This window comes from Adiantum capillus-veneris, chromosome 18 (genome assembly GCF_014529385.1).
Source record: "Adiantum capillus-veneris isolate H3 chromosome 18, ASM1452938v2, whole genome shotgun sequence".
Lineage (NCBI taxonomy): Eukaryota > Viridiplantae > Streptophyta > Polypodiopsida > Polypodiales > Pteridaceae > Adiantum > Adiantum capillus-veneris.
This window is the reverse complement of record NC_140948.1, coordinates 108,366,627-108,438,715: the sequence shown is the minus strand read 5'-3', so window position 1 is coordinate 108,438,715 and position 72,089 is coordinate 108,366,627.

Here is a 72,089-nt window from a genome sequence, read left to right as displayed (position 1 = left end):
CTTACCTCCTATTGAAGAATTTGAGGCAAGATCACAAATGAACTTTGATATACATTCACAACGGGGAGACCAGGGGTCAATTAGTTCGGGGCACAGCCAACCACACTCGCTAAAAACTCTACCCTCTTACTTAGGAGAGTATGAAGCCAAGTCTAAGGTGAGAGCAATCCCATCTGAAAGACTTTCTTCTAACAGAGTGATGGATTCACAAGGGTTGATTGAGTTATTGTCCACCCCTTTGGCATGCACAATCACATTAGTCGAACTCCTAAGGCTACGGCCAAACATGTGGACCACTGTAGGCAAATGCTTAGAAAAATTTGGAGTAAAAGATCCCACCTCGAAGCTTCAAGAAGGGATCAGAGAATTGGACAAGCCTCAACTAAACACTAGGCCAGTACCTTTAAACAAGGTTGGAGAGTATTGCGAGGGAGAAGATGGAAACACCACGCTACCAGTAGAATTCCAAGGAGTAGTTCCAAAGCTATTATTGACAGTGGAGAAGGAGTTGCTATCGCCACGAAGGAAATCTAGAAAAAATGGGGAAAACCGGCTTTGAGAGCTACCAGAATGAAATTGCGACTGGCAGATGGGTCCATGGAAAAGCCTCTAGGACTCTTAGAAAAAGTAATTGTCACCTTGTGCGGAATCGAGTATGAGCATACATTTGCAATAGTCGATTTCGAAAAAAGAATAATTACGAGATCATCTTGGGAAGACCATTCATGAGAAAATTAAATATGGCCCAGGATTGGGGTTACGACCACATATACCTCAGACATGGCGAGACTACAACCAAAATACACCTAAAAGACCATAGTTACAAAGATGTTAACCAGACACCAGTGGAAGAGTTTGATTCAGCTACATTGGCAGGGTCCGAACTCCCAGCATGGTTAGGGCAAAAAAAGGAGCTATGGATGTGCGGAGCTTCACATTGTGGGGGCTTAAAAAGAGAGGAATGCGCCTTAGAAAGAGCTATTGAGGACAAGGATTATTTTCCGGAACCTTTTTCCGAAGATGCCTTAGAACCTCTAGAATGGGAACACATACTAGCAACATTGGATGTCTGTGCCATTACAGACAGCCCAACGACAAAATTTTGCGATAAGGACGGCTATGATGTGCTGCCCTATTACATGGTAAGCCTTATACTAGCAAGGGATGAGAATGTAGCACCACCAGAACAAGAAGAGTTTTACAACTCCTCTGAGCATCTGGAGGTAAATAACGATGCATATAACGAGTGTTCAGACAGCTCAAGCGAGCGTGGGGAGAAAACAACAAATATCAAGTTTTATGATTTTGCCAATCAACACCCCAGACGCCAGGAACTCTATAGGAAAAAACGAGCAGAAAACAAAATGAGAGAGAACCCTATGCCCAGGATAAAAGATAAAACTCACTATCTAATGATTGTCAAAGCGGAGGATTGTGTAAAAGACCAAATATCAGGCAGATTCTCAAAAGTTCCAAGGCAAAGAACGCAAGAGGGAATAAAACAAGTACGGAAGACTAAAGCACAAACAAAATAAAAAATATCTCAAAAATCAAAACAAGAAAAAACAAAAGACCCAGAGTGGACCAAATTGGAGCGTAACAAGAAATACCAAGAACTAAAACGATCATTATGAGAGGTATGGACGATTGAGGGAGAAAGTGATGGTAAGGAGGAGTCAGAAAAAGGAAACATGAATGTACCATCCCACTATCAAAAATTCACGATCCAGAACAGAAAAATCATAATGACACCACTCGTCACGAAAAGAATAAACCAGGATTCTTACGATGGGCCGGAAAATGCAAAACAAATAGACCTTGCTACACCAAGAGAAAAGCCTTAGCCGCTCTATATCGCAACTGATTTAGAGCTTGAAAAAGAAGAACAGTTAACACAACTTCTCAAGAAGTATAAAGATGTGTTTGCATGGTCTTACAAAGACCTCAAAGGAGTTGATCCATCGATATGCCAACATACGATTCCTTTGAAATTAGATGCCAAACCTAGCAAACAACATCCTTACACATATACTGACACAATTGCTTAACGAATCAAAGAGGAAATTGACAAGTTGATGGATGCTGAATTCATCTACGAAATCAAACATACAGATTGGGTGTCACCCATTGTGGTTGTACCCAAAAAGAACGGAAAGCTGTGAGTGTGTGTGAACCTCAAAAAAGTAAATGTAGCCACCATAAGGGATAATTATCCCTTACCGATCACAGAACATGTACTTGAGAGGTAGGCTAGGAAACGGGCTTATTCCTTTTTAGATGGGTTTTCACGATATAACCAACTGGCAATTGAAATAGAGGATCAACACAAAATAGCGTTTTCCACAGAATGGGGAATATATGCGTATAGAGCTATGAATTTTGGCTTAGCTAATGCCCCAGCTACCTTTCAAAGGTTAATGACTCATGCGTTCAAAGAATACCTGAGAATATTCTTAGAAATATATATGGATGATATCTGTGTACACTCTCTTCTACGAGAAGAACATATTGACCATTTACAAAAGGTATTTGAGAAATGCAGAACATATCGAATCTGTCTTAACCCAGAAAAGTGCATTTTTATGGTTAGGCAAGGCCGCATCTTACGACATATTGTCTCAAGAAATGGCATAACCACTGACCTAGACAAAATCAAAGTCATAGTAGACTTTCCCAGACCTACTAATGCGAAACAAATACAATCCTTCATGGGACACTGCGGATATTATCGAAGATTCATATATATGTATGCAGTCATTGCACAACCTCTGTATCGTTTGTTAGTCAGTTTAGATTGGACTGAGGAGTGTGAAATTTCATTCCAAAAGCTTAAGGAAAACCTTGTATCAGCACCTGTACTTAAAGCACCAGATTGGGAAAATATATTCCATGTTCACATTGATGCTTCTGCATATGCAATTGGGAGTATTCTAGATCAACTTGGAGACAAAACAATGGATTTCCCAGTTTGTTATGCAAGCCGACAGCTAAATAGTGCATAAAAGAACTACACCACCATTGAAAGAGAGGGGTTAGGAATGATTTATGCTGTAAAAAAATTTCGGCATTATTTCCTTGCAAACAAATTTGTCTTCTTCACAGATCATCAAGCTCTTTTGTACCTAGTAAATAAACCATGCAATACGGGGATAATTGTACACTGGTTTATTATATTTCTAGAGTTTGATTTCACAGTGGTGGTGAAAAAGGGTAAAACTCATCTACGGGCAGATCATCTTTCAAGGTTGCAAAATTGGGAAGCTCCTGAAGGAGTAGAGGATGACATACCAGATGCTTATCTTTTCAATATTGAAATGATACCCAAATGGTCTCATGAAATTGTTAGTATTCTTTCCTTTGGAGGTAGATTTGATAACAAGGAAAACAGATCCAAACAACAAACAATTTGACAAACAAAAAGCTTCCAGTTGATTGCAGGACGACTGTATCATCTAGGCTCGGACCAAATTCTACAGTTATGTATAAATCTGGAGGAATTCGAGTGTTATCTTGAAGAAGCGCACGCCCAAGATTGTGCATTCATTGTTCAACAATGAAAACACACCAAAGACTGAAACAATTAGGGGTTTATTGGCCAACTATGTATGCTGACACACATGCTTATGCTAACAATTGTACTATATGTAGTGCCAAACGACCAGTGGATCATGCGACATTGTTTCAAGTAAACATTGCACCTGCATGGAGTCAATATATCATTGATTTTTTAACAACAAGAAAATTTCCTGAAAACATCACAAAAGTGCGGAAAAGGGCTATAGAGCTGGAGGCTCGCGACTTTAATTTAATTGGGAATCAACTCTATAAGAGAGGAAAGGATAATCAACTTAGAATCTGTGCAAGTGAAAGTGAATACCTGTTGATTTTAGAACACGCACATGGAGGCATAAGTGGAGGCCATTTTTCAGGCGATAAGACGGCAAAAATTATCTTAACCGCAGGAATATGGTGGCCTACATTGCATATGGATGCTGAGGAGTTCGTAAAGCGTTGTGACACATGTTAGCGCACCAAAGTCCGGATAAAGAGAGATGAGATGCCACTACGGCCAATGATGGGAGCAAGAGAATATGCAAAATGGGGCATTGATTTTGTGGGGCCTATTTCACCCCCTGCATATCGCACCCATACGCAATATATCATTGTGGCTACGGACTATCTCACAAAATGGGCGGAAGCCAAGGCAACACAAAAAGCAGATGCAAGAACCACTGCACAATTTTGTATGAAAATGTCTTTGTACGATACGGGTTACCAATAGAATTGTCAGTGATCGAGGAACACATTTTCTTAATGAAGTCATTGAATATTTTATAGAGGAATTCATGGTCATACATAGAAAATATGCTCCATATCATCCACAGGCAAATAGACAAGCTGAGGCCACAAATAAAACAATGTGCACTGTTCTGACTAAAATTGTATCAGAGTCAAGGACAGACTGGGATCAGCAGTTACAGTCAACACTATGGGCCTATAGGGTAGCTTACAAAACATCAATAGGAACAACACCATACAACATGGTGTTTGGCCTAAACGCTATATTACCCATAGAGTTTTTAATTCCAACTCTATGAGTAGCGAAATGCTTAGAATGGACAGGGCATGAGCTCTCTTCAAGAATAGATGATCTTGAAAATCTAGATGTACTACGGCTGAGAGCTATAGCTTCGATCTATGCTAAAAAGAGAAGACAAAAAGAGTTTTTTGACAAGCATGTGCGCACGAAAGAGTTCAAAGCAGGTGATTATGTGCTTGTTTATACCTTGAAGCAACATGCCAAGAAACTTAAAAAGCGAGGGATGGGACCCTTTGTGATTATTGACTTATCACAAAGTGGAGCTATCAAGCTTGCTACATTAGCAGGTGAAGAAATGCCAAATTGGATTGGTGGGTGTCGATTAATATCATTTACCACTAACACATGATATGCTTCAACAAATCCATCAAGAAAAACAACGGATGAAGGAGAAATAGAGGATATGAGAAGAAGCCCAAGCAGAAGCAAAAGAACGCATTGCAAAAAGACGGCTTCTACGACAACAAGAACAATGTGGACCACCGTTGCAAATAAATGCTATTCGACTAACGAATTTTGATGAAGACACAGTGGAGCCAATAATTGCAGTCAAAGTGGGTAGCAATCAAGTTGAATCGACGGCATTGCTTGATTCTGGAGCTCAAGAAAATTTGATCTCTTACAGATTATAGAAACAGATCAAGCCCAAACATCAACTACATCCTACTCCACAAGTGCTGGAAAGTAGTACATCACATTCGCTAAAAACATTAGGTTGGATTATATTGGATGTGCAAGTACATCAATATATTTACCCACACAAGTTTTATGTGGTTGAGGATGAAAGCACACAACACCCCATGTTGTTGGGACAACCTTGGCAAAAAGAGTATAAAGTGCAGATAGATTGGAATGCGAATGCAGTCAAAATTCAGCATGCATAAGAACAACAGGTGATGGATTTTTCTCAGCAACCCTGGAAGAACCAAATGGCAGCAACACAATCACTAGATAAGGAAACAAAAGGATGGGTGCCACTAAAGAACAACACGATACCCATGGCGAACAAACAGGGAACTGCCAACCATGTTCGCTCCCAACAGAAAAAAACACAGACAGCATTGCAAAGATCAAGGTTAGCAACCTGTGAAAAACAAGTATGGGTGCGGAAGGATAGAGGTGACATGGCTGACAAACCACAATACAACAGCAGGAGTCAAAAGGAGAAAAGAGTTGAACCAACAAACAAGGGCATAAAAAAGATATGGATCCCAAAGAGAATGCCTAGTAACAACTTTAGTGCGACTCGCATTTGGATCCCGAAACCAAAGCAACAGGAACTCCCTTCAGTACAAGCAACATCGGCATGCAGACACACACAACATATGAAGCCGGACAACCGATGTATGTGGGTGCCAATCAGCAGCAAAACAATGACAACGGCGGAAGTAGCACTAAGCCTACAAAAACTTCCAAAGCAAAGCTACAAATGGCAAGCAAAAGAGACAAAGACTATGGCCAATTCCACCACGATAATTCTCTCCAAGGAGACAACCACGGCCATTTTGATAATAGCGGCAAACCAAGCGACTTTTGCAAGAAAGACGATCAAACAGAGAGCGTTAGAGTTACAACTGTTACTTGCAAAGAAAATATGCCGACCAAATCAACCACAAACAAGAAACCTCGACGGAAAATGCCACTAAGCATCTTGCTTATACCCTCCTCTTGCACAACATTGATTTTTCCATGCATTGACCAAGTATGCATCATATAGGGCCACATTACACGGCCGAGCATTAGCACAATTTTTCACTCCATGCACGGCACATACTCCGAGGCGATACCTTGTCGTACGGGAGGACTCCGGCTAGGAGGGGGGGAGGCATTCCCAAATGCAGACCCAAAGAAAAAAAAACAAGCATAAAAGGGCATGTTTTTCGACTATTTTAAAGGGTTGTCGTTTGATTGTGAATTTTTTTGGACTAACCCAAGTACATATGTCCTTATGCAGCATGAATCTACAAGTATATGGGGCCAAATGCCAAATCATGCCCCTAGGTGAGTGTGTATATAGGTAAAATTAGCCATTTTTTGGGCAAAATATTGGTACAACAGAGAAATCCGGCCATAAAAATTACATGTGAGTATATGTAGTGTTTTGCGGTCATATTCTTGAGTTATTATGATTTTTGGGGATTTTTTGGGTTTGATCGGAATGAAAAACAGAAAATATAGGGATATTTGGTGACTATAGGATAACCTATGGTGCAATGGGGGTGCTGTTATGTGAATAGAGCGGAAAGCGTGTTTTGGCCGGATTTTGACCGAAACGCGAAATTTCTCGGAAACTGGGCGAATGGAGGCCAAATCAAGAAATTTTTGAGCCTAAACCGCATCTCGCAAGAAGTTGGGAGCACATGTAAAATTTCATGAAAAGTGGTTCGGGGACCCCATTATAAGATTTTTTCACTTCATTTTAAGCTCATTTCTACTATTGCCTTTTAAGAGAGAGCTCTTGCTATCTAGAGCAAACGGGACTTCCAACGGCTTCTACGACGCGCACGACCACCCAACAGGCTCCAGACATGAGAGGTAGGCTCACCACCTTGAGCTTTTCGCGCATGTTTGTTGTTTTGTCGCGAAAACTAGCGTAGGGTTAACACGGGAAGCGAGCAATAGAGACCTACAAGTAGAAGTGGCCACCTAACGGATAACCCAAAAGCAATGAGGCTTCATCAGCGACTTACCCTAGTATAGGAGACCACTTTTGAATGCCCAAAGGAGGTAGAAAACCATCGGGAGAAACCCTAACTTCTAGAGCCCTGCAAGAGGCCACCAAATGGTAAATCGGCGGAAAGGCGCCCAAATGCTACCAAAACTCATGGGTAGGAGCATCTCGACATGCTCGACAAGTCTATATATCCCACATGGCCATAAGGTGACCCAAATCGGCACTAAGCTTCAGTAACGACATCGAACACATAAAGCGTCACTTAGCTCTCACTGCCAAACCGCATGCTCGTTTGCCACCAAACTTCACGAACGGCTTTCCTGAACCATCAACAACCAAGTCCTATGTTGGTAGACCACCACAAGCCATGGACGACATGTAAATGCAACCACGGACACTTTCAAAGCGACAAATTGCCAAACGAAGCTCCGGTGAAGCCAAAGTCGATAAAAACCATATGGCGAGGATTCCCAAGGGACCGTGAAGTTATGGAGACCAACATCAAGAAATTTCATCGCCGAAAAGCACTCCAAGAGTCAGAAAACGGCTCAGAGGCTCTGAAATCCACATAGGGAGTTTCTTTCTTTCTATTTGACTTTTTTGTTGAAATAGGGCTTAAAAGGGACTCAGGGGGTCTCAGGGCAGGTACCAGTAGCACCTCCAATGTAAATTTCATCAGGAGACATCCTACGTGTAGGATGTCTCAAGGCCAATTTTGGGGACCAAACTCAACATCTCTTATCACACATAGCTTCTGAATAGCCTGTACATGCTAGCCACCAAGTCTCATCACATTTGGACAAAAAATGACCTCATATGCATCAAAAAATGCAAAGTCAAGGCATCGAGGCAATAATGGGCCATAGACCTACCAAAACTGGTCCAAATCACATGAAACTTGCACAATATACTCATGAGCACATTGCCAAGCTATCTGTGGGGACCTATGTGAAAAATGATGAAATAGACATCCTACGCGTAGGATGTCTAAGTGACCAATTTGACCCCCAGCTGGTTAGTTTGAGTTCCAGATCTCTTTATATCACCTTCATAAGCTCATATATAAAGTTTGAAGCCATTTTCATCACACTTGGCCCCCAACACCTCCAAGATACACTTTTTGAGCCTAAAAACACTACACATGCTCTTACCAACACCAATTCTTGTCCAAATCAAAATCCAAGAGCATGGCTATGTTCCACATGCCAAGAACTACCCACAGAACCAATTTCAAGTCTAAAAGACATCCTACGCGTAGGATGTCTCCAATATGATTTTGACCTACCGTGCAGGATCTGACTTCATGGGAGCCATTAACATGGTGCAAGAAGCCTGTATATCAAATTTCAACCCATTTGAATATCATTTTTTCCCTGTTGAGGACATTCTATCCAATTTGTGAGCCTAAAGCGTGAATCTGCCAAGAATTGCACTTTTTGATGCCCAAACCCAATTCCAATCACATAGCCATGTTGCACAGGTCAAGGACCACCAGCCAACCAAGTCTCACCAAAAATAGGCAAAGTAGACATCCTACGCGTAGGATGTCTAAATGATAAATTTTAGCGAGAAAGCTACTGTGAGCACATGAAGAGTTTCCCTAGTTCCTTTTAAGTTTTATTTTTAATTTTCAACTCATTTGGATAGTTAGAACTCAGTTTCTTAGCTAATATGGAAAAAATGCTAACTTCAGACTACTGAGTGCAACAGGATCTATGGTATCCACAAAATTATCTGCAAAGAAGAAGAGGATGACAATAAAAGACTACTTAGAAGAAGTGGAGCCGTTTGGGATCCCAGAAGGAACCCTGAAGCCCACCAGCACATGGATTCAGGATGATCTGCTAGAGTCCAATGATTTGAAGATCGACCAAGGCGTATTCAAAGATCCTGAAGGAAATGTAGTAGAGCTACCCATGCTACCTCGGGAGCTCAATGAGTTTGTCACAAGCAAGATGGGGGATTACCTAGAGAAGCTGGATCTACATAACTACTTCGAAGCTTTTCCAACGGGGAATGACATCAAAAGAGTGTGGAAATTTGTAACCACTATCAAAGAAGATGGAGTGGCCTGAGTCAGTGATCTGCATGGAAAGCCATATACCATGATTGTCATCATAGAGAGGGTGGTGGCAGTCGTACTTGACATCTACAACAAGGGAGATAGTGTGACAAAGAGGAGAGATTAAGTCAAAGTCTACTCAGAAAATAAGAATAACTACACATTTGAAGATATTGCAAACCCAAAAGTGGCGATCATGAGCCAACTCTACAACCAATACTTCCACATGTGTACAAAGCGACCACAAAAGTACAGGATACCACCTGGAGCCATTGCTACCACCTTCACTTGGGCAATGTAGAAGAGCAAACCAAAGTGATCAATTATGTTGCTTACATCCATGACAACCTGGTGAAGATGGGCAATAAAAATCCCACCTACATTGTACCGGGTGAGTTGATCACAAAAGTGGTCTATGGAGCACTGCATACCAAAGGAAACCAGCCTGAAACTCCATCACAGAATGATTGGCTAAAGCTAAGAAAGATAAAGAAGAAGAACCTCCCAAAGCACCCAGAGTAGCCACACGTTTGAAGCGCCGGTTAGAGACCGTGCTAGAAGAGCCGCCAGAGTTGAAGAAAGGAAAGAAAGAAAGTCTACAAGTGCCAATAAAAGAGACCAAGTCACAGAAAGCTGCACGGCTCGAAAGACTGATGGAAAGCTTCAGAGCCGAAAGAACACTCAAGGGAGATCTAAGCGATTTGTGGAAGCCATCCCTAGAAGCCATGTTGGGATCATCTCGAGGGGTGCACCGAGATCGGTTTGAAGACTACATCAAAAACTTTGAGATTTTGGATGCTACAATAGAAAATATCCCGAATTTCCCTTCTATAGAAGAATAAGTGAACGAAGTATGACGACAGCTACTAGAAGAACGGGAAGGCCAAGAAAGAGAGAGAAAAACCAAGGCGGACAGACATTTCAAGAAGAATCCAACAAGTCCACCATCAAGCCGGGAGTCCAGCCCACCGCCATCACTAGCTCCTCTTAGCCCTTCACAAACCCAACAAAAGGAGGGTGAACAAGAAGATTCCAAGCAAGAGAAGAGTCAAGAGGAAGGGCAGAAAGAAGAAGCTAAGCCCAAAGATGAGCAACCAGAGGTAGAGGAAAGAAATTTTAGCACATTTCTTGATCTAGTAGCTGCAGGGTACTCTAGAGAAGAGGCATCTATGGTAGCCTTTGAGTTGACAAGCACAAGGCAAAGGAACAGATGTAGAGCCTTCGGTTAGTGGAATTGAAAGAGATGGCCACCAATACAGTGGACCTACAGTCAACCAACCAATGATTGGGATGTGGTCATGCAAAAGCTAACGAGGCTCAGAGCAAGATCAATGGCCATGGAGAGTGAGATTGATAATCTCAAGACAAGTGAAGTTCAGATCAAGGCTGAAGTCGACTAACTACAAAAACAAGGCCAAGAGCATATAGAGAAACAAACAAAGATGCAAGCTAGTTTGGACGTGGCATTACAAAGATGCCAGGAGATGGAACGATAGAATTAGGCAGCCGAACACAAGCTTCAAAGAGCAAAGGAAGAATACAAGAAAATCAACAAGTCATTGACAGATGCAGAGAGAGAAAGGGACAACCTGACCCTACAACTTGCCGAAGAGTCCAAAGAAGTGGAAACACTGAGGAATGCCAAGGAAAAGGCAGAGATAGAACATGAGGCAAGCTAGGACGAGGTAATAGAACTAAAAGACTAGATTAAAGTAAAAGATCATACCATCCAAAGGCTAAAAGCATCTCCGGCCAGAGTCCGAGCTGCTAGCTTGACTGCCACAACTTCAGAGACTGAGCTATATGAAGAACAAATGAAGGAGCTCCAAAAAGATTTAACACTAGAGAAGAGGCAAAGGCTGATGCTGGCTGAGGGATCTATGGTAATGTAAAACCGCTGGAAGAAGAGAACAAAGCCATGCAAAATGATCTAGAAGCCATAAAAAGAAAGATGGATGAGGATTTTCATAGATGGCAAGCAGAAAACAAAGCCATCAAGAAGAAACTTGAGGAGGTAGAAAAGATAAATGCAAATCTAAAGGACCTCCTAGTAAACATGGGAGAGAAAGTGGAAGAGGAAAAGAAGACACTTCAGAAGCAGATAGAAGACCTGAGAGGCCAGTAGCAAATGGAAGAGCAACAGTTTAGCATCGGGCCAACAACAATGGAGGGGATCGACATAAAGAATGTGTCAGATCTAGTGGACACCACCATGCAAGAGGAAATCCTTGCGGGACCCTCACAAGAGCCCCAGAATCTAACACAAGAAGAAGAAGAAAAGCTGCAAAAGGCCATAGAAGCGGCAGTAAAAGACACGGCTAGAGAATCATTGGAGTGGGAGCAGAGAGTGTTTAAGTCAATGACAATTCAGAAGATAGATGCCAGTAACCTTCGGCATGATGGCTATAGACTTCTCTCCCATATCCTCTGCTAAAGTATGAAGCTGCTACGATCAATAAGTGGATAAAAGAGGAGCCAACAGTGCCATTGTACAAAGCAGATATCTCCAAATCTGAAGGAGTCAAGCTGATAGCGGATTCTCAACCCACGTGGAGAAAGGCATGGCTCACAAAATATCCTTAATATTTAATCCATCTGGTACAGGCACCTAAAGTGATCAAAGACAATCTCATTTTCTGCCCTCTACCAAGGATGGGGACATGGAAAGCCCACGAGCTATTGCAGAGAAGCCAACCCACTTGGCTAAATTACCTGAATCTGCCACGTTTGAAGGCAGGCGAGAGAATAAGTGAGCGATACATGGTGAAAACCCTAACGGGCGCCATCAAATTGTTCATTGGCTCGCCTGACCTATCTTGCATCATGATGAGAAAAATATGTAAAACCTTTTTGGAAGTCTTTGAAACCTTCAAACCAGGCCAGGCGACAGACAATATCTTTTTCTTTCAAGATACATACAGATGTGCATAAGATCTGTCTGCTCAGCCTTCTCACGAGGTGAAACATGCGCTTTATGAGAGAATCGTGTTTTTGCCTTTATATCACCTTTAGGCATTCGAAGAAGCCTTCTACACCGGCTTCTTCACCATCAACACAGATATATTCAGCCCGACTCTACTGGCTCCGCATGCGCGATATGAGTCCCTTCTAAAGATGCGAGAAAGCCTCCACTGAAGAAGCAACTCAACTGCCATGTCAGGGACGACATGAACTAGGAGGGGGGGGAGTGTTAGCGACTGGACACAACACCCAATGGAGAATGACTTCTCGGCAGAATATTATTTTTTGTAATTATTCTTTAATTGAGGAAACCCGTCATTTCACCTTGTAAATAGTGGGCTTACATAAGTTTCCAGATTGTATCCGATTTTTGACATTTAGATTGAGTAGATGGTTAAATTGGAACGTGAGGGTTTGAGATTGCAAGGTATTTATACCACTTTTGACCTTAATGAAAGAACCTTTTGTCATTTTAAAAAAGTTCTGTCTATGAGTGAGCGTACTGTGTACGAGAGAGAGTGAGTGTTTCATCTTGACGCTATGCATGCATCGGTGGTCGGAACATCGAGTGCGGAGAAGTGCAACGTGTTGCCTCCGACGAGAGCTACGCGCCAATATCTACATTGCGGGTGTATGGTTTGGTTTTCCAAACTCGATCCACGAGCTATATCTGGTGATTCGGTGAGCATTCATTGTCTGCTTTTGCATTTCAGCATATCCACGCGTTCGCATTGAGTAGAGCTACAAATTAGGCACTTTAGTTTTCGAAAACGATGACCTGTAAACTTCGACCAGACATCCTACGTGATTTTGCACCAGGTGTTTAGGGATTGGATTTTTGTTCCTGGACCTTAGGGAGAGAGACCTATTGGTGTTATTAGGGTCTCCTTCAAGTTTTGTGGCGTTTCGAGAACGTTTGATGGGTATTTAGCTCTTGGAAGCGTTGTAGGAAATCTCCTCTTAAGCACTCCAGAAGGCTGTAGCTTAGACATTGGGTAGAGACCTCCGTAGGAATTAGTTGAGAGTCGGTCGAGTGTAGGTTGGCACCCTATGCTTGCTTCCACGCGCTTGCGGGTCGAGCTTCGTCCTTAGCTGATAGATCTTGTTAGGTGAGTTCTCGTTGTGCTGACGCCTGTCGCGGCGTATCCGCCAACAATGGCGTAGCACAAATGGATCCACTTAGGTTACATATTTCTTAAGTGATGAAAGAGTACAATTGACGAGATTAGTGGGTACCATTTACTATTGGAATTAGGGTTACAAGAAAACACACACAGCTTGGAGAAGACAAAGGAAGATTAAGGCACACACCAGAGAGTGTATTACTTCGTGTGCAATGGAAAGATAGATAGCCCTGATCAATGGGCATATATACAATGCACGAGGGAAAAAACCTCCTAGTGAGGAAAAAATGTCCCGACGGTCCTAATTAAGTGTGTTGACACACATCACAACCAGACGTATGTGGTAACAAATCCCCCCTGGGAGTGATGGGGTGAGCAAGAGCTAGAACATAGAGTATAGGGAAGTGCCATGCCATGTGAGGACATGATTAGTGCACAAAGGGGATTAACACTAGAATGGTAACCTAACAGAATATAAAAGTGTCCTTTCAGGGTTTTGGAAAAAAATTCCAAAACCATAGTAGATCCACTCATTTTGAAAAATCCTTTCATGAGCTTATAGTTCAATAACTACTACATATGGAAAAAATGAGAAACTTGTAATTTTTCTCATCCCTTGGTCACTACAAGCCTCCAGAGTTGATGGACCAATGCATTTTGCCCAAAAAAACAATTTCTTATGGTTGATTGCATATAAATAAGAGTGGGGATTTTTGTAGGACATGAGATAAAATGCCCCGTTAACTTCAATGGATTGGTGACCAAAACATATGGTTGCTTTTACCTCACTGATTTTTTTTTGGGAAAAAAAAAGGTACAAAAAAGATGCATTTTTGCCATTCTGCAGACCTATCATCAAAGTTTCTATAGTCACGCTCAATACAGATACTATATACATGTTTTCTTAGTTCCCTTTGGGCATTTGGATTCAAAAGGAGCCATGGAGCATGTCAAAAGGATTATGGATCTCTTACAATTGGAACCTTGGAGGCAATGATAAAATGCTAAATACAACAAACATGAAAAAACTCGGTTTAGCATTATGACCTCTAGAAACCCATAGAAACTACTCAATATCTAGCCAAGTTTGTAGTCTATGATTAGATATGGTTACTACCTACAAAATACATACAATTGGCCTAAGAAACTAGCAATATTGAGAAAGTTATACTTGCTACTCTAAAATGTATCGTATTCTTCAGCAAATCAAAAAACTCAACCATCATCATATACTATGCTATATAGTTAGTTAGGTCCCCCAAAACTCAAGGAAAATTATCTTTATGTTATACATTACACTTACACAATCAAAATTGAATTTGGATATCAAGAAAGCTAGCAAAAAATTCATAAAAGTGCTAATTTTGGCAAAAAACAGGATTATGCAATTCTTGTAAATTGGTCATAACTTTCAATTTTAACACTTAGCTCTCCCTACAAGCATCAACACATGTTGAGAACTATGAAGGCCTAACCTCTAGCCATCTAAACCTCACAAACATGAAGTTTAGAGTGGTATAGTTGCCAAAAATTGAAAAAAAGCAAAAAACATGACCCGTTTTTTCACACAGTTTAGGTTCAAAAATGTTGTGCAAGAGTAAGGTTAATGGTGAGATCGATACTCAAAAAAAAGTGCTAAGTTTTTTTCAACTCATAAGGAAATTTTGTGGATATATAGCACCTAGAAATTCATTTTCATACTCTTCAAATAATTCAAGCAAAATGGTCACTTAACAGGACACAAAATTGTCCAAGGACATAAAAGTGTCCTGTTACCATTCTAGTGTTAAGCCCAAAGCTTTGCGGAAAGCTTCGAAATTCTCACGAGACAATGCCTTTGTGAAAAGATCCGCAAGGTTGTCCTCTGTTGGCACATAAGACAATCTAATATCTCCTACTGAGAGCCTCTCCCTGACATAGTGGTAATGCACCTCAAAGTGCTTTGTGGGAGCATGAAAAAGTAGGTTCCTTGCAATTGCCAATGCGCTTTGACTGTCTGTGTAGATAGTGTTGGCAGTTTCCTATCCAACACCCAAGTCAGCCATAAGACGTTTGAGCCATACACACTCAACCGTAGCTGCAAAGATTGCCTTGTACTCAATCTCACAATTGAAAGTAGACACGGTAGGTTGCTTCTTGCTCAACCATGATATGCATGATATGTCGAGCATGAAACAAAGACCACTCGTGGACACTCACATGTCAAAACAACCAACCCAATTTGAGTCCAAAAAAGCATGTAAAGCTGGTGGTAATGATGCCCCCTTGGGATAAAACAAACCAAGATGTAAAGTGCCACTCAAGTACCAAAAATTCCTCTTGACAGCTTGCCAATTCTTAGACTCTAGGCTATGCATAAATCTGCTGACCTGTGAAACTGCAAACTGAATATCCAACCTTGTGTTGCATACATAAATGAGGCATCCAACAACAGTTTGGTAAAGAGTGACATTGACAAGATCACCAACATCATGAAGACTCAATTTCAAACTTGTTTCCATGGGAGTGGAAACAGGTTTGCAATCCTCAAGTCCAAACTTACATAACAATGTCTTTATGTAACTTGTCTGACACAAGGCAATTCCACCATCACATTGCTTAAATTGTATACCCAAGTAATGATGCAACATCCCCAAATCTTTCATCTTGAAAGTAGCATTTAGATCAGCGTTGAATTCATCAATGTGTCTCGCAATTGGTGATCAGCAAATCATCCACATAGAGAATGAAAATAAGAAGTACATCACCCTCACGCTTTAGATACAATGTGCTTTCTGTTGGAATGTTACAAAAGCCTCGTTTGACCAAATGAGTGTCAGCCTTCTCATACCAAGCACGAGGAGATTGCTTCAACCCACACAAAGCTTTCTTACATTTGCACACTTTATCTTCCTGCCCTTTCTCAAATATGTCACCATTCAAGAAAGTTGTAATAATGTCTGGCTAATATACAATCCAACCAAAATGAGCTTCCAATGCACATAGAAAAGGCATAGTAGTTATACAAGAAGTGGGAGAAAAAGTCTCTTCATAATCTATGCCTTTTTGTTGTGCATAACCCTTTGCAATAAGTCAATCCTTATAGTGATCAATCTCACCATCTAGCTTGAGATTCAACTTGTAAACCCACTTCATATCAATGGCCTTTCTACCAAGAAGAAAATCACATAAAGTCCATGTGTCATTTTCTGTAAGTGCATCATAATTTGATTGCATGGTAGCCATCCAATTTTGTGAATTGTGTGTTTCATCAAAAGACAAAGGTTCTTCAACACCACATAAATTAGACACAACCAAAGTATAAAAATGTGATGCAAAAGATGCATGGTGAGAACCTAAACTTGTATGACTAGGCAGAGGTGCATCCAATTTACTATCATGCGAAGGATGCACCAACCATTTTGGCATACCTCAAGCCTTCTCATTCTCAACCCTTTCCGCAACAGTACATCATGTACATTTGCATCAATAATAGTCTTATATGTAAGATTTTGAAAAACCCCCATAGGTTTTACATTTATCTCATTGGAATCTACATTCAAACTTCAACCACTAAAAAGAGACAACAAAGTATCATAAATATATTGTGAGATTTACATTATTGTATCTAGTACATAACAAGAAGGGCTCAACACAATCTTCCACCAACATAACATCCAGTGAGACCAAGATACGCTTTGTTTGCAAATGATACAACCTATAACCTTTGCTTTCAGGACTATAACCAACAAAAATACATTTGACACCCTTATCATCCAATTTTTTGTGCTGGGTTTGTGGCACCAAAGAATATTCCAAACAGCCAAAAACATGCATGTGCTCAATAGAAGGCTTTATATCATGCCATGCTTCATATGGAGTTATAGATTGTAAAGCTTTCGTACGACACCTATTAAGTACATAAGTGGCACACATGATGGCCTCAAGACAAAACAAATGCGGCAAAGCTTGAAATTTGACCATACATCGTGCCATTTCCGTAAATGACCTATTTTTCCTCTCAGCACTACCATTTTGGTGAGGCTTATAAGGCACTGTACATTGGTTGTTTATCCCACGACTACCCAGAAGTGCATTAAATTGAGTCGTGAGACATATACTCCCCCGCCTTGATCGTAACGGAGGGTTCTCATAGTACACTTTAAAACATTTTCATCCATAGCCAAAAATTGTTTGAAGCACATAAATACTTTGGAATTTGCTTTAAGAGGATATACCCATGCGCGCCTGGAGTTATCATCAATGAAAATCACAAAGTAAAGGTGATTTCCCAAGGACCGAGTTTGCATGGGTCTACAAACATCACTATGCACAAGCTGCAACCTGCATGTGGTCCTAGTTGTAGCATCCTTTGGAAACTTCACACGCTGCATTTTATCCAAAATACAGCCTTCACAAACATGTTTGATAGGTGCTTCAAGAGGTGGCAAAGAATTAGCCACATCAAATTTTTGCAAACGCAGCAAACTAGCAAAAATGCAAATGTCCAAACGTGCATGCCAAAGTTTTGCATCTAAAATAGCCTTAGAATCCACAACTACATTTGCAAAATTTTTCTCACACTTGTCATACAAAGTGAGCTTATACAGCCCATGACATAAAATGCCAGATGCAACAATTTCATCACCAAAACTCAAATCATGTATTGTACATCTATCATCCACAAATTTGACTACAAGTCCAAGTCTAGCAAGTGTAGATACAGTAAAAGATTCTTCTTGATCCTTGGTACATACTTTCATAAAATCTAATATCTGACCAACCCAAATGATTTTCTCATATTAAACTGATCATTTAATGTGGGAGAATAAACGGGAATAAGGGTTAAGATATAGATGTTCTTATAGATCTATTTAAGCACGGGGCCAATGGTAAAGGGGCCCATATGAGAAAAGGTCTATCAAAGAGAAAGGTTAACACTAGGTTGGTAATGGGACACTTTTATGTCCTGGGACACTTTTCTGTCCTGTGAAGTGACCATTTTCCTTGAAATATATCAAGAGTTTCAAAATGGATTTGGAGGTGCTATCTGTCTAAAAAGTTGTCTCATGAGCTGAAAAAAACTTGACATTTTTTTGGAATATCAATTCCATCTTTAACCTTGTCCTTGCACAACATTTCACAACCTAAACTGTGTGAAAAAACGGGTCTTGTTTTTGTCTTTTTTCAACTTTTTGCAACTATACCACTCTAGAATTCATGTTTGTGAGGTCTATAATGCTAGAGAACTATCTTTAGTAGTCCTCAACATGTCCTGATGCTTCTAGGGAGAAATAAATGTTAAAGTTGTAAGTTATGACCAAATTACAAAAATTGTCAAATCCTGTTTTTTAGCCAATTTTAGCTCTTCTATGATTTTTTTGGTGGCTTTCATGATATCCAAATGCAGTTTTGATTCTCTATGTCGCATATTGTAACTTAAATCTAATATTCCTTGAGTTTTGGGGCACCTAATACCCTATTTTTCATAGTAGACAACGATGGTTGATTTTTTCAATTATAGAAGAAAACGAAACATTCTAGTATATCAAGTATAGCTTTTTTAATATTGTTAGTTTCTTGTGACAACTACATGCATTTTGTAGGTAGTAACCATATCTAGTCATAAGGATCAAATTTGGCTAGATATTGAATAGTTTCTATGGGACTCTACAACTCATAATGTTGAACCCAGTTTTTTCATGTTTGCTGTATTTAGCACTTCATCTTTGTCCCCAAGATTCCCCTTGGTAAGAGATGTATTATTCTTTTGACATGCTCCATGGCTCCTTATGAACCTAAAGGACAATAGGGAACTAAGAAAACATGCATATATTATTTGTATTGAGCGTGGCTATAGAAACTTTGATGATAGGTTTGCAAAATGGTAAAAATTCAACTTTTTTGTACCTAATTCTTTTGGAAAAACAAGAAATAGTGAGTGAGAAGCAATCATATGTTCTGATCACCAACCCATTGAAGTTAACTAGGGAATTTATCTCAAGTCCTACAAAAATCCCTAATCTTATTTTTATGCAAAAACACGTAAGAAATGACTGTTTTGATGAAAATGTACTGGTCCATCAACTTTGGAGGCTTGGTGTGACCAAAAGATGAGAAATTTTACAAGTTTCTTATTTTTTCCATGTTTTTGAACTATAACCTCATGAAAGGATTTTACAAAATGAGTGGAACTACCATGGTTTTGGAGGTTTTTTTCAAAACCCTGAAAGGACACTTTTATGTCCTGTTAGGTTACCAACCTAGTGTTAACTAATGGAGCAAAATACCGTAGGGTTGTCTTCATTAAAGCCTCCAAAGGTAAGTGTTAAAAGGTTTAAGACATAGTCTTTAAAATTTTACTCTTTAGTCACTAAAGTCGAAGCAGGCAAGGGGGTAGCTTGCTTAAGCTAGGGCCGTGCTTAAGCAGGGGGGCTGCCTGCTTACCAAGTTGAAAGAACTTGCTACTAAAGAGGGGGCGAGCCCTACAAAGGGGGGAGGTAGATAGTAAGTGAGCACCTCACCAAGGACCCATACCCTTATGAAAGGAAAGGGGCCACTTGTCAAGTGTAGAGACACACTACTCAAGAAAGTAGGGGTTGTGCTTAAGCAAGGGGGGTGCTAGCTTAGCCTCACAAAGGGAAAGAAGGACACTTTTCAAGAGGCTACACACCTTGCCCCAAAGGGAGCCCAGCTCTCATTGGCTAGAGGGCTACATGGCCCAATCAGCTTCAAAGGAACCCTAGGAAAGGGGGTCGACCTAGCTAGCTCTCTCTCTCTCTCTCTCTCTCTCTCTCATTTGAGCCTCCCACGAGCTCTCTCACCTTCATTCTTCCCTTCACACACTCTTGTGAAGCAAGGATTCCATCTCCTTCTCCAAGCTTGAGAAGTTGAGTGCCTACTACCACAAGCTCTTGGCTATGGATGCAAATCCACACAAGAGAATGCTTATGCTTGCTTATCAATCTCTCTAATCTCCATTAACTCTATGCTAAGTTATGCTACAAGAGCTATGAGTGATTATGTGCAAGAGGTTATTTCTTTCTAGTATAGCTACTTCTACTTCTCTCTTCTTTCTCACTCCCTGCTAGCTCTCTTCACCTTTCATGGTGTTTGAGGTCTTGGGATTGAGGCTGGACATTTTTCAATCTCGTGTTAATCATGTTTATTGTTGTAGTTATGCTAATGCTTGGTGAGTGAAGCTTACAAGACTATATTAGGTATTTTGGTAAAAATCTCACATTATGGGAATCTCCAAATCGACCGAATTCATGTAATTTGGGAATTTTCCACTTAAAGTGGGAAAAATTGAGGTGTGTGGCTAGTAAATAAAGTGAAAATCTCATAGGATTGTGGTTTTGATAAACACCAAAAGTCAAGAGGATGTAAAACACATGGATTTGAATAATAACTATAAATTACATAAAACAAAGGAAGATACAAAAAAGATTTTGTTTACAAATTGACTAGTATAGTCACAATAGAAGCTCCACATAATTCTACTCCACATTTGATACCATATCTGAACTTTGATCCAAGTGTGGCTGATGTGCACGAGTGAGGCCTTCTTTGGCTTTTAGAGCATGTCTTTCTGGAATCTTTATTCTAGAAAATGGTCCTTCTTTGTTGGGTCTCCAGGACCAAACAATTGCATCTATAGTTTCCCACACTTGTGGGTCCTTATAGTTGACAGCCCAATAACCCTTCCAACAATTACTGTAAGCTTGAGTATCTGTCATCCCACTTTTTCTCGCGCAAGGTGCCCAATATTGAATCAAGAGTTTTCTGTAGTTTGGTGATGTAGGCTCATTATCAATGTCAGATAAAGCCATTGCAAGCCACACTGGATAGATTTCTGTGTCACTCGGAACAAGCATAAGAAAGTCACCTTGGTGCACATCAGACATAGGGTCAAACTCTTCCCTTGGCCTATCTCGTTGAGGCCCACAAAAATGATCGTTCAACTCTTCAAGGCCTAGGAATCTTTCTGCTCCTTGTTGCAAATTCATTGTAGTGCTTTGTAGGTGAGAATATTCTTGAGTTTTTGGCCAAAACATTTCATACAAGACTCCCTCTGATATGATTGCTTTTCCAATCTCTTCAATTACCTTACTCCAATAATCTATCACGGGTCTATAATATCGCGGAATACTTGAACCATTCCCTAAATTTTTCCAAAATTTTATATAGTTCTTTAGCCCCAAAATGACTTCTTCGTGGGCCTTGACATACTCCGCCATTTGTACTAGAGGTGGATCTCCATGTGGTAACATTGGCTTGCCTTCTGTGTCTGTTTTCCAAAGGCGAATACTTCCACTCCAACTTGATACACCTACATGTGCCTTATATTGCATCATTGGTGTCTCATCCTGCATAAAGAACCTGAACTGAAGCGGTTTGGAATGTCCAACAAGTATGTCTTGTCCATCACAAAGATAGCCATCACAATATTGCTTGAAATCGGGGATCTTTGTGAGAAAAAATGGAGCTGGAGATGAAGATGAGCTGTTTCGTAATGTATCCATCAAATGTGGCAAAGTATAGGTTTGTGTAACTCTCAACTTCTCTGAAAACCTACTAAACATGGCGTCTATGTCCTCATGTGTATGCCCAACCATTAAAAATCTCAGCTGGATGGTTTTGAAAACACCCCTTGCAACAAGCATTGACAAATAGGCAAATAAGTATCGATTTTTGTTTTCCCCTGCACAATTATCCAATTGTAGCAACAAGTTCTCTGGCAATCTGCGAAATGATGACCCCAATTCCTCTTCTGCAATTTCTGACGACTGCACAATGGGCTCTTTTCCATCACTCAAGTTATGGTAGTCCAAAGCATCCCTTGAGTTCAAAGCATGTAGTAGTGAAATATTGCTCCTTGGAAGTCCATTTGTTACTAGATCACCAAGAGGATGCTTATCTATCCTCTCGAGGTTATGTAAACAATTAGCAATTGAGCCAATTGTAAGATTTGGATCAGCTGGCCACAAACCATTCAAGACAAAGTGTCCGTAATGACCTTCTCCATGTCTATGAGTGATCATGCCAATCAATGCCACCTGCAGATTATATCCTGAATCCACACCCTTGGGAACAATGCGTAATCTAGGAATGGCAGTCTTCTTTTGATCCATCTTATCATGGATTATGCATACATATTTTTGTGGTTGAGTTTCTGAATACATGCGCCATGCATAATATAGGCTTTTGCAACTCTTTTGTTGTGCCATGTGAACTTCTCTCTCCCTCAAGAGAAGAGCTCTCTCTTCAAGAGAAGGTTTAGCTTCTAACCTTGCCTTGATTGAGCTACAAATATTGCACTTAGAGAACTCACCCGTCTCTGTTAAAGTGACATGTGGGTACTCTTTGTTCCAAATTCTACCAAAAGAAGATTGGGATAGCTTCTTCTCATAGCCCATTTGGTCAAGTGTCGTGTTGATTTCACATAAAATATCCACTTGTTTGTATGTTGATGGAATCACCAATTGAGTCTCTCTTGAGCCATCTAGCAGTGTTCTACTTCTATGTGGCATCTTCTCAGAGTTGTTTTCCACAAACTCATTTAGTAGTGCTCTTGCTAAACTAGTATGTTGAAGTCCCCTTCTCAATGTACATGTGTTCCCATGTACATATTGGCGCACACCATTTTCAAAGTTCTCCTTGTATCGATAAAATGATGTCTTTGGTATTCCATGTAGCTCATACCATGCTCTACAACAAACAATAGAGCCATTTAGCCTGAATTGGTATCGTGACTTCTCATATTTCTAATAACATATAGAAAGAACATCATAAACATAATTAGTGCGTGATTTTTGAGCCTCTCCCCAAAATTGTTGTCGTAACCTTGTCACCATATCACGATCTGCAAATTGGCAGCATTTTTGTGCACAACAATCAATGCATGATACCCTTTGAATTGATTTGTTTGAAAGGTAAAAAGTCGAAGCTGGTGCTGCTTTTGATTTTTGAGTCCTGTTCATGAAAGTGTATCGTCTCTTCCTTGACAACTGGACAACATTACTCCCATCAAGTTTTTTTCCAACATTGCCATTGTTGGATACATCCTCATATGTAGCATGCATGCCATCAACAGGAACAAAGCGTTGTAATGGGCTCCCATTCAACATTGTTGTCTGCTTGATGGGCCACTTTAGCAAAGTGATGCTACCCACTTCAACCACATCATCAATGCTTGCATTTTCTCTTTCAATACCCACACCCACACAATCAGGACCAAGTTCCTGAAAGTTGACATAATCATGTGAAAATACATATAAGATGGTCCCTTCATTCATGGTTTGCATCATTGTGTCATCTTTTAAAAGGACCCTCTGATTTCTCCAAGACTCTCGAATCATTGCTTCAAATTCTGGGCTTGTCATAGGTATTGCATCTGTAACTAGAGGATCAGAATGATCATGTTCTTCATCACCATTGTAGCTTTCGTGTGGATCAATTAAGTTCCCATTTAATACAAAAGATTGCAAAAGAAGCTTTGACCATCGAACAACACTCCATAATGAGCCTTGGAGAGATGAAGTATCCATTGTAGGAAAAGGTAGGACCACATCCTTCAAGCATTCCTCCACTAGTATGGAGACATTTCCCAGCCCTATCTTTGTACCACCACAAGTGGAATCTGGATCTGTTCTACACACACAACCAATACCAATGATTTCATTGTCAAGTATCATATGTACTTTCTCCCCAGATTCGAAGTCCATCCTGTAAGTAAAAAGATTACATTGTTAAATCCATAGTTATAGAAAAATACTCTTCAAACAAAAAATCATGCTACAACATGAAAAAGGTTTGCATAGGTTGGACAAGTGGTGAACCTTGAGGCCAAATCCTCCTTGCTATATTAATGGAAGCAAGGTTGGACAAGTGGTGGACCTTGAAACCAAAGCCTCTTTGCTATATGAGAGCATAGGCTGGACAAGTGGTGGACCTAGTTTTAATACCCACTGCCACCTATCAACTACTATAGGACTATGCTTTCCAATGTCCAAGTATCCCTTGAGTCTTTCAAGGTTGAACACGTGGTGGACCTTGAAACAAAAATCCCCTTTCTATATCAGAGCATAGCTTGGACAAGTGGTGGACCTAGTTATAATGCCCAATATCCAAGGTGAAATACCTTAGGAATTTGCTACCTTGCTTGCCAATGTTTACGTAGCCCCTCATTTCTTTAATGGAAGTAAGGTTGGACAAGTGGTGGACCTTGAAACCAAAGCCTCTTTGCTATATTAGAGCATAGGTTGGACTTAGTTTTAATACCCACTGCCACCTATCAACTACTATAGGACTATGCTTTCCAATGTCCAAGTATCCCTTGAGTCTTTCAAGGTTGAACACGTGGTGGACCTTGAAACAAAAATCCCCTTTCTATATCAGAGCATAGCTTGGACAAGTGGTGGACCTAGTTATAATGCCCAATATCCAAGGTGAAATACCTTAGGACTTTTCTACCTTGCTTGCCAATGTTTACGTAGCCCCTCATTTCTTTAATGGAAGTAAGGTTGGACAAGTGGTGGACCTTGAAACCAAAGCCTCTTTGCTATATTAGAGCATAGGTTGGACCTAGTTTTAATACCCACTGCCACCTATCAACTACGATAGGACTATGCTTTCCAATGTCCAAGTATCCCTTGAGTCTTTCAAGGTTGAACACGTGGTGGACCTTGAAACGAAAATCCCCTTTCTATATTAGAAAGGTTGAACACATGGTGGACCTTGAAACGAAAATCCCCTTTCTTTATCAGAGCATAGCTTGGACAAGTGGTGGACCTAGTTATAATGCCCAATATCCAAGGTGAAACACCTTAGGACCTTGCTACCTTGCTTGCCAATGTTTACGTAGCCCCTCATTTCTTTAATGGAAGCAAGGTTGGACAAGTGGTGGACCTTGAAAGCAAAGCCTCTTTGCTATATGAGAGCATAGGTTGGACCTAGTTGTAATACCCACTGCCACCTATCAACTACTATAGGACTATGCTTTCCAATGTCCAAGTATCCCTTGAGTCTTGCAAGGTTGAACACGTGGTGGACCTTGAAACCAAAATCCCCTTTCTATATCAGAGCATAGCTTGGACAAGTGGTGGACCTAGTTATAATGCCCCTCCTTTCTTTAATGGAAGAAAGGTTGGAAAAGTGGTGAATCTTGAAACCCAAACCCTTTGGCTATATATAAAGGATATCTTGGACAAGTGGTGGGCTTAGTTGTAGTATCCAATGTCCAAGGTCCAAGGTGAACTATGTAAAGACCTTACTTCCAAAAACAAAGTCGTACAAGTGGTTCTCCTTGAAACCAAAACCTCCTTAGTGTATTACAACATAGCTTGGAGAAGTGGTGGACTTAGTTGTAATGGTGAATGTCCAAAGCAAACTATTATAGGACCTTGCTTCCCAAATCAAGTTTGGACCAGTGGTGGATCTTGAAACCAAAACCCCCTTACTCTATTAGAGCATAGCTTAGATAAGTGGTGGACCTAGCTGCCATGGAAAATGTTCAATCTGAACTGCTGCAGGACCTTGCTATTAAATGTCTAAGTAGAGCTAGCTTCTTTAATGGAATCAAGGTTGGGAAAGTGGTGCATCTTGAAACCAAAAGCCCTTTATTGTATTAGAGCATAGCTTGGACAAGTGAGGGACCTAGTTTTAATGTGTGATGTCCAAAGAAAAGTATTACAAGACCTTGCTTTCCAATATTTGAATTGGTCAAGTGGTTAAAACTAAGTATAAAACTTTGACCATTTTCTTCTCGAATTGCCAAAAAGCTAGTTTTAGACACCCCTAAATGAAAATGGTTTAGGGTGGCCTTAAACAATGTTTTTTCAAAGACTTGAACAAAAGGGTTGCCGAAGAGTAATGACAATTTATTGTGGCTTGAAGTGCCTGAGTATGTGAAAACAAGCCTAGGTTTTCCACGAGGCAAAAGGTGACATAATAAGAACATTGGAAACTTAGGATTGACCATGTGGCCTAAACTTTGGAAAGTGAAGTGGTGGCCAAGTTTTGTGGCACAGTGTGCACTTGGTCCTATATGTGTTGACCACTTGGCTAAATCTAGGACCATAAGGCCAAACCCTTGGCACCTTCAATATAGTATGGGACATAATCTAGAACTGCTATAGTAAATTAGTAGTATAGCTAATATGTTAATATTTGTATTATATTTAAGTATATGCTAATATAATTTATGTTCAAAATTTCACTAATGAAGAATGTTCCCATTTAGCACTCCAGATGCGGGGTCTTAGGGCAATGCCACAATGGGGTGACAAGGCAGCGCTTCCAAGATTAGGCACACAGAGAGCGCACGAGCAATGCACACAGAGAAAGCAGGCGAGCAGCAAACACACAGAAAGCGCACACGGATCGCACACAGTTGGAGTATACGCGCGCGTAGAGGAGCAAGCTCGGCATCGTACACAACACACAGGTGGAGTGCACAGGATTGAAAGATCGCGCACAAGATAAAGAAACAGCAGCGTACACAACGCTTTCCAGAAGGGCAGGATCGGGCAGTCTTCTCAGGAGACATTGCACACCTCACGAATAGAGAAAAAACAGGTATTTCTCTCTCTCTCACTCTCTGTCTTTCTCCATATAGAGAAGATGGTTCTCTATAGCTCTTCTTGCACACACACTCTCTCGTCAAAAGACAGAGATACATAGTTTAAAAGTATCCCGCACACATACACATATTCCCACACATCGTCTTCCTCTCTTCCACATACATAACCACAATGAAATCTGTTATCTTGCTGTCTCTCTCTTGAAAATACATGCACATATTCTCACACATCGTCTTCCTCACTTCCACATACATAACCACAATGAAATCTGTTATCTTGTTGTCTCTCTCTTGAAAATACGTGCACATATTCCCATACATCGTCTTCCTCTCTTCCACATACATAAACACAGTGAAATCTGTTATCTTTCTCTCTCCTCTCTCTAAAAAACAGGTATTTATCTCTCTCTCTCTCTCTCTATCTATCTATCTCTGTATCTTGCTATCTCTCTCTTGAAAATACATGCTCATGTATGTGTGCGTTTGTGTTATCTATGTGTATGTAAGTATATTTGTGTTATTTCATTGTAATACTCATACATAATGCAGATACACAATTGCACTTAATTACGATACGCACACATAGTATATATACATACATAAATATCACAAATAACTAACACATTGTAATACTAGTAAAATTGAATGGAAGACTTACTTGCGTGATCTGTTAAAGTCGATTCTTGTAGCGAGTTCTGGATGTATGCTGAGCTGATTTTCCTCTAATCCATTTGTAGATATGATTGTAACTTCTGTTTCTCAAAAATAGTAGTGTTGTTTAGTGATACACCTAATGGACATAAATGGTTTAAACTAGGACATGTAGACCAAAAATACGTGTATTTCTTTGGATGAATATATACACTTTTTGGTGACCCTTACCACAAGTGGTGGACCTTGAGACCAGTGGACTATAAGGACCTCCAAACAATACCTTGTACACTCAATCCTTCTTGGTATCTAGGTTGGACAAGTGGTGGACCTTGTTCAAATTCTCTAACCACTCTCTCTAACATGGTGACATAATTTAGGTGTGATAAATTCATATCTATGCAAACTAATATCAGTTTAGGCTTGTTAATTTGAATTTGTATGAATTTATGTACAATATAATGATTTGAGGTTTGCATATTTGAATTTAGGTGGTATAATGATATCTTTTTGTGGTAAACTTGAATTTAAAATCAATTTCGCGTGGAATATTTTAAATTTAAGTAGTAAAATTTAAATTTTTATAAAAAAGTTTGAATTTTAAAATTTGGGCGGGATATTTTAAAATTAAGGCGGGATATTTAAGATTTGGGAGGGATATTTTAAATTTAGGCGGGAAGGTTTTGAATTTATAGCGAGATCTCCCTTACATAAGAGAGTATAGGTTGGACAAGTGGTGGACCTTCAAGCTAGAGCATCCATGCTACTGGACATGATAGGTAGGGAATCTACTTGAATATTGTATGTATAATATATATGTAATAGATCTAGCTTGGACAAGTGGTGGACCTTGGAACAAAACCCCATGTAAAACATATCATGCACATTCCAAGTGGTCAAAAAAAAAATCAATTAAGATATAGCCTTATAGGTTGGACAAGTGGTGGACCTTAACACCCAGATATTCTTCATATAATGACATAGAGTGGAAAAGTGGTGAATCTTGAGACCAAACCATGCTACTAGCGATAATAGCTTGGACAAGTGGTGGACCTTGAAAGTAAACCCCCCATCTACGAAATATCGTGGGTTTAAGGTATTTCCATGGAGCCTAGCATCTTGGAGACATCGTGCATCTTGCTTCTCTTCATGTTTCAATGGAGCCTATCTTGGACAAATGGTGGAGCATCCTTCTCTCCATGTTTCAATGGACCCTAGCTTGGACAAGAGGTGGACCTTTGCTTCTCTCTATTAATCAATAGAGTTAGCTTGGACAAGTGGTGGACCTTGGAACCAAACCCCCATGTAAAACCTATCATGGTCACTCCAAGTGGTGAGAAAGAATGACCTTTAAGATATAGCCTTATAGGTTGGAAAAGTGGTGGACCTTAACACCCTAATATTTTTAATATAATGACATAGAGTGAAAAAGTGGTGAATCTTGAGACAAAACCACTCATGCTACTAGCACTAATAGCTTGGACAAGTGTTGGACCTTGAATGTAAACCCCTCATCTACGACATATCGTGGGTTTAATGTTTTTCGATGGAGCCTAGCATCTTGGAGACATGGTGCACCTTGCTTCTCCTCATGTTTCAATGGAGCCTACGTTGGACAAATGGTGGAGCATCCTTCTCTCCATGTTTCAATGGACCCTAGCTTAGACAAGGGGTGGACCTTTGCTTCTCTCTATGTTTCAATAGAGTTAGCATGGACAAGTGGTGGACCTTGGAACCAAACCCCCATGTAAAACCTATCATGGTCAGTCCAAGTAGTAAGAAAGAATAACCTTTAAGATGTAGCCTTATAGGTTGGACAAGTGCTGGACCTTAACACCCACATATTCTTAATAAAAGTGGTGAATCTTGAGACCAAACCATGCTACTAGCGATCATAGCTTGGACAAGTGGTGGACCTTGAAAGTAAACCCCCCATCTACGAAATATCATGGGTTTAAGGTATTTCGATGGAGCCTAGCATCTTGGAGACATCGTGCATCTTGCTTCTCTTCATGTTTCAATGGAGCCTATCTTGGACAAATGGTGGAGCATCCTTCTCTCCATGTTTCAATGGACCCTAGTTTGGACAAGTGGTGGACCTTTGTTTCTCTCTATGTTTCAATAGAGTTAGCTTGGACAAGTGGTGGACCTTGGAACCAAACCCCCATGTAAAACCTATCATGGTCACTCCAAGTGGTAATAAAGAATAACCTTTAAGATGTAGCCTTATAGGTTGGACAAGTGGTGGACCTTAACACGCGAATATTCTTAATATAATGACATAGAGTGGAAAAGTGGTGAATCTTGAGACCAAACCACTCAGGCTACTACCAATAACAGCTTGGACAAGTGTTGGATCTTGAACGTAAACCCCCCATGTTTCAATAGAGTTAGCTTCGACAAATGGTGGAGCATCCTTCTCTCCATGTTTCAATGGAGCCTAGCTTAGACAAGTGGTGGACCTTTGCTTCTCTCTATGATTCAATAGAGTTAGCTTGGACAAGTGGTGGATCTTGGAACCAAAGCCCCATGTAAAACTTATCATGGTCACTCCAAGTGGTAATAAAGAATAACCTTTAAGATGTAGCCTTATAGGTTGGACAAGTGGTGGACTTTAACACGCGCATATTCTTAATATAATGACATAGAGTGGAAAAATGGTGAATCTTGAGACAAAACCACTCATGCTACTAGTGATAATAGCTTGGACAAGTGGTGGACCTTGAATGTAAACCCCTCATCTACGACATATCGTGGGTTTAATGTTTTTCAATGGAGCCTAGCATCTTGGAGACAGGGTGCACCTTGCTTCTCCTCATGTTTCAATGGAGCCTACCTTGGACAAATGGTGGAGCATCCTTCTCTCCATGTTTCAATGGACCCTAGCTTAGACAAGGGGTCGACCTTTGCTTCTCTCTATCTTTCATTAGAGTTAGCTTGGACAAGTGCTGGACATTGGAACCAAACCCCCATGTAAAACCTATCATAATCACTCCAAGTAGTAAGAAAGAATAACCTTTAAGATGTAGCCTTATAGGTTGGACAAGTGGTGGACCTTAACACCCACATATTCTTAATAAAAGTTGTGAATCTTGAGACCAAACCACTCAGGCTATAACCAATAATAGCTTGGACAAGTGGTGGACCTTGAATGTAAACCGCTCATCTACGAAATATCGTGGGTTTAATGTATTTCCATGGAGCCTAGCATCTTGGAGACATGGTGCAGCTTGCTTCTCGTCATGTTTCAATGGAGCCTATCTTGGACAAGTGGTGGAGCATCCTTCTCTCCATGTTTCAATGGACCCTAGCTTGGACAAGTGGTGGACCTTTGTTTCTCTCTATCTTTCAATAGAGTTAGCTTGGACAAGTGGTGGACCTTGGAACCAAACCCCCATGTAAAACCTATCATGGTCACTCCAAGTGGTGAGAAAGAATGACCTTTAAGATATAGCCTTATAGGTTGGACAAGTGCTGGACCTTAACACCCTAATATTCTTAATATAATGACATAGAGTGAAAAAGTGGTGAATCTTGAGACAAAACCACTCATGCTACTAGCACTAATAGCTTGGACAAGTGTTGGACCTTGAATGTAAACCCCTCATCTACGACATATCGTGGGTTTAATGTTTTTCGATGGAGCCTAGCATCTTGGAGACATGGTGCACCTTGCTTCTCCTCATGTTTCAATGGAGCCTACCTTGGACAAATGGTGGAGCATCCTTCTGTCCATGTTTCAATGGACCGTAGCTTAGACAAGGGGTGGACCTTTGCTTCTCTCTATGTTTCAATAGAGTTAGCTTGGACAAGTGGTGGACCTTGGAACCAAACCCCCATGTAAAACCTATCATGGTCACTCCAAGTAGTAAGAAATAATAATCTTTAAGATGTAGCCTTATAGGTTGGACAAGTGGTGGACCTTAACACCCACATATTCTTAATAAAAGTGGTGAATCTTGAGACCAAACTACTCAGGCTACTAGCAATAATAGCTTGGACATGTGGTGGACCTTGAATGTAAACCCCTCATCTACGAAATATCGTGGGTTTAATGTATTTCGATGGAGCCTAGCATCTTGGAGACATGGTGCAACTTGCTTCTCGTCATGTTTCAATGGAACCTATCTTGGACAAATGGTGGAGCATCCTTCTCTCCATGTTTCAATGGACCCTAGCTTGGACAAGTGGTGGACCTTTGTTTCTCTCTATGTTTCAATAGAGCTAGCTTGGACAAGTGGTGGACCTTGGAACCAAACCCCCATGTAAAACCTATCATGGTCACTCCAAGTGGTAATAAATAATAACCTTTAAGATGTAGCCTTATAGGTTGGACAAGTGGTGGACCTTAACACGCGCATATTCTTAATATAATGACATAGAGTGGAAAAGTGGTGAATCTTGAAACCAAACCACTCAGGCTACTACCAATAATAGCTTGGACAAGTGTTGGACCTTGAATGTAAACCCCTCATCTACGACATATCGTGGGTTTAATGTTTTTCGATGGAGCCTAGCATCTTGGAGACATGGTGCACCTTGATTCTCCTCATGTTTCAATGGAGCCTACCTTGGACAAATGGTGGAGCATCCTTCTCTCCATGTTTCAATGGACCCTAGCTTAGACAAGGGGTGGACCTTTGCTTCTCTCTATGTTTCAATAGAGTTAGCTTGGACAAGTGGTGGACCTTGGAACCAAACCCCCATGTAAAACCTATCATGGTCACTCCAAGTAGTAAGAAAGAATAACCTTTAAGATGTAGCCTTATAGGTTGGACAAGTGGTGGACCTTAACACCCACATATTCTTAATAAAAGTGGTGAATCTTGAGACCAAACCACTCAGGCTACTAGCAATAATAGCTTGGACAAGTGGTGGACCTTGAATGTAAACCCCGCATCTACGAAATATCGTGGGTTGAATGTATTTCGATGGAGCCTAGCATCTTGGAGACATGGTGCAACTTGCTTCTCGTCATGTTTCAATGGAGCCTATCTTGGACAAATGGTGGAGCATCCTTCTCTCCATGTTTCAATGGACCCTAGCTTGGACAAGTGGTGGACCTTTGTTTCTCTCTATGTTTCAATAGAGTTAGCTTGGACAAGTGGTGGACCTTGGAACCAAACCCCCATGTAAAACCTATCATGGTCACTCCAAGTGGTAACAAAGAATGACCTTTAAGATGTAGCCTTATAGGTTGGACAAGTGGTGGACCTTAACACGCGCATATTCTTAATATAATGACATAGAGTGGAAAAGTGGTGAATCTTGAGACCAAACCACTCAGGCTACTACCAATAATAGCTTGGACAAGTGTTGGACCTTGAATGTAAACCCCTCATCTACGACATATCGTGGGTTTAATGTTTTTCGATGGAGCCTAGCATCTTGGAGACATGGTGCACCTTGATTCTCCTCATGTTTCAATGGAGCCTACCTTGGACAAATGGTGGAGCATCCTTCTTGAAGTCGCGGAGCGGAGCGTGGGTTGACTCTCTCTCTCACACACACACACAGTGAGCTTACACAGTACACAGTACGCAGAGAATTGTTAGAAGGGTTATCTCCCAATTCCTTAGTATTCACAAAGAATATGTTAGTATATACAAAGAGTTAGAGGTAAGTGAGTTAGGCGGGCGGGCGGCCATATCCGCATAAGAGGCCACTTGGGCTTTAATCCCAACAACCTCCCACGTAAAGTCCAATGTGGCACTTTAAGTAACTGTAAATCTATGAACATAAATGTACAAAGATTTACATGGCTGCCATCTATCCAATGCCCAATAACTCACGACAATGCACAAAGCCCTCTCCTGGAAGTCCCTTTGTGAGTAGATCAGCAGGATTGTCCTTGGTGTGGATCTTCAGCAGTTGTATCTGCTTGTCTTCAAGTACTTCCCTAATGAAGTGATACTTCACATCAATATGCTTAGTCTTCGAATGGAACACTGGATTCTTTGCCAATTGTATAGCACTTTGACTATCACAATATAACTCTGGCATATCTGCATTGATTCCCAAGTCTGCAACCAATCTACCAAGCCAAATAGCTTCTTTGCATGCCTCATTTGCTGCAACATACTCAGCTTCTGTAGTAGACTGCGTAACACAATCTTGTAATCGAGATGGCCATGATATGGCACCTCCAGCCAATGTAAAGACATAGCCTGATGTAGATCTCCTCTTATCCAAGTCTCCTGCATAATCTGAGTTAGTGTATCCTCTGACACTCAAATCCTGACTACCATAGCATATGCGCATACTCTTTGTATGTTTTAAGTATCTCATGATACCTTTCACTGCCTCCCAATGTTTCTTGCCGGGATTTGACATATATCTGCTAACCACTCCCACTGCAAATGCAATATCCGGACGTGTAGCAATCATTGCATACATCAAACTACCCACTGCAGACGCATATGGAATCTTATCCATTTCAGCCTTTTCTTCCTCAGACACAGGACAATCTTGTTTGCTAAGTTTCACATATGGTGGCAATGGAACACTCAATGCCTTTCCCTTCTCCATATTGAAACGTTGCAAAACCTTGTCAATATACTCTGTTTGAGATAACCAAATCAACTTCTTTGATCTGTCTCTCTCAATGCGCATACCAAGTATATGACTTGCCTCACCCATGTCTTTCATGTCAAACGATTTTGCCATCTTTGACTTCAAAGCTGAAATTTCTTCCAAGTGTTTGCCAGCAATCAACATGTCATCCACATACAAAATAAGGATCAGCCAACTGCCATCCTTAGCCTTCTTTGTATATAGACAGTGATCGAACTCACTACGTTTGTAGCCTTGAGAAAGCATAAACTGATGGAACTTATGGTACCATGCCCTCGGTGATTGTTTTAAGCCATAAAGACTCTTTAACAACTGGCATACCAAATGTTCCATGCCTTTCTCAACAAACCCTTCTGGCTGCTGCATGTAAATTTCCACATCTAAATCACCATGCAAGAACGCTGTCTTGACATCCATTTGGTGCAACACCAAATCCAATATAGCAACCAATGCAAGAAAGCATCTCAATGTAGTCATCTTGACCACTGGAGAGAAGACTTCATCAAAGTCAATGCCTTGTTCTTGCTTAAAGCCCTTGGCAACAAGCCTTGCTTTGTACTTTGGCTGACTATCATGAGCGGTGATTTTATACCTGTAAACCCATTTACAAGGTAGAGCCTTTTTGCCCTGTGGTAATTTAACCAACTTCCATGTCTGGTTTTTATGCAGAGCTGTCATCTCTGACTGCATGGCCAACTGCCATTTTTTCGAGTCAACCACTTGTAATGCTTCCTTGTAACAAGATGGTTCTCCGCAATCTGTGAGCATGACATAAATTTAGAGATGGCACATAACGATCAGGTGGTTTGGAGACACGCTCAGAACGTCTCACCACAACTGATTCTGCCTCTCTAGCCACTATAGGCTGTTCCTGAGCCTGACCATGCTGTCTTGATGTGCTGGCACTAGGTCCATCTTCCCTGAAGACAACTCTTCTGATCTCCTCTGTCTTCTCTGGCTTAGCGTGAAACTTGGCTTCATTGAAATGCACATCATTGCTACGAATAAGCTTTCTGGACTCAGGATCCCAAAGCCGGTAACCCATCTCGCCCGATTCTCCGTAGCCAAGAAATATACACTTCTTGCTCTTTGGTTCTAACTTATTTTTGAACTCCTTAAGAATATGGCTATAAGCTTCACAACCAAAGACTCTGAGATGCTTATACGAAGGTGCCTTGCCTGTCCATAGCATCTCGGCCACTGCACTCTTATCCAAAACCCTACTAGGAGACCTGTTGATCAAATGGACTGCTGTAGCCACTGCTTCCGCCCAAAATCCATCAGGCAACTCAGCATTTGACAACATGCTTCTGACCTTCTCTTGTATGGTCCTATTCATACGTTCTGCAACCCCATTCTGTGAAGGATTATATGGTGCAGTAAGTTCCCGCTTAATCCCTTTTGCTTCACAAAAGTCTTGAAAAGCTTTGGAAACGTACTCTCCACCATTGTCAGTTCTCAAGCACTTCAGCTTCTGACCACTCTGATTCTCCACCAGCTGCAAGAATGTCTTAAAGACCTTGAGCACCTCATCTTTGTGCTTCAAGAAGTAAACCCATACTTTGCGAGAATAGTCATCTATGAATGTACAAAAGTACGCTGCTCCCCCTAGTGACAAACTAGGCATTGGTCCGCATAGATCACTGTGTACAAGAGCTAACCGTTCGTCCCTACGATTCCTCTTTGATCTGTGCGGTTCTTGTGTTTGCTTACCATAAACACAATGCTCACAAAACTCGAAATCTTGAAATGAAAATCCAGGCAAATAACCATAATGAGAAAGTATTTCCATTCCTCTTTTTGACATATGTCCCAACCTACGATGCCACAGTGACACACTTGGCTGCTCAATCACATTAATTACATGGTTTTTAACCTCTGAAACATGTAAAGTGTACAGAGTTCCTGACTTGCTGCCATGTGCTACAGTCATCGAACCTTTGGAGATCTTCCAAGCGTTGTTCCCAAAAACTGTCACATAACCCGCATCATCCAACTTCCCTGTACTAATCAAGCTCTTTCGGATTGCTGGAACATGTCTGACATTCTTGAGCCATAAAGAAGAGCCATTCTGAAACTTCAACTGCACATCTCCCACTCCAAGTATGTCACAAACCTGCTCATTGCCAAGTCTGACATAATCTTTAGTAGCCACATATGATGTAAACCACTCTTTGTGCGGAGAAACATGTAAAGATGCCCCTGAGTCGATAATCCAATCACTCATAGCATGTCCATCCTCTGCAGTCAAGAAAACAGAATCAAGATTGCTTGTAAGGAAGATGTCACCAGCTGCTATACCAGAATCACTGTCTGAACCAGATCCTGTGACATTCACCTCTTCAATCTTCACTGAACTCTTCTTTTCATCTTGCTCAGAACTCTTTGTTTTGCCTTTTTCTTGTTTCCACTTCGTACAGTCTCGCTTCATGTGACCCTTCTTGCCACAATGGTAGCATTCTATGTCATCCTTTGACTTCGAATCACGAGACTTACTTCGGTTTTGTGCCTTCTTACCCTTCTTCTCTTTAAACTGTTGTCTCCCTCGAACGACCAAAGCACTATTGCCTTTGCCTTTGTCAATGTTCTTCCTGTTCACTTCCTCTGTGAGCAAGCTGCCTTCTACATTGGCACTTGTAAGACCTTCTGGCGCGACAGAATTACTTAACGCTGTACGAAAAGTATCCCAACTGTCTGGCAAAGTGATTAAGAGAAACATAGCCTTCACTGAATCTGGAAAGACTATCTCCTGTGCTGTTAACTGGCTGAAAATTGAGTGAAATTCATTCAGATGATTTGACATGGCTGTCCCTTCCTTCATCTTCAAATCCACCAATTTCTTGAGCCAGTAAATCTGAGAAGCAGCACTTTGTTTCTCGTACATATCACATAGCTTTTGCCATACGCCATACGCTGTAGTCTCTTCTGCTACGTTGAAGTAAACATTTTCTGCCAGTGTCAGCATGATTGTGGAACAAGCTAACTCGTCAAGCTCTTCCCACTCATCTTCAGCCATACCTTCTGGTCTCTCCCCTTTGAGCTTCAGTGGCTTCACTTGTTTTTTCTGCACCAAAACCTGCCAAATCTGCTTCTTCCAGAAGTTTGTGCCATCCAGCTTCTTTATGTTGTAAAGAGTCTCACTTTGAGAAGATGCCATATCTGCCAAACTGTTTACTCCTGAGAAAAATCCGGCAGAGTTTCCCCTCTAAACTGGCCGCTGTACACAGTAAACAAGCTATAATCAACAAGCTGAACACCTCTCCTCAGGAACTGTCAGTATTTTGAAAATTTTTGACAGAGTCTCCCCTGTAAACTGAGCTCTGGGAACCAAAAGATAGCTCAAGAAACAATCATAAATAGCTGACCAATGACAAATCTAAAAAATCCCTGTAATATGCTGTCCTGTAAGCATACACTGTCTCCTCTCTGGGCGATGACAGAACCTGTATCTGTCTCAAGACTGAACTCTGAACAATGCCTCAACGGCTTGACGCATAAGATGCAATCCAGTGTCTACACAAAGTCATACATCCTAAGGGATGAAAGTCGCCGAAGAGGATGCGTGTAGAGGGGAACTCCAACAACCTAATCCACCTCACACTGGGTAACCCAGCCCCCAGTGCTTGGCTTCAAAAAACCTCACACACGACCCTCTCAGATGGCTCAGCAAACTGCCCAGAACTAGCATACATCCTATAATAGACCAATCACTGTCCTATGACCGCTGCAGCGGTCTGTCTGCTAGCGTGACTCACAACTAGCAGACCCACAATCACAGTACATCAATCTGCAATACATGCCAGTGGTGTCAAGCCGTCGTATGGCCACACCTCCCCTGGAACCTGGCAAGCACAAGAAGTAGCAATGCAGACTGCAATATATATATCTGATGATATATATGTGTACCTGGTCTATAGATGATGCTCTGAAGACGAATAAGTGATGTATGTCGATGTCGATATTGATGTCGACCACCTCCTGCTTGCCAATCTACACAAGACGGATTTCTTTGCGGCTGAAATCTATCTTCTGCTGTAGTGCTCAGAACGAAATTCTGAGGGCATAAACGGCTTCGAAAGGGGGGTAAAACCCCAGGTCGCCTGCTGGAAACGCTCCCGGAACGCCGAGTGTGAATTTTCGAACTCCGGATCCAGAATCTGCCGGAAAAGTGCGCGCGCGTGCGATTGCGCAAATCCACACTGAACCAAGGCTCTGATACCAATTGAAGTCGCGGAGCGGAGCGTGGGTTGACTCTCTCTCTCACACACACACACAGTGAGCTTACACAGTACACAGTACGCAGAGAATTGTTAGAAGGGTTATCTCCCAATTCCTTAGTATTCACAAAGAATATGTTAGTATATACAAAGAGTTAGAGGTAAGTGAGTTAGGCGGGCGGCCGGCCATATCCGCATAAGAGGCCACTTGGGCTTTAATCCCAACACTTCTCTCCATGTTTCAATGGACCCTAGCTTAGACAAGGGGTGGACCTTTGCTTCTCCCTATGTTTCAATAGAGTTAGCTTGGACAAGTGGTGGGCCTTGGAACCAAACCCCCATGTAAAACCTATCATGGTCACTCCAAGTAGTAAGAAAGAATAACCTTTAAGATGTAGCCTTATAGGTTGGACAAGTGGTGGACCTTAACACCCACATATTCTTAATAAAAGTGGTGAATCTTGAGACCAAACCACTCAGGCTACTAGCAATAATAGCTAGGGATAACCATTAAGATATAGTCTTTCAAGGGGTGAGAAAGAATAACCATTAAGATATAGTTTTATAGGTTGGACAAGTGGTGGACCTTAACACCGAAATATTCTTAATATAATGATAGAGAGTGGAAAAGTGGTGAATCTTGAGAGCAAACCACTCATGCTACTAGCGATAATAGGTTGGACAAATTGTTTATCTTGAATGTAAACTCCCCATGTACAAAATAACGTGGGTTTAAGGTATTTCGATGGAGGCTAGCATCTTGGAGATATGGTGCAGCTTGCTTCTCTTCATGTTTCAATGGAGTCTATCTTGGACAAATGGTGGAGCATCCTTCTCTCCATGTTTCAATAGACCCTAGCTTAGACAAGTGGTGGACCTTTGCTTCTCTCTATGTTTCAATAGAGTTAGCTTGGACAAGTGGTGGACCTTGGAACCAAACCCCCATGTAAAACCTTTCATGGTCACTCCAAGTGGTCAGAAAGAATAACCATTAAGATATAGTCTTATAGGTTGGACAAGTGGTGGACCTTAATACCCAAATATTCTTAATATAATGACACAGAGTGAAAAAGTGGTGAATCTTGAGACCAAACCCCTCATGCTACTAGCGTTAATAGGCTGGACAACTGGTGGACCTTGAATGTAAACCTTCCATGTTTAAATAGAGTTAGCTTTGACAAATGGTGGAGCATCCTTCTCTCCATGTTTCAATGGAGCCTAGCTTGGACAAGTGGTGGACCTTTTGCTTCTCTCTATGAGAAGAATAAAGTTAGCTTGGATAAGTGGTGGACCTTGGAACCAAACCCCTATGTAAAACATATCATGGACATTTCAAGTGGTGAGAAAGAATACCCTTTAAGATATACGCTTATAGGTTGGACAAGTGGTCGACCTTAACACCTAGATCTTCTTTATATAATGACATAGAGTGGAAAAGTGGTGAATCTTGAGACCAAACCACTCATGCTACTAAGGATAATAGCTTGGAAAAGTGACTGACCTTGACGTTAAATCCCACATGTAAACAATATCGTGGGTTTAAGGTATTTCAATGGATCTAGAATCTTGGAGACATGGTGCAACTTGCTTCTTTTCATGTTTCAATGAAGCCTATCTTCCACCAATGGGGGATCATCATTCTCTAAATGTCTCAGTGGAGCCTAGCTCGGACAAGTGGTGGACCTTTGCTTCTCTCTATGTTTCCATAGAGTTAGCTTGGACAAGTGGTGGACCTTGAAACCAAACCCCCATGTAAAACATATCATGGTCATTCCAAGTGGTGAGAAATAATACCCTTTAAGATCTAGCCTTATAGATTGGACAAGTGGTCGACCTTAAAACCTAGATCTTCATAATATAACGACATAGAGTGGAAAAGTGGTAAATCTTGAGACCAAACCACTCATGCTACTAGGGATAATAGCTTGGAAAAGTGACTGACCTTGACGTTAAACCCCACATGTAAACAATATCGTGGGTTTAAGGTATTTCAATGGATCCTAGAATCTTGGAGACATGGTGCAGATTGCTTCCCTTCATGTTTCAATGGAGCCTATCTTGGACAAATAGTGGAGCATCCTTGTCTCCATGTTTCAATGGAGCCTAGCTTGGACAAGTGGTGGACCTTTGCTTCTCTCTATGTTTCAATAGAGTTAGCTTGGACAAGTGGTGGGCCTTGGAACCAAACTCCCATGTAAAACCTATCTTGGTAACTCCAAGTGGTGAGAAAGAATAAAGTTTAAGATATAGCCTTATAGGTTGGACAAGTGGTGGACCTTAGCACCCAGATATTCTTAATATAATGACATAGAGTGGAAAAATGGTGAATCTTGAGACCAAACCACTCATGCTACTAGAGATAATAGGTTGGACAAGTGGTGGACCTTGAATGTAAACCCCCCATGTACAAAATATCATGGGTTTGAGGTATTTCAATGGAGCCTAGCATCTTGGAGACATGGTGTAGCTTGCTTCTCTTCATGTTTCAATGGAGCGTATCTTGGACAAATGGTGGAGCATCCTTCTCTCCATGTTTCAATGGACCCTAGCTTGGACAAGTGGTGGACCTTTGATTCTCTCTATGTTTCAATAGAGTTAGCTTGGACAAGTGGTGGACCTTGAAACAAAACCCCCATGTAAAACCTATGCTGGTCACTCCAAGTGGTGAGAAAGAATAACCTTTAAGATATAGCCTTATAGGTTGGACAAGTGGTGGACCTTAACACCCAAATATTCTTAATATAATGACATAGAGTGAAAAAGTGGTGAATCTTGAGACCAAACCACTCATGCTACTAGCGTTAATAGGTTGGACAAGTGGTGGACCTTGAATGTAAACCCCCCATGTTTCAATGGAGCCTAGCTTGGACAAGTGGTGGACCTTTGTTTCTCTCTATGTTTCAATAGAGTTAGCTTGGACAAGTGGTGGACCTTGGAGCCAAACCTCCATGTAAAACATATCATGGACATTTCAAGTGGTGAGAAAGAATACCCTTTAAGATATACCCTTATATGTTGGACAAGTGGTCGACCTTAACACCGAGATCTTCTTAACGTAATGACATAGAGTGGAAAAGTGGTGAATCTTGAGACCAAACCACTCATGCTACTAGAGATAATAGATTGGACAAGTGGTGGACCTTGAATGTAAACTCCCCATGTACAAAATATCATGGGTTTAAGTTATTTCAATGGATCTTAGCATCTTGGAGACATGGTGCAGCTTCGTCTCTTCATGTTTCAATGGAGCCTATCTTGGACAAATGGTGGAGTATCCTTCTCTCCATGTTTCAATGGACCCTAGCTTAGACAAGTGGTGGACCTTTGCTTCTCTCTATGTTTCAATAGAGTTAGCTTGGACAAGTGGTGGAACTTGGAACCAAACCCCCATGTAAAACCTATCATGGTCATTCCAAGTGGTGAGAAAGAATACCCTTTAAGATATAGCCTTATAGGTTGGACAAGTAGTGGACCTTAACACCCAGGTCTTCTTAATATAATGACATAGAGTAGAAAAGTGGTGAATGTTGACATCAAACCACTCATGCTACTAGTGATAATAGGTTGGACAAGTGGTGGACCTTGAATGTAAACCCCCCATGTACGAAATATCATGGGTTTAAGATATTTCAATGGAGCCTAGCATTTTGGAGACATGGTGCAGCTTGCTTCTCTTCATGTTTCAATCAAACCTGGCTTGGACAAATGGTGGAGCATCCTTCTCTCCATGTTTCAATGGAGCCTAGCTTGGACAAGTGGTGGAACTTTGATTCTCTCTATGTTTCAATAGAGTTAGCTTGGACAAGTGGTGGACCTTGGAACCATATCCCTATGTAAAACCCATCATGTGCATTCCAAGTGGTGGTAAATAATACCATTTAAGATATAGCCTTATAGGTTGGACAAGTGGTGGACCTTAACACCCAGATCTTCTTAATATAATGACATAGAGTGGAAAAGTGGTGAATCTTGAGACCAAACCACTCATGCTACTAGGGATAATAGGTTGGACAAGTGGTGGACCTTGAATTTAAACCCCACATATACAAAATATCATGGGTTTAAGGTATTTCAATGGAGCCTAGCATCTCAAAGACATGGTGCATCTTGCTTCTCTTCATGTTTCAATGGAGCCTATTTTGGACAAATGGTGGAGCATCCTTCTCTCCATGTTTCAATGGACCCTAGATTGGACAAGTGGTGGACCTTTGCTTCTCTCTATGTTTCAATATAGTTAGCCTATATTAGACAATTAGTAGACCTCCAATCTCTCCATGTTGTCTAGAGCTGAGCTTGGACAAGTGGTGGACCTTACTTCTCCCTTCCCTTAGTTTACTAGCTTAAATGATCACTATGTATACTTGCTTAGATCTAGCTTGAACAAGTGGTGGAACTTGTATTCACACAAACTTAATCCATTACAAAAAAGTATATGTTAAAATAACATTTGGTTTTTTTTGTTTCAGGAAAGATGGCTCCAAAAAAACAGGTTGCAAGGGTTGCTGTCTCAGTTGACTATACTTGCAATGATCTTAGGAAATGGTATTTGGACATACATGGTATAGAGGGTGCACAATTTCATAAGGTGCATCTATTTATTGCCAAAAAGGAGAATGACAGCTTGTTTGAAGATGTTGGACAAGTTGTGGAAGCATCTGTCTCTGTAGTTGATAGTCATCCAGAGGTGGAATGCATTGACATTCTAGTTCCAATGAATCTAGAATTTCAACTATCTCCAGGAGCATATGCATTGGAGCGCATGTCTAGAAACAAAGAAGAGACAATGTTTTCTCGAGGATGGAAGTTTGCAGAATCAAATCCAAATATCACAGCAGATCAACTTCAAAGCTCCATCATTGCCACACTACAACAAAAAAGGTGAAAGCTTCACGACCACCATCCACAAAGAAGCAAGCAAAAGTGCAGAAAGTAGAAGCTAAGCGAACTAGTTCCATTTTGGATGTAGACAAGGCATCTTTGGCATCCTCATCAACAGAGGGTTCAATGTCAAAGATGAGAATTGTGGATCCAGATGTTTTAGAAGCTGAGGCCATGAAAGGACAAGAAAAAGATACAGGTGGAATGAATAAGTACATAAATTATTTTCCTTTCCAATATAGGGAATTTGATATCCCTATTCAAAATTGTTGGCTTGCTCCTGATCACTATAATGCACGTATTATGGATAAAAAACACGCTGAAAGTGTGTTATTTGGATTTTCACGGAGTACGACCAAGCCTGCAGCATGTGCATATTTGATGCCTGTTCGAAATGCAAAATCAAAGAAGGGGACTCCTTTGGCAGTAGAAGAGGTAGAGGAGCAAAAAATTAAAGATTATCATTATTGGATTCTTGATGGGCAGCATTCAATCTATGCTGCAAAAGTTTTGCTTCACAATGAACAAAACAACAAAGAGATCTTTGAAAGACTGATTAGCGTGTATAAATTTAGAAAGGCTCGCATTGTTGTGAATGCTCCTCCATTTGTTGCAACTGCTATATCTGCCATTGCAAATGAGGAGGCTCAGGCATTGTATGTCAAGCAACCTTACAGCCAAATATTGAGACATTTACGGAGTCAATGGATCTTCTCAGGACGACCACCAAAGGCAGCAAGTGGAATTGCAGAGGGACATGCATCTCGTGCCGGATGGGATGTAAGTTATTTTCTTTGTCTTTTTGATAGTGTTTAATTAACAAATCTTGCTCAATAGTTTAATTATTTCTCTATTTCTTTTTAGGCTTTTCTTCGATTGGCAAGAATGAGTGCAGCAGCAAGTTGGATTGCTAAACAGGCACACATGGTCACGTACTCTGATTTAGTTTATGATTGCTGGATAGAAATCATTGAAAATCTAGAAGAGGAGAATAAGAAACCCCCAACAACTGTATTTAGATACCTTTGTGGCCTTGAGGAATCAGAGGTAAAGACTATTCAAGAAGAGATTAGAGATGAGAAGATTTTACTGTCAAAGAGTGCAAAGGATGGTGATGCAACTGACATGTATGATCGAATCAAGCAGTTGAAGCAAGACAAATTGATTCAAGATGCACTTCTTGAAGGCTTCAACAATTTGAATGAGTCTTCACCATGTAAAGACTGGGAGGAGGTGGTCAAAATGTATAACATCAATGATGTTGTTTATAAAACAATTTTAATGCTATGCGAGGAATGGATCAGATCTAGTTTGACGCGTGGAACAAAGAAAATGGCTTTTCCAGATGGAGCAATAAAATACATGCAATGGGCAATTCACCTTCAAAAGGAGAAAACTGAGCCTAGAGATTTGCCATGGTCAATCTATGTGGTGAGCCTACAAATGGAAGGCAATCTCTACTTGATGCGCCACTTCAATAATAAAGTGCCTATTGGCTTATGTGTTTTAGATATGACAAAAAACGTTGGAGGCAATTTGAAGTGGAGTGAGGAGACATTTAACAATGCTTTGGATGGGATCTTGGCTATTGCTGGAGGGTCAACAGATCCTGGATTTGTCTTTCTTGCATTTGTGGATTTCACTAACTTCACAAAATTGCAATGTGCCTTTCACGCCATGGGAGATAATCTGAGCTACCATTGTTGTGGTGCATTGCATCACTTTCCATCAGCTCCTTGCAAAGGAGCAATTCAATTCCTAACAGTTATTGCCTTCTTGGGACAAGGCAATGCATTTGAAGACCTGAGAAGAAGATCAGAGGAACATCCCATGCCAATTGATTGTTCTCTTCTTCAAGTAGCAGATAACGATATGTCAGATTTGCAATATTTGGAGGCCAAAAAAAGAGCTTTGGTCAAGCACTACATTCGTACATATTGTTTTGAAGACCGCAAGCTTGTTGATGTTTTTGGTGATGGCTCCTTGGTTGCACAAGAAGGAATACAACAGAAAAAAGAAGTTATCTGCTTAATTGATAGTGTGGAGGAGGCAAAAAGCATGGAGACCATGCTGCTAGACTTTGTTAAGTCTCATGAAGATATAGAAAAATGGGCTGGACTTCAACAATCCACTTCGCAATCAGGCGACATTGTGCCTGTTACAGAGGAGTGCTCTCCACAAAGAGAAGAAGAACAACAACAACACCATCCTCTGTCAATGGAGGACTTTTTGGAAATGGAGACACGTATGTTTTGAGTTTCTTGTGCATGTTAGTGTTTCTTGTTACTGATTTGATACTCTTAATGTTAGATTTTGCTTTATATAGTATTGATTGAGCTTGTATTTTTTATCTCAAGCATTCAAGGTTTGAATGTAAATAGTAAATTACTTGAGTTTTTGAATGGTGGATCTGTAGACTAAAACTATAACATTTAATACTCACAAAGACTTAATTACTTAAGAGCTTGAACTCAATAAGTTTTGGACCTTTTATCAATACCCCCTTGATATGATACATTAGATCGTAGCATGGTTAAATGGTGATGCTTCATAAATTGAACCTAGCTTAGACAGGTGCTGGAGCCTAAATTTAAACTAACCTTGCTAGAAGGGAGCTTATGTTTGGACTTTGAGAACTAGCATAAGTAATCAATTAGAGCATAGATTAGACATGTGGTGGTGGCCGGCCTTAGAGACCAAAATCTTAATGAGCTTGGAAAGGTATTTAAGTACTGCAATTTACTTAGTTTTAGTACTCATTAAATGCATAGCTTGACAAAAGGTGGACCTTACATGGATCCTAATTTCAAGAGGTGTGGTAGACCTTCAAAACAAGCTCATATAGCTTGGACATGTGGTAGACCTTGCATGAAGACTAGTTTAGACAAGTGTGGTACACCTTGTAACCAACACCCATTTGTTATATTAGCTTGGACAAGTGGTGGACCTTGCTTTTATGTTTCAATGGAGCATATTTTGGACAGGTGGTAGACCTTGTTTCTCTCCATGCTTCAATGGAGAGAAACTTTAGCTTGGACAAGTGGTGGACCTTGTTTTTATGTTTTAAAGGAGCATATTTCGGACAAGTGGTAGACATAGTTTCTCTCCATGGTTCAATGGAACCCACCTTAGACAAGTGAAGTACCTTGAAACCAAACCCCCATAATACAACCTACTAAATAGGTTGGAAAATTGGTGGGATATGAAACCATCCATGATAGAGCATAGTATAGGTGAAAACGTAGTGGTCCTTATATCAATTACCCATGCATAGCTTGGACAAGTGGTGGACCTTGATTCTCTCTATGTTTCAATGGATCCTATCTTGGACTAGAGATATATCTTACTTAGTTCCATGCTTCAATGGATTGTAGCTTGGATAAGGAGTGGAACTTCAAACAAAACTCCACAGCATAGCATATATTAACAATTCATGGGTTTTATAGAGATTGTCTTGCCTATTTTGGAGAGTTGGTACACCTTTATTCTCCATTCTTCAATGGATCTGAGGTTGGACAAGCGGAGCTGGAGAAGTGGTCAACCTTAAAATGAAACCTCCCATGCTACAACCCATCATAGATCGTATATGTAGTGGACCTTGAAACTCTTTTATGTCCCTAGCTTAGAGAAGCATTGCACTCTTGATTATCTCCATACATGAAGGCAAGGTTGGACAAGTGGTGGACCTTCAAACCAGAATCTCTATGCAATAATAGGCAAGTGGTGGAGCTTGTTTTCTCCATGTTCCAATGGAGCCTAGCTTAGACAAACAATGGAGCTTGCTTCTCTCCATGTTTCAATGGATCCTAGCTTAGAAAAGTGGTGGAGCTTTGCTTCTCTCCATGTTCCAATGGACCATAGCTTAGACAAGTGGTAGACCTTGAAAAACACCCCCCGTATACAACATATTATGGGGTTTTCATGTTTCAATGGCTCCTAGCTTGGACAAATGGTAGAGCTTGCTTCTCTTTATGTTTCAATGGATCCAATCTTAGCCAAGGGGTGGACCTTGAAACAAGAATCCCCCCCCCCCCCATGTACAACGTATTATGGGTTTTGAAAGCACTGGGAGAAAATAATAGCTTTGATAAGTGGTGGACCTTGCTTCTCTCCATGCTTCAATGGAGCCGAGGTTGGACACATGTTGGAGAGAAGATGGTTGCCCATGAAATAAGACCATGCATGCTATAATCAATCATATGTTGTACACATGGTGGACCTTGCAATTGTTTTATATGCCTAACTTGGACAAGTGGAGGACCCTTGATTACCTCCAGATATCAACAACAAGCCAAGTTTGGACAAGTGTAGTACCACCAAACCAGAATCTATATGCTACAATAGAGTATAGGTAGGACACGCGATGAACCTTGATATCAAACCATCCATGCTACTAGAGATGATAGGTTTCACATGTGGTGGAACCTTGTATCAATGTTCTATGTGTAGTTTTTGACTAGTGATAGACCTTGAAACTAATCCCTCTAGGCTACAAGAAAAAAGAGATGGATGAGGAGGCTAGACTACTTTTGTTGCATCAATGCATCCCATGTTACCACATATACTATAGGGTTCTTGGATAAGTGTTGGATCTTGTGTCAATGCTCCATGTCTAGCTTGGACAAGTGGTGGACCTTGGTTCTCTCTATGCTTCAAATGGGCAATAGATTGGAGACACAGTGGCCTTTTTTTTCCAATGATTTTATTTTTTGGAAACCTTGGAGGCACCATGTAAGAGGCACTCTAAGTCTTCCATACAATGGACCTATTGGACTATAAAATAATGATATCTTTCTTTGATATTGTCATTATTTTATGCATAATATTTTCTTCTTTTTGCAGACACAAAGGAGTTAAGTGATATAAAAACTAGATGTATTTCACACTATGATTGGCATGAAGATCCTTTTGGGACACCAACTTTTCCTATTCCCAAAGATGTAATTTTCCATATTAACGGTGTGGATTTTGAAGTGCGACTTTCATGTATTGAAGGAGCTGGTTATGGGCTATTTGTGCATACTACCCTGGAAAGTGGTTTGACTATTCTAAACTATGGAGGGCATAAGTATAGATTTCAAGACTGGAAAAAGATATGCAAAATATTTCCAAGAGCTTATAAATATTCTCTTCTAGAGGATCCAAACATAGAAGAAGAGGAAGATCAATCATACATTATTGGTTGTGTAGAAGAAGGAAACGTGTCGGGCTATATAAATAGTTCTCACAGTACAAATGTCTGTCCCAACGTACGCTATACATTTGATCCAAATTTGCCACCTTGGCATAAATGCACCTCTTCACACATCAAGTCAGAAGAATATGGCCATGTATGCATTGAGACTATTTGTCAAGTTGAAGCAGGAGAAGAGTTGTTTGCTGACTATAACTTTACTTGACATTGTAAAGTATTGTACATGGATGGAAATCTCAAGTACATGCATCATTTTCATTTTTCATGGATGAAATCTCAAGTGAATATAACATTTGATTATTGTTTAGTTTATGCTCAACGAGAATCTAGAGTGCTCTTATGCTTTGTGTGTTGTCTAACATATTTGACTACCTTGGCCATAGAATCTTGATTCTACTCTAGATTTGTGATAAATCTTACCAAAATTTAATCAATGTCTAGGTTGGACAAGTGGTGGGGCTTCAAACATTACTGTCTTAAACAAGTGGAGTTATCTTACTTGAATAAGTGGTGGCCTTTGAATCCAAATCTAAGCCAAATCTCTAATTATTTTCTTGTAGTCTAGGTTGGACATTTGGTGGACCTTGTATCCATGTTTCCTCAACAAGGGTGGCTTTTAGTTTTCACTTTAAGTACTCATCTTTAATAAAGTGTAGGATGGAAAATGTTGAGTTAGTAGATTGTATTTTAGACAAGTGGTGTTTGGTGTACGAATGCTGAAAATGGTTGCAAGGATTCTAACAACGACTTTACCTTAAATAAATTTCTTACTAGGAGTTCTACATATAAATATGGTGAATAAAATTCTAGTGGTTTTGAGATACCATTTGTGTGTGTGTTTTCTTAGATTCACAAACTGGGATGGATAATGCTCCTATGGTTCAGTCAACAACTATAGAATCCATAGATTCTATGGTTTCTAAAGTGCCCAAGATGGATGATATTTCTATACTAGAGTCTAGTGTTGTGCAACTTGAGCAAGCTTCCAATAATGAGAACCAAGAAATCGATGCTTCAAAAATGCAACATACATCAAAAGAGACTGAAAAGTCCACTCACGAGCTATTGCCAATTGGTACTACGTCATGTAGCGTAGATGTTGAGAAATCCATGCTTACAATTATATTGGATTTAAATGGTCTATTGTTGAAACGTTCCCCTCAACCATCCTCACACCACAACTCAGTGCAAATGGATTCAAAAAGATATATTATACTCAGGCCAGGTTGCATCCAATTCTTGAAGACTATTTTACAAAGGTTTAATGTTGCAATTTGGTCGACAGCTACTAGGAATAATGTGTATCAAATCCTTGCAGCACTAAACAACTTAGCTGAGGATACATTGCCTTTCTTTGCAATTTGGTCGCAAGATGTTTGCTACACCGCTCAAACTCAAAAATTGTTTAGACCCGACAATCCAAACGTTGAGGCAATGTTCAAGCCTCTAGCCAAAATTGCCATGGGGTTTGAATGTGATCCACAAAGAACAGTGCTTATTGATGACTCTCCTTACAAGGGATGTATTTCACCAGCAAACAATTGCATTTTTCCACCACAATTTGATGCTGAGAAGATGGTTGACAATATGCTCTTGGAGGAGCTACTGCCATACTTGATTCAGCTTGATGAGAGAAGGGATGTGCGTGATTTAATTGCTTCTAATCGTTATGGACAACCTATAGTGACAAATGATAGTGAATACAAACAAATCATGGAGTATTGGAAGCAGAAAAATGATGTTTGGTCAGCTAAGGTGTTCTTTACAAGAAGAATACCACCTGCAAAAGGTGACAGAGATGAAACTATCATTGAAGATGCAAGTGACACAAGCCACCGCAATGAAATGAGAAGAGCCCAAATACAAGAGATCTTGGCAAAGGAGCGTACACCCATTGAAAGCATGAAGGCGTCACAATTGACCACTTTAGCTAGGCAATTGGGTTGTAACACAAAAGGAGTTTTGAAGGCAACCACAGCAAAGGCTTATATAAATAAGGTGAAAGCTGAGAACAATCTTCTAAGGCTGGATAGAAAGCAACCCTAAGGTACTAGTGACATGTCATATATTCTTGATACACATGCTTGAACACTCATGTGCATGGTATCTAACAAATCTTTCTTTTTATTCCTTCTTGCAGGATCTTACAAAGGATACTACTAGATGGAGCTCAATCAATAGAGATTTTGATATTTTTGCTCAAAATAATGAAGCAGTCACCTACATTTTTTGTTTATCAATTTCTTGAGAGACTTTATTTTAGTTTGTAATCATCAAATGAAATGAAAAGTATCCTTCTTATTAAGATTGTTGATCTTTTTCTTGTTCAAACCTTTCAATTGTGATTTATAGTTTTGTTAGCATGAGATTGTGCTTTTTTAGTTTGAAAAAAACTGTCAAAGATCCAAGTCTTTTTGGCTTTACTTAAGTTATTAATTGTGAAAGATCCAAGTCTTTTTGCTTTACTTAAGTTATTGATTGCCTATGTAATAGTCCTTAAAACAATATCGGATGGCTTTCTTGCTCCCATGTCTCACATTGGTCTTTAGGTAAGACAAGTGGTGACCTTGAAAGTATGGTCTCATATCTCGATCAAGTGAAGAGACATGAAGCTTAAATATCACTACTATGTATCTAGTGTTAAACTCCATCGAGACAAAGACTAGATAGCCAAATTGCAGTCGAGTTTAAGTGAAAAATCCATTTGAGCTAAGGTAAAACTTATAGTGCCTCATTTTTCTAGGATTCTACCCCATCAAGGAAGTTATAATCTAGCACAAACCAATTAAGACTCTTTTGGAGCCTAGATAGGACAATTCGTGGAACTTATGAAACTTATTATTGAGTTAGAGTCTAGTTTAGATAAGCAAAAGATCTTCAAACCAGCACTTGACTTTCTTACTATTCAATATTCAAAGTCCCTTGAGGCTAACAAATTACATACCCACTTGTAACCTAACTAATGAGTAATTATATAGATCTAAGCAAGTATATATAATGAGTCTTCAAACTAATAATCCAAGGGAAGAGAGTAGCAAGGTCCACTACTTGTCCAAGCTCAGCTCTAGACAACATAGAAAGATGCTAGTTCTACTAATTGTCTAATTATAGGCATGGAGAAATGATAGAAGGTTGACCACTTGTCCAACCTATCATCTCTAGTAAGATGGGAGGTTTGGCCTTAAGATTCACCATGTAACCAACCTATACATCATTGTATTATGAAGAGTAAAAAAGCAAAGCTCCACCACTTGTCCAAGCTAGTTCTAAAATCCACATGGAGATAAGCAAGCTCCACCATTTGTCGAATCTCTCTTCCATTAAAACATGAAAAAACTCATCTATGTTGTACAGGGGGACTTTTTTCCAAGGTCCACCACTTGTCCAAGCTAGGATCCCTAGTAGCACGAGTGGTTTGGTCTCAAGATACACCACTTGTACACTCTATGTCATTATATTAAGAAGAACTATGTATTAAGGTCCACCACTTGTCCAACCTATAAGGTTATATCTTAAATGGTATCCTTTCTCACCACTTGAAATGCCCATGATATGTTTTACACGGGGGTTTCATTCCAAGGTCCACCACTTGTCCAAGCTAACTCTATTCAAACATAGAGAGAAGCAAAGGTCCACCACTTGTCCAAGCTAACTCTATTCAAACATAGAGAGAAGCAAAGGTTCACCACTTGTCAAAGCTAGGCTCCGTTGAAGTATGGAGAGAAGTAACCTCCATCATTTTTCCAAGATAGGTGCCATTCAAACATGGAAAGAATCAAGATCTACCATGTCTCCGAGATTCTAGGCTCCATTGAAACACCCTAAAACCATGATATTTTGTACATGGGGTGTTTACATTCAAGGTCTACCACTTCTCTAACGTATTATACCTAGTAGCATGAGTGATTTGGTCTTAAGATTCACCACTTATCCACTCTATGTCATTATATTAAGAATAACTGGGTGTTAAGGTCCACCACTTGTCCAACCTATAAGGGTATATCTTAAATGGTATCCTTCACCACTTGTCAAGGTCCATCACCACTTTTCCAACCTATAAGGTTATATCTTGAATGATATTTTTCCTCATCACTTGTAATGTCCATGCTATGTTTTACAAAGGGGTTTTGTTCCAAGACCCACCACTTGTCCAAGCTAACTCCATTAAAACATAGAGAGAAGCAAAGGTCCACCACTTGTCCAAGATAGGCTCCATTGAAACATGGAGAGAAGGATGATCCACCATTTCTCCAAGATAGGTTCCATTGAAACATTGAGAGAAGCAATCTCCACCATGTCTCCAAGCTAGGCTCCATTGAAATACCCTAAACCCATAATTTTGTACATGAGGGGTTTACATTCAAGGTCCACCACTTGTCCAACCTATTATCCCTAGTAGCAAGAGTGGTTTGGTCTCAAGATTCACCACTTGTACACTCTATGTCATTATATTAAGAAGAAATATGTGTTAAAGTCCACCACTTGTCCAGCCTATAAGGTTATATTTTAAATAGTATCCTTTCTCACCACTTGAAATGCCCATGATATGTTTTACATGGGGGTTTCATTCCAAGGTCCACCACTTGTCCAAGCTAACTCTATTAAAACATATAGAGAAAGAAAGGTCCACCACTTGTCCAAGCTAGGCTCATTGAAACATGGAGAGAAGGAACCTCCACTGTTTCTCCTAGATAGGCTCCATTGAAACATGGAGAGAAATAAGCTCCACCATGTCTCCAAGTTGCTAGGCTCCATTGAAATACCCAATACCCATAATTTTTTGTACATGGGGGGTTTACATTCAAGGTTCACCACTTGTCCAACCTATTATCCCTAGTAGGTTTGGTCTCATGATTCACCACTTGTCCACTCTATGTCATTATATTAAGAGGAATTAGGTGTTAAGGTCCACCACTTGTCCAACCTATAATGTTATAGCTTGAATGGTATTTTTTCTCACCACTTGTAATGCCCATGACATGATTTACATGGGGGTTTTGTTCCAAGGTACACCACTTGTCCAAGATAAATCTATTGAAACATAGAGAGAAACAAAGGTCCACCACTTTTCCAAGCTAGGCTGCATTGAAACATGGACCTTAATACCAAATTATTTCTAGTAGCATGAGTGATATTTTGTACATGGGGCGTTTACATTCAAGGTCCACCACTTGTCCAACCTATTTCCCTAGTAGGTTTGGTCCCAATTTCACCACTTATCCACTCTATGTCATTATATTAAGAATAATTGGGTGTTAAGGTCCACCACTTGTCCAACCTATAAGGTTATATATTGAATGGTATTTTTTCTCACCACTTGTAATGCCCATGATATGTTTTACATGGGGTTTTTGTTCCAAGGTCCACCACTTTTCCAAGATAACTCTATTTAAACATAGAGAGAAACAAAGGTCCACCACTTGTCCAAGCTAGGCTCCATTGAAACATGGAGAGAATGATGCTGCACCATTTATCCAAGATAGGCTGCATTGAAACATGGAGAGAAGCAAGCTTTACCATGTTTCCAAGCTAGGCTCCATTGAAACACTCTAGGGGGTTTTATTTCAAGGCCCACCACTTGTTTAACCTATTATCCCTAGTAGCATGAGTGGTTTGGTTTCAAGATTCACCACTTGTACACTCTATGTCATTATATTGTGTTAAGGTCCACCACTTGTCCAACCTATAAGGTTATATCTTAAATGGTATCCTTTCTCGCCACTTGAAATGCCCATGATATGTTTTACATGGGAGTTTCATTCCAAGATCCACCACTTGTCCAAGCTAACCATATTCAAACATAGAGAGAAACAAAGGTCCACGACTTGTCCAAGCTAGGCTCCATTGAAACATGGAGAGAAGGAACCTCCACCATTTCTCCTAGATAGGCTCCATTAAAACATGGAGAGAAGTAAGTTCCACCATGTCTCCAAGATGCTAGGCTCCATTGAAATACGCAAAACCCATGATATTTTGTACATGGGTGATTTACATTCAAGGTCAACCATTTCTCCAACCTATTATCCCTAGTAGGTTTGGTCTCACAATTCACCACTTTTCCACTATATGTCATTATAATAAGAGGAATTGGGTGCTAAGGTCCACCACTTGTCCAGCCTATAAGGTTATACCTTGAATGGTATTTTTTCTCACCACTTGTAATGCCCATGACATGCTTTACATGGGGGTTTTGTTCCAAGGTTCACCACTTGTCCAAGAAAATTCTATTGAAACATAGAGAGAAACAAAGGTCCACCACTTTTCCAAGCTAGGCTCCATTGAAACATGGACCTTAATACCAAATTATTCCTAGTAGCATGAGTAATATTTTGTACATGGGGGGTTTGCATTCAAGGTCCACCACTTGTCCAACGTACTTTTCCTAGTAGGTTTGGTCGCAAGATTCACCACTTGTCCACTCTATGTCATTATATTAATAATAATTGGGTGTTAAGGTCCACCACTTTTCCAACCTATAAGGTTATATATTGAATGGTATTTTTTCTCACCACTTGTAATGTCCATGATATGTTTTACATGGGGATTTTGTTCCAAGGTCCACCACTTGTCCAAGCTAAATCTGTTCAAACATAGAGAGAAACAAACGTGCACCACTTGTCCAAGGTAGGCTCCATTGAAACATGGAGAGAATGATGCTCCACCATTTATCCAAGATAGACTCCATTGAAACATGGAGAGAAGTAAGCTCCACCATGTTTCCAAGATGCTAGAGTCCATTGAAATACCCAAAACCCCTGATACTTTGTACATGGGGGGTTTACATTCAAGGTCCACCACTTGTCCAACCTATTATCCCTAGTAGCATGAGTGGCTTGGTCTCAGGATTCACCACTTGTCCACTCTATATCATTATATTAAGAAAAATTGGGTTTCCATATCTAAATGGATCTTTGCTTGGATAAGTGGTAGACCTTGAGACCTAAATATCCATTCTACACTAGAGCATTGGTTAAGCCTTATACACTTCAAGCATACCTTTAACAACAAGTAGTAGTTATTAGTTGACTTAAGTCTAGTTGAACTCCATGGTATTGAGACTAAGAGAGAGTGTAGCATAAAAAAGAGTCAGGATTTTAATTTGACTTTCTTTCTATTAATGAGTAGATCATAGATGGATTTTGGTATCTAATAAAACCTTAGGGTAGACAATGTAAAACTCATGTCTATTGTTGTGTTTGCATTAAGTGTTCTTGTTCTTTAATTTCAGAACCATTACAGAAAAATGGATTGGCTATATGCTGGCATAAATTGAAGAAAACTATTGAATTACCCATCCAACCTCCTCCAAGACCTTGTCCAAGGAATGAATCACCTCCTTATCACCTACCACTTGCTTTCAAGGACATCAAAAGAGTACTTATCTTGGATCTAGAGGGGTTACTTCTCAAGACAGTTGAAATGAAACATGGAGATTCTATGCCATCTTGGGCTCAACACATGCGACTTGTGGAGGACAAAGATGAAGTTTATCATGTGGTGCGACCAGATGCACAAAGTTTTTTGGATTTTTGTGTTGAATACTTTGAGCTATGGATATGGAGTTGCTATAACTTAACAAGGGTGCAACGCATCACACAAAAGTGTTTTCCTGAGCAGTATACTAAGTTCAAGGTGTTTATGAGTAACAAAAATTGCCAAAATCCAAATATCATGTTAGGATTTACAAGGGTTTATCACAAAAATCTGAGTGATATTTGGAAGATATTTGAGGATTTGGATGCAAACAATACCTTAATTTTTGATGACACTCCATATAGGGTGATGTGGAACATGCCAGGGACATATCTTATATTTCCAAAGATGTGGAGGCAAACTTCCGAGCAACTTCAAAACTTCTTGCAGAGAACCATAATTCCATGGTTGGTAGGATGGTTGTATGCAAGAGATAAGAGAGTCTATACATACAACACAATTGTAAATCAGTATAGTGATTCTGAGACAAATTATGTCCTTGGTGTGTACTTGTCAACACGAAAGCATTGAATAAATATGGCTATAAGATGCTTTTTTTATTCTAGTGTGTATCTTTCAACATTTGTATAATTTGATATAGTCTTTTTTTTTTTTTAAAGGTGTGTCAATTTTATGAACACTTGAATGGAGTGCACCCTACTCTAAGGGGACTTCAATGTACTATTGGAGTGCATCCTATTGTAAGGGGACTCTGATGTATTGCTAGAGTGCACCCAAATTTTTGGGGACTCATTTTTTATTTGATTGGGGCCTATGTTGGGTCATATAGTAAAAGAAATTCATTTTTTGTCAATTCATATCGAGGTTGCATTTATTTGGAACTATGAAAGAATTGATGTTTGATGTCAAAATAAAACTTGTAAGTGTGGATCAGAGAATTCATGGACTTTAAATATGTGAGAGGGATCTTTTTCTTGGGCACAAATGTTTGCTTCAAGAATTTTGTCATTACATACTTTATGTGAAAGAGTTTTAGAACCTAAAAGACTTTGAAAACAAAACTATGGAATCTAAGTGCATGTATTCTTGAATGGCTTGAAAGTTGATGTATACATGCATGTCGCCTTGATGAAGATTTAGATCTGACAAGATGGAAAGATATAATTCTTGGACGTTACCTTTGTCAATTTGGTAATAACATATTTAACTTTCTTTTAATATGGGTGGAAAATATATTATTAGGTGCATTTGGAACCTAATTGCTTGACCTTCAAACCAAGATTCCTATGTTATTTTTTCATATACTTTTTTTGTACTGAATTAAGATTGTGGATGCAAGGTCCACCACTTGTTCAAGCTAGATCTAAGAAAGTATATATACTGAGTCTTCAAACTAGTAAACCAAGGGAAGAGAGAAGCAAGGTCCATCACTTGTCCAAACTCATCTCTAGACAACATAGAGAGATGTTATGTCTACTAATTGTCCAATATAGTCATGGAGAAATGATATAAGGTTGATCCACTTGTCCAACCTATCATCTCTAGTAAAATGGGAGGTTTGGCCTTAAGATTCACCATGTAACCAACATATACTTCATTGTATTATGAAGAGTAGAAAAGAAAAGCTCCACCACTTGTCTAAGGTAGTTCCAAAATCAACATGGAGAGAAGAAAGCTTCACCATTTGTCCAAGATAGGTTCCATTAAAACATGGAAAACCTCATATATGTTGTACATGGAAGCTTTTTTCCAAGGTCCACCACTTTTCCAAGCTAGGATCCATTAAAACATGGATAGAAACAAGGCTCCACAACTCGTCCAACCTTTATAGCTGCGAAGTGTACCGGTTGTCTAAACTAGGCATGGGAAAATAATAGAAGGTCCACCACTTATCCAATATATTATCTCTAATAGCATGGGAGGTTTGGTCTCAAGATTTAGGAATTGGCCAACCTATATTTCATTGTATTATGATGAATTTGGTTTTAAAGTCAACTACTTATCCAAGCTATAAGTTTATATCTTGAATGGTATTCCTTCCCATCACTTAGAAAACCAATGATATGTTGTACATGGGAGGGTTTGTTACAAGGTCCACCACTTGTCCAAGCTAGTTTCATTGAAACATGGATGAAGACAAGCTCCACCATTTGTTAAAGCTAGACTCCATTGAAATCTAGAAAATCCATTCGATGTTGTACATGGGGTTTTTGTTTTAAGGTCCAACACTTGTCCAAGCTAAGATCCATTGAAACATGGAGTAGAGAAACACTCCACCACTTGTCCAAGCTAGGCAACATTGATTGTAGTTGGTTTATTTTGAAGATCCACCACGTGTCTAAGCTAACTCTATTGAAACATAGAGAGAAGCAAAGGTCCACCAACTGTTCAAGCTAGGCTCCATTGAAACATGGACAAAAGCAAGCTCCACCATTTCTCCAAGATAGACTCCATTGAAACATGGAGAGAATCAAAGGTCCACCATTTCTCCAAGCCAAGATCTAGTTGTCCAACCTATAAGGTTATATCTTAAATGGTAATCTTTCTAATCACTTGGAATACCCATGATATGTTTTACATGGGGGTTTTGTTCCAAGATCACCACTTGTCCAAGCTAACTCTATTGAAACATAGAGAGAAGCAAAGGTCCACCACTTGTCCAAGCTAGTCTCCATTGAAACAAGGAGAGAAGCAAGCTCCATCATTTCTCCAAGATAGGCTAGCATGGATAAGTGCACCTTGAAACCAACCTTCCTATGAGGCAATAGAGCATATGATACATATTTTATGTATGTCCCATGCCTCAAATTAAGAAGTTATAGATTAGAAGTGGACCTTGCTTAAATGTCACATGCAATAAATTAAGGAAAAATAGCCAAGTGGATTGTATTCCTCAATGGATCCTTGCTTTCACAAGTTGTGAACCTTGAGTCACTTTTACATTAACTTGGACAAGTGGTGGACCTAGAAACCAAGCTCTCCATGTTGAGATAAGTTGTAGGTAGGACAGTAGAACATAGACAACGATAATGGATGCAATATACTCCTCTCCTAATAATCCAATTGATTGAAACCATGATATTTTAGTTGTTTTCATTGTGTATTGTATGTGCATAAAGTGGAATGAGACCTTAAGAAAACTCAAATTTTTGACAAAATCTCTATATTTTATACATGATATATTGAAAGTTGTCCAACCTGGGAATTGGGATTTTCCCACTTTACCTAATATGGTCTTTTACCATCTTCATCTCATCAAGAAGGTCTCAAGGAACACAAACAGTTGTATTGTAAACAAGTCTTCCGTCATGGAAGTGTCTATAATACAAATGCCTATTGGAGGGGGCACCGGCTCCAATTAATCCGGTCCTCTATTGGTGTCAATTTCTCTAAACTCTCACTCTCTTTTACAAGTATTGATCATGCCATGTTAATGAAGTAATTTGTTAAGTGTTGCTCTCCCTATCCAAGCACTTTCTTTCTCACTATACATCTATGCACTAAAGAATACTCAAGAAAATGCTCGATATGTTATTTACTTTCCGCTCCAACTCAAGTTAAAAGGCTAATTCCATTACATTGGTATCAAAGAATTTGGTTTCTTTTTTATTGCTTAAGAAGAGAGGTCCTTAAGTAGCCTATAAATGGTTGATGTTGTTAATTATATAAGGGTAAGTGGAACTGGGATCTATTATCGGTTTTGTTGAGCCCACTATGTGGGGGATGGTGCACACCTTGGGAGTTTTGGACTTAATAATGGAGTATTTTTAGACTTGCCTATGGCTTTACCATTATTGAGCCATAAGAAGTCCGAAAGGAGCTAACCCTCGGCAACTCTGCTATGTTATACCTACTCCTCTAGTCTCTATAATTAACCACTTTGAGCCGTGGGTGTAGATACTTAAGAGCCGATTTTCAAAGGCTAAGAGGAGTGGCAACTAAGGTTTTGAATTGCCAAAGCATACACTAAGTACATACATAAATTTTAACATGGTGACAATAATCAAGAGAGTAGAATGAACATTGATAGCTTTGATTTTTCACATGAAGGTGCTAATGATGATGCTCCCATGTTTGTGAATTATCTCATTACTAGGTTGCAGCAAGCTATGGGCAACCCTGCTTTGCAAGCCAAAGTTACTCAACAACTTCATGCTTATGGAATTTCCCTTCCTCTCCAAGAGGAGAGAGAGCTTAGGAGGCCTCTTGAAGAGACCCCCAAAAGAAGACTCTCTCCCATTCGAGAGGAGGAATCCAAGGAGCAAGAAAGCAATGAAAGTTTAAGTTCCTCTAAAGATGTGGCTCCACGAAGACGGCGGTCTAGACGATCGTCCACTCCTCCCAAGAGGAAAAGATCAACACATAGTCCTTCTCCTCATCACTCTGAAAGGCAAGAGAGGAAACAAAGGAAGAAAAGGGCTAGGAAGAGGTCACCCTCTTCTCCTTCTTCTTCACCTTCCTCCTCTTCCGACGAAATTTATGGCTATTCTCCTAGAGAATACAAGAGGGGAGGACATCGCAAATCATTTCCTGCATGGCGAAGGTCACAAAAGCTAAAGAAGTTCAAGGAGGTATGAAAGAGTATCTCTTTTCTCACCTATGATGGTACCTTCGGTGCTACCGACAAAGTGTTGGCCTTCATCCAACAATTTGATGCGGCCTTTGGAGATGAGGGCTTCACAGAGTCCTCTAAGCTATGCCATGTAGCTATGCACTTCCAAAAATCAGCTCGTCAATGGTGGGCTAGCCTTCGTGGAAATGGTGAATCCCCAAAGACATGGAAAACTCTATGAGTTTCCATCATGAAGCAATTCCTTGCAAGCGATGCAAAGGAAAAAGTGCTTACCAAATGGCGCAACTTGAAGCTCCTCTCCCATGAGTCTATCCACAAATATGTAGACAAGTTTTGGGATTCACATCTCAAGGCTACTGTCTTTCAAAAGATAGACTTTGCCGAGCAAAGGTAGCAATTTTGTGCGGGATTACCTGAAGATATGGCCGAATACATTAACTCTCAACAGCCTGGTACTATTAGCGAAGTAATACATCACACCATGGTTGCTTCACGCATCAATTCCATCAAGGGGCTAGACGTAATGTCAAGCCCATGGAAAACAAAGACAAAAATGATGCAAAGGAAAAAACCGATGTTCAAAATACTTCCCAAGCCAATTCCAACAACAACAACAACAACAATCGATCCAAAGATAAGGGAGTTTACAAAGGTAAAAACAAACTCTCTCCTTAAGATCTTGAAGCCTTTCTCAAGGACCATAAGTGTTTCAAGTGTGGGGAGCAAGGACATGGCTATCGTTCTTGCCCCAAGAAGAATGCTCGCAATGAGACTCCTAGGGCTTCTACCATCGAAGCTCCAAAATAGGATGCTCATTGCAAAGGATCATCGCTTTCCTATGCCTTCATCTTGTTTGACCCTGGCTCTACTCTCAACTTCATATCAATGGAGTTGGCCACCAAGTTGGGCATTCAAGCTTTTAAGATGGGAGATATAGTAGTGGCTGATGCAGCTTTAAGGGACAACAAGCCTCTGTTACTCCCTTGATTGGGAAGTTGAGGCTTCATGTCCAAAGCTATGTCGACAAGGAAGACTTCTTCATCTCTCCTCTCCAACATGAGGATGTTATCCTAGAGGCACCATGGTTTGATCGCATGGCTGCCAACAAAGGAAAATTTACTTCACCTACAAGGGAAAGAACATGTATATAGATGCTAGTGAGCGTGGTCGCACTATTCCACTTGTAAATCCTCTTGCTTTTGATAAGTTAATGAAGAGCTCAGTTTCTGCGTACATGATTTTTGTCAAAGAGTCTCTAAAAGATACTAATGTTTCATCAAATGTAAATGGTATGAATCAAGAAGAGTTAGACTTGTCTAATTTTCTAAAAGGATTCCAAGATGTGTTCATCGATGATATCCCTATGGACTTACCTCCAAAATGAGGGGATGATGACCATCGTATAGAGCTCCTTCCTGGAAGCTCACCACCTAACAAGCCTCCTTATCGAGTCTCACAAGCTCAACAAGAGGAGATCATGAGACAAGTACAAGAGCTGGTAGAAAAAGGGATGGTGAGGCCTAGTTCCTCTCCCTTTTGTTCTCCAGTCCTTTCAGTGCAAAAGAGAGATGGTACCGAGGCGGTCTGGGGCGGGCAACAAGAAGAGCGGCCTCTAAACACACTTCGAGGCTTCCGTGCTGCTCAATTGGGGCTTGGGCAAGCACAATCAGAGACAACAACAACCCACAGCCAGAAACCAAACAAGAAAAGGGGCACCACCTAGTTGTAGATGCGAACTAGGACGCACATGATATCTCCTTGTACTCAAACGCACAAAGAGAGGGGAATGCAAGATAGCCACACACACCAGCCATAAACATTCACCACGCGAGAGAGAGGTAAAGAGCACAAATCAACTTGAGCAACTTAGTCTTAGCCTTAAAGACTAGATGCACACAAAGATTGATGAGAAATAGAGAGACAACACAAAACTTGACCTTGTTGCCAATACACAAATTGTCTTATGGTCACTGGAGCCCTCTCACCGAGCACCCTCTTACAATTGACCTTTTAGGCAAACAATTCAACAAGCCCTCAAACCACCAAGCATGAAATGGCACAACAAACTTCAAGGACAATATACCTTCAACCACCTGATGAGCCAACTTATCAAATCAATTTGGAGAGAAGAATCATAGTTGCAGCATACAATTGCACCCAAAACTATGAATTTTATTTATTGGACAAGAGTAGGCTACAAGTGTGATGTAGAGTATGGTATCACTCCACTCCACTAGATGGCATAACTAACTTCAAGCTTCTCCATGCACCTATGTGTAGTGATGGAATAGAGCACTCACAATGCACACACTCTACACAACTAGGCTTGAAGAGTGGTGTGTTATGTGTTGAGAATGGTGTTGTGTAGTGTGATCATGGGATGTTTTACAAGGGAGATAAGGGCTCTATTTATAGGTTTTAGAAGCCCCGATTAGGATTAAGCCTAATCAAGTTTATTTGAAGGAATAAAAGATTATGCATATTTTTTTTTTTAATGTGTCCTTTGAGTCACATGGATGTGGGCTCAAGGGAAGAGAATTATTGAGGATGAAAGGAGAGAGGATTGAGTGAATAATTGGGGAGTGTCTAGAGGGTGCATTTTACAATAAGGTTAGTGGTTAGTAGTTAGTAATTATCACCAAAAAGTATTTACAAAATCATTCACCAAATGGTGAGATATATGATGAGAAAAGTTAGAGAAGGGATGAGCTTGTAAAGAGAGGTTTAAGCTTTGGAGAAGTTGACATTCACCTCTTTACAGCACCGGTAGAAGAAGCGGTCAGCATGGCGAAGTAACGCGTGTCGATGAAGCTATGTTATCTTCAAACCTTGGAAAATTCATGATAAAATCCTTCATTTGCAGAGATTATCCTTGGGTTTTTGCTGATTTTTTGAAGTTCTTTACAAAGCTGAAGAGAGTATGGTAATATGGACATATATGTAGAGAGAAAGGGGGACACATAGGGTGTAGAAATGGAGGATGAAGGCTATGGAGGTGTGAGAGATGTGTCAATGGTGAAGAGGGTGAATTAGGACATGGGAGTTGCAGGTTTGGGAGTGGGAAGGAGAGGGAGGAGTGTGTGTGAAAGACGAAAATGATAAAGTGGAAGAGGGAGTGTGGCTGCATAGCATGGGCAAATTGGGGTCCACCAATAAAATCATAGCTCACAGCTCGTAGCTCAAAACAATATGAAAAAATTTGAAGTGAAAGTTCAGCTCACGAGCTACAACTTTTGTTTGTATCACCTTTTCAAATTCGGGGAGCACGTGATCTTTAAAAATTCAGCAAAACCGACTGTTTTTTCCACTGCACAAGGTCCTTCTTTGGATGATTCTTTTGAATACCTCCAAGAGTGAGCTCCCCATGGTGCATGCATGCATTCCACATACCCTTGACCTTATTTGGTAGGTCTATAATTGAAGATATTGTTGAGATTATGATATAAGTGAGTAGTACAACTAAGAAAATCAAATATTGAGGGGTCTAAAAATATATGTACATGTCAAATATAAATAATATAGGTGGAAAAAATATAAAGGGGTCAAAATAAATCTCTCTCATTACAAGTCTACCATAAAAGGATGAATATTTTTGGTGTTCTAATTTATGAGAGTAAAAGAGAATAGATGTAGGAAGGAAAAATCACAATAGTGAAAAAATATACACATAAATAAAACTAGTTTTTTTGGATTTTTGTTGGGATGGAGTTACACCAAAAATAAGAGAAGCTTGCATGAAATTATTTTTATATGGAATAAAGAGTATGCAAAATGGCAAGAAAAAATATGGTAATGGTGAGTCAATGTACATAGCATAAATAACACACACCTAAGTATAAATATTTAAATAAATACCAAAATAATTATGAAAAATCCATATATTTAGACTCTCTATACAATGAAATATTTACACACAAATGGGCCATAATATACTTATATATATATATATATATATATTGGGCTCAACTAGCCCAGTGACTAGCTAATTGAGGTTTTTTAAGAAGATATGGGAAAAGTCCCCTAACTCACACACACCTATATACAGTGAAATGGTACGGATAGCCACAGTGTTTGGATGATTTTGGTAGGGTGGGTTAACTCACTATGGCAATTACAGAGAGCTGAAAAACGGCTATCAGTACATACCGTATGTGTGTGGACTATCGAGCACTAAACCATATCACTATCAAAAACAGATTTCCCGTACCTCGGGTAGAAGATCTGTTTGATAAGCTACAAGGCTCTACCTACTTCAGTAGGATTGACCTTAAGAGTGGCTATCATCAAATAAGGATAGTGGATGAAGATGTCTTAAAGACCGCGTTTCGCACAACGTTTGGTCTTTATGAATATCTAGTCATGCCTTTTGGCTTGACTAATGCACCAGCTACGTTCAATCGTTTGATGGAGAAAATTTTTAGACCATACCGCAAATTCACTGGAGTGTTCTTTGATGATATCATCATCTACTCCAAGTCTTTGGAGGAACATAAGCAACATCTCCAAGTGATTTTTAAAGCATTGAGGGAGAACAAGCTTTTTCTCAATCAAAAGAAAAGCGAATTCTTCCTTCAAGAGATTCAATACCTAGGTCATATTATCTCTAAAGATGGTATCCAAATGGATCCATCAAAGTTAGAGGTAATAAAAGTATGTCCCAACCCAAGAAATCTACATGAGCTAAGAAGCTTTGTTGGTATGTGTGCATACTATAGACGCTTCATAGCAAAATTCTCTCAAGTAGCAGGACCACTACACGACTTAACTAAGAAGAACGTTAAGTTTGTATGGATTGCTAAGGAGCAAAATGCTTTTGAAAATCTCAAAGAGAAGCTTACTTCCCAACCAGTCCTCGTGCTTCCGGATCTCTCAAAGCCATTTGAGGTCCAATGTGATGCTTGTGGAGATTGCCTTGGAGCAGTTTTGCTTCAAGAAGGGCATGCCATAGCATATGAGAGCCAAAGGCTCAATACTAATGAACGAGTCTTGGGCATTTATGAGAAAGAGCTTTTAGCAGTTCTACATGCCCTAGACACATGGAAGCACTATCTATTGGGGACTACATTTACCCTATGAACCGACCACCAAAGTCTCAAGTATTTCATGACGCAAACCAAGCTTTCCGACAAACAAATGGGGTGGGAATATTTTCTTTTGTAATTTAATTTTCATATTGCTCACATATCTGGTAAGCACAATCAAGTGACCGATGCACTTTCACTATGACCCAAAGTTAATGCGGTGTCTATAGCTACTCACAATGATCTATCCTCTATGATAGATGAGTATGCTACTGACCCTAACTTTAGAGACATAATGTCAGCCCTTGCTTTGGGGAAGAAAGAGGAACCATTCACCTTAGGATAGTTATCTTCTCCACGGAAATAGGCTACGTGTTACCCATTCCCTTCGTGAGAAATTTATGTATGAATCCCATGCTCCTCCATATGCGGGGCATAGAGGTATTCAGCCTACTCTCCAAGGAGTAGAGACATACTTCTATTGGCCTACCATGAAAGTGGACATACAAGAGTAGGTATCAAAATGTGTAGTATGCCAAAAGACCAAGTATGATAGAGGGAAGCAACTTGGATTACTCCAGCCATTGCGTATTCCAAATTCACCATGGGAGAGTATATCCATGGATTTCATCTTTGGATTATCCAAGTCTATCCATGGGAATACAGGAATATGGAAAATAGTCGACAGGTTTAGCAAGCAAGCACATTTTATTCCTGTCAAAAAACTATGAAGGAACATCAAATGGCAACTCTCTTCATATCTCAGATTTTCAAGCACCATGGATTACCCACATCCATTGTGTCAGATAGAGATCCTAGAATGACCAGTAATTTTTGGAAAGGTATCTTTGAAAATCTAGGAACAAGATTGAATTTCTCTTCGGCCTATCACCCACAAACGGATGGCCAAAGTGAGATAGCCAATCTTACGATACTTGATCTACTCAAGACTTATGTTACCGAAGTAGATCAACGCTCACAATGGGAAAAGTACTTACCTCTTGTAGAGTATGCTTACAATAATACTATACATACTTCTACGGAAAAAGCACCTTTTGAGATCATTGAGGGAAGACCTAAAAGTCCCTTTCTACTCAAAGTACATCGGAAGATCTTCGCCGCCGATGAGTATAGCCGTGACCTACAAGAATCTTTTCAAAAGATTAGGGAGGCTATATCCATCTCTCAACAAAGGCAAAAAGCTGCTACTGATAAGCACAGAAGAGCCTTAATGTTCAAAGAAAATGATTGGGTCTTACTCAATCCTAAGGCTCGATTAAGCCAAACGACGGGCAAAAATCCTACGGGCCATCAAAAGTATTATGCTAAACTAGCAAAAAGATACTAGGGTCCTTTCCAAATCTTGAAGCCCATCAATGAGACGGCTTATCAACTCAAGTTGCCCAACCATTGGCTCATACACAATGCCTTTCATGTAAGCCTACTTAAGCCCTACAAAGGAGAGCCACCAACTGAACCAATTATTGAAGACCCTCCCAAAGTTGAAGACCAAGAAGAGGTGCTACAATCCGAAGTTGTCCTTCGGCATGAAGACAAGGTACTACAACATGGTAAGATTATCCGACGGTATCTTATTAAGTTCAAAAATTATCCTTTTGAAGATGCTAGATGTATGCAAAGAGTACAACTTAAGGATAGTATGAACTTTGTCAATGCTTACAACGCTACATTAGAGTAAGCAAATGTACAAATTTCTTTTAAATGACTCATGTTTTTGTCTTATAAGACTAGTCCTCTTTTTAATTGTGCACAAAATTAACTAGTATGCATGCTTAGAATCATGTTTGTGATGACGACGTCTCTCAAACACCAAGTAGAATTTGTCACTCTACTTTGGGAGAATGAAATGGACTAAAGAGCAGACATACTTGCGGCAGCCACGTCTCCCAAGCACCAAATGGATTAGTCATCCATCTTGGAAAGATGTCGTAGGGTAAAAAGGGATCCTCTACCCGCTTAGTAAAATTGACTAATGACTAAGGCTTTATCTCTTCTACCTCATAGTCGAGGACGACTATGATTCCAGAGAGAGGTAATGTCATAAAATCTAATATCTGACCAACCCAAATGATTTTCTCATATTAAACTGATCATTTAATGTGGGAGAATAAACGCAAAAAAGGGTTAAGATATAGATGTTCTTATAGATCTATTTAAGCACGGGGACAATGGTAAAGGGGCCCATATGAGAAAAGGTCTATCAAAGAGAAAGGTTAACTAATGGAGCAAAAGACCTTAGGGTTGTCTTCATTAAATCCTCCAAAGGTAAGTGTTAAAAGCTTTAAGACATAGTCTTTAAAATTTTACTCTTTAGTCACTAAAGTCCAAGCAAGCAAGGGGGTAGCTTGCTTAAGCTAGGGCTGTGCTTAAACAGGGGGGCTGCTTGCTTACCAAGTTCAAAGAACTTGCTACTAAAGAGGGGGAGAGCCCTACAAAGGGGCCGGGGAGGTAGATAGTAAGTGAGCACCTCACCAAGGACCCATACCCTTATGAAAGGAAAGGGGCCACTTGTCAAGTGTAGATACACACTACTCAAGCAAGTAGGGGTTGTGCTTAAGCACGGGCTGTGCTTAAGCAAGGGGGGTGCTAGCTTAGCCTCACAAAGGGAAACAAGGACACTTGTCAAGAGGTTACACACCTTGCCCCAAAGGGAGCCCAACTCTCATTGGCTAGAGGGCTACATGGCCCAATCAGCTTCAAAGGAACCCTAGGAAAGGGGGTCGACCTAGCTAGCTCTCTCTCTCTCTCTCTCTCTCATTTGAGCCTCCCACGAGCTCTCTCTCCTTCATTATTCCCTTCACACACTCTTGTGAAGCAAGGATTCCATCTCCTTCTCCAAGCTTGAGAAGTTGAGTGCCTACTACCACAAGCTCTTGGCTATGGATGCAAATCCACACAAGAGAATGCTTATGCTTGCTTATCAATCTCTCTAATCTCCATTAACTCTATGCTAAGTTATGCTATAAGAGCTATGAGTGATTATGTGCAAGGGGTTATTTCTTTCTAGTAGAGCTACTTCTACTTCTCTCTTCTTCCTCACTCCCTGCTAGCTCTCCTCACCTTTCATGGTGTTTGAGGTCTTGGGATTGAGGCTGGGAATTTTTCAAGCTCATGCAAATCATGTTTATTGTTGTAGTTATGCTAATGCTTGGTGAGTGAAGCTTACCATCTCCATCTCATCAAGAAGGTCTCAAGGAACACAAACAGTTGTATTGTAAACAAGTCTTCCGTCATGGAAGTGTCTATAATACAAATGCCTATTGGAGGGGGGACCGGCTCCAATTAATCCGGTCCTCTATTGGTCTCAATTTCTCTAAACTCTCACTCTCTTTTACAAGTATTGATCATGCCATGTTAATGAAATAATGTGTTAAGTGTTGCTCTCCCTATCCAAGCACTTTCTTTCTCACTACACACTAAAGAATACTCAAGGAAATGCTCAATATGTTATTTACTTTCCGGTCCAACTCAAGTTAAAAGGCTAATTCCATTACACATACAATGCATCAACTAGTGTGAAAGAACTTCCATTTTCAGCAATAAGCACAATCTTTCCAACTCCATTAACCAGATAAGAGGTACTGTTCGCACAAGTGGCTGAATCTCCATGAGGGACATCCTCAAGAGAGAAAAACAAGTCACGCTGAGAGGTAATGTGCTTTGTAGCACCACTATCAAAGTACAACACTTGAGCATCTGCAATAACTGACAAACATGCATCATGGACATAAGGAACATAAGTGCACTCTACACTAAAATCCCATTCTGCATCAACACTAGCATCATAGTCTCCTTTACAAAAGACTCAATAATAACTACACTTGTAGTGGAACCAACCTCTTTCATCTTAGCCTCTTTGGCCTTCAACTTAGGACACTCCTTGATCAAGTGATCATTAGCTTTACAATAATGGAAACTCATCTTGTTTTTGCCCTTATGACCATAATTCCAATACGAATTGCTACCAGTAGAAGCATTATGAACATGTGATTTACCACTCGCATAAGAACCATGAGAAGTGGCTACAATACTGTTACCGCCTTTTATTTGAACAGCAATAAATGCATGTTCAACTGTATGATGTCTAGTCATATTTTTTTGGAAAGTAACTCTTGCAACATCAATGTGCATAATTGTGAGGACATGGGTCCTACGGGCAAGGCCACCGGCACGACCGGGCAGTGTGTACGCTAGGGGGAGGCTATAAGATAGCACAATTGGGTGGAAACTAGCACATGCATTACCACCGCCCTTTCACTGGTATCATAGCTATGTTTGGAGAAGGAAAAAAGCGGGTTTCATGTGCATGCGAGGTGATGCTTCTCTCCGACGTTCCATAGACAATGACGTCTCCATTGTGCAACAAAAAAAAGTCAGGCATGTTTCCTTTTATTTGAACAACAATAAAGGCATGTTCAACTATACGATGTCTAGTCATATTTTTTCTAGAAAGTAACTCTTGCAACATCAATGTGCATAATTTTAAGGACATGGGTCCTACAGGCAAGGCCAGGGACACGATTGAACAGTGCGTACACTAGGGGGAGGCTATAGGATAGCACAGTTGGGTGGAGACTAGCACACACATTACCACCACCCTTTCACTAGTATCAGAGATATTTTTGGAGAAGGGGAAAAGAGGATTGCATGTGCATGTGACTCACTGCTTCTCTCCCACGTTCCGCAGACAGCGACCTCTTTGCTGTGCAACAAAAAGAAGGCAGACACATTTCCTTTTATTTGAACAGCAATAAAAGAATGTTCAATTGTATGATGTCTAGTCATATTTTTTCTGGAAAGTAACTCTTGCAAAATCAATGTGCATAATTGTAAGGACATGGGTTCTACGGGCAAGGCCACCGGCACGACCGGACAGTGTGTACGCTAGGGGGAGGTTATAAGATAGCACGGTTGGGTGGAGACTAGCACACACATTAACACTGTCCTTTCACTCGTATCAGAGCTCCTTTTGGAGAAGTGGAAAAGCGGGTTGCATGTGCATGTAACCATCTGCTTCTCTCCCACGTTTCGCAGACAGTGATGTCTCCACTGTGCAACAAAAAGAAGGCAGACACATTTTCTTATGTGTAGCGCATGTAGAGAGACAGCGACAACAGACCACCCATCTAAGCCCTCCACAACGCACGACTAAGGCAAACTCGACCGGGAACTCGATGGCATCGAGGCTCCGAAGGCTTTCGTTGGCGCCGTTGGCTGCGCGCATAGGAAGGCCCGCTTAACCCTTGCATGAAGGAGAGTTTAACCCGCCCCATGAGGGTAAGAGGCCAACACTTTACCATCAAGCTATTGACCCTTGTTGTGTATAACAAGGAAAGATAGCATACTTGTGTTGAAAGGAAAACTAGAAGGAAAGGGAAAGCTTCAAACTTCAAGGAAGTAGCTTCACCCTTTCTTTTCACTTCTTGGAGAAAGGCAAGTTTTCCTCCAAAAATTCTATTTTCCTCAAGGAGGTAGCTTCAAAGTGAGCACAAGCCTTCACAAAAAAGACGAGTTTTTGTGTGAAGAGGCAACAAAGGTGTTCTTATGACGAACGACAGGTGAAGCGCTACAATTCCTTCAAGCGAGGTTCGCATGCAACGCAAATCGCGGGGCATACAAAACACAAAGACTTCAATTTCACAAGGTACAAGTTGACGTTTTCTCTCTCTTTACATTAGTGTTTGTTTACCATGGCCAGTGAGGATATCCCACCTACACACACTTTTGATTTTGAGCACGTAGATCAAGATCAGGGCACCACGTGTGCTACTGATACTCATATGTATGATGATGATGATCTAGGAGATCATGGGCTTGTAGATATGGATTCTTTCAAGACTTTGTAACATCACCAAAGCGTACTTGAAAGCAACCTCTCTGCACTCAATGCAAATGTTACCAATCTTATGGAGTTACTTGTGAAATTCATGTATTCACAGACGACTGAAGGAGCCACAAGTGGCACGGTTCAAGGGAACCAAGCTCGCACGACTCAAGGAGTCCAAGAGACAAGTGTTGCAGAAGATGCAGAAGGTAGCAATTCATTACTTAAGAATATCATTATTCCTGAGTTTCACGGGGAAGAGCATGATCGCAACAAGGATGCGGTCAATACGTTCTTACACAAATGGAGTGATACATAGATTGAGACACACCCCGGATATAAAGATGGTTGTGGAAGCAAGTCTATCTCTTAAAGGCAAGGCCTCTAAGTGGTGGATGCCATTTCCAATAGATGTTCGTCCTCTGTCTTGGGCTACGTTTCAAGCTTCTTTCTCCAAAGAGTTTTTAGACTCCAATGAAGAATATAAGAAGTGGTTAGCATGGGATGCATACGTCATGTCTGACCTCTCTCTCACACAATACCTTCAAAATATCGGGAAATCATATTCTAGATGAATTCCAAAAGATATAGGGTTTTAATAGGGGTCTTGACAAACACTATCATCTTCATGTCAAGGACCAACATCCAAAAACTTTGGAAGAAGCCATCAGTCATGCCCAAAGATATGATGATGACCAAGAGAGGAAAGGAAATGTTCCCT